At 39.1% G+C, this 72,089-nt stretch overlaps 2 protein-coding genes across 3 annotated transcripts; one reads left to right on the top strand and one right to left on the bottom strand.

The window, feature by feature from the left end:
• Positions 1 to 4,531: 4,531 nt before the first annotated feature.
• Positions 4,532 to 20,804, top strand: ZFAND5 (zinc finger AN1-type containing 5). Its single transcript, XM_050329011.1, has 6 exons — positions 4,532 to 4,706; positions 7,706 to 7,863; positions 8,270 to 8,381; positions 8,809 to 8,906; positions 18,798 to 18,923; positions 19,159 to 20,804. The coding sequence occupies exons 2-6, from the start codon at positions 7,713 to 7,715 to the stop codon at positions 19,305 to 19,307; spliced, it is 636 nt and encodes a 211-aa protein (XP_050184968.1). The 5' UTR covers positions 4,532 to 4,706; positions 7,706 to 7,712; the 3' UTR covers positions 19,308 to 20,804.
• A 13,856-nt stretch (positions 20,805 to 34,660) lies between these two features.
• GDA (guanine deaminase) lies at positions 34,661 to 64,900 on the bottom strand. 2 transcript variants are annotated; one of them, XM_050329001.1, is made up of 14 exons: positions 64,666 to 64,900; positions 59,474 to 59,562; positions 57,673 to 57,844; positions 56,635 to 56,722; positions 55,296 to 55,401; positions 52,410 to 52,437; positions 50,905 to 51,012; positions 49,731 to 49,838; positions 47,546 to 47,643; positions 47,014 to 47,081; positions 46,431 to 46,577; positions 44,111 to 44,229; positions 43,160 to 43,187; positions 34,661 to 35,418 (listed from the first exon to the last, which is right to left on the bottom strand). In XM_050329001.1, exons 1-14 carry the CDS (start codon positions 64,786 to 64,788, stop codon positions 35,390 to 35,392), a joined length of 1,311 nt encoding a protein of 436 aa, XP_050184958.1. In that variant the 5' UTR covers positions 64,789 to 64,900; the 3' UTR covers positions 34,661 to 35,389. The 2 variants fall into 2 exon arrangements, with proteins under 2 accessions (XP_050184958.1, XP_050184957.1); XM_050329000.1 differs by lacking the exon at positions 34,661 to 35,418 and adding an exon at positions 35,450 to 42,092 and having other exon boundaries at positions 64,666 to 64,899.
• Between the last annotated feature and the right edge of the window lie 7,189 nt (positions 64,901 to 72,089).

Here is a 72,089-nt window from a genome sequence, read left to right as displayed (position 1 = left end):
AACTCCGTCTTCCACATGCCACTGAACATTTCAAAAATCCAGAATAATATGCAGGATCTCAGAACCATGTAACATTTTAGTTAAAAGGGGTGCATGGATGCTTTCTGTTTCACCAAGCAACTTGTGCTTTTTGAAGGTGATATGCTTTACATAATATAGACCAAATTTTCAGTTGGCCCTTATTGTCCCAGAAAACATTTTAATAAAAAAGCCCCTATATTTGCAGAAAGAAATTATCTGTCTGCCAATCATCCAGTTTTGCAGGCATGCAGGTATTTGTGGACACCATCTGAGAACTGTGCCAAAGTTCAAACAAGTTGCTTTTAAGTTTCCAGCACTGAAGCAGTCTCTCCTCAGTGCAAAGATGTAAAAAAGAGGAAGTGTGTATCAGAATGAAAAATCTGCCCTCATTATGTTATCCCTCTCAAAACATGTATTGTTTCTATGTATGTCCATCTAAAGCACCTGAAATTTTCCTGTTTATTTATGTAGTTTATTTTGAAAGCACAGAAACATTGCCTGTAAAATATTTATTTTCCTCAGAAGTTAAACTGTATTTAATAGTCTATCTTAAATAATGATTACTATTTTCTTTAATCACAAATTAGGTGGATTGTCATGTACCCATATGCAGCTACGAAATCCAAATAAAACTATGAACAACATAATACACAATTTAAGTAATGTTATAAAATAATTCAATAATGTAAATAACTTTTAGAACCAGGGGGTATCAATTGCTTTTCTCCAAAGAGGCATCTGTCAGTGAAAAGTTAGCAGAATTCCCATCCCTCAGTTATGGTCCGTTGGAAATGTAAACAGGAAACAAATTTTCAAAGACCAATAACTCTGAGTACTGTCTCATATTAGCTCTAGTCTTGTAGCAGTAGCCTGTCTTATTCCTGTTACTGGGGAACATTTTTGTCCTGATAAACAAGTTTCAGTTAAGCCTTTAAAATCACAGACTTTTAAAAACTCCGTATTTGTCATAAAATAATTGTGGCTTTTATATATCCAATGCCCTGGAAACCTGTTCATTGCAATGCTGCTAGTATTCCATGAGTCTCCATATGGCAGCAGATGTAAAGTTTTTTCCTTTCTATGTCATTGATCCAGTCTTAGCTCCAAGGCATAAGAATTCCTGGGGCTCTTCTGTGTGAAGGATACAAGTAGCTTGAAAACATAAGTTTCTTTTATGGTTCCACCAATTCATAACCAGAATTTTCATTCCCTGAGGAAATTTTATAAGTTGGTTTTGACCCTACACTCTGATACTCACAGGCTCTCCACTGAACACCACATGAAAGTGCTGGAGTGCAGGGAAGGGAGATTACACACTGTTTTCTGAAGAAATTGATGAATTATTCCTGAGCTCTTTCCAGCATCAGAGAAAACAAAAATACTATTGTCCTGAAAACTTCTGTGAGGAGAGTTAAGTTGTTTGTGGGATTCTTTTTCTTCCTTAGACTGAATGAGGACATTCATAGACCATTACCAATGTGTCCTGCCAAATATTTACATCTCTGTGGTAAGCAAATGATAAGCCACATATCTAAACTAGCTCAAAAGAATCCCATCTGAAAAGATAGAAAAATGAATGATGCTCCAAATGAATGATGCTCCAAATGAAGCTGTAGGAATCTCTTTATGTCACACAGAAATCCAAGTGATGTGCCCTGACAAATTTATCTTTTGTATCATATTCATCCCAGTATTGGCTAGAAAGGACTAGTTTACATTTACAGTAGCCATAAACAATGGTATTAAGAAAGGCACACTCTGTTCACATGTAGAGCTGGGTAGGGTCTGTACACCTACACAGGAAAAAGAATGTGGCCACCATCAAGGTCATTATGTGAACTGGGACATTACTCATCAATATTAAACAAACAGGTGCTGCAGATTCAGCTGCTTTCATGTTGCAGCTTCTCTGCCTACCTCACCCCTCTGATCTCTTTATCTATCAACACTCCAGCCACAATGTTCACCTGCAAAGACTAGTCTCTTGTGTGAAAAATTAAAACATAATTGATTCTCCAGGACTGAGAACAGGTTTTCTGTATCAGGATGTGTGGTCATACAATACCACAATTACAGCTTGGTCTTCATCTAGGAGATACAAAAAAATACAAAAAAATCCAACAAGGTAAATTAAGGCAATGTTTTGATTGTCAGATGTCATTGTTTGTGAGGACGACCAAGTAAACAAAACTGGGCATTCTATGATGATGGCCTAAATTCAGCTTTATTGCTCTTCGTCTAGTATATTACATCTTGTTCTTCACACAGCTGCACTCACACACCATCTCCTTCTGTAGAATCTTACATACTAACACTATTCTTAGCTCTATTATCTATATTTACCACTAGCCTTCACATATGATTGGATGTTCACCTCTTATTTACATTCTTTTCCATGCTGCTAGGCACTGCGGCCTTGCTGCATCCTCCGACAGTCAGATATATAAAATAAAATAAGAGATTGGGCAGAAACTCCATGCAGTCTGAGTGACTATATCTGACTCCTATTTAACTGTAGGAAAAAAAAGGAAATATAGAAAATTAAGATTATCAAGAGAAGTGGATATATACCACCAATACTGCAATTTTCTCAGGAAAATAATTGAGAGGAAGATACATGGCTGAATAAAGCAAATAATCAATCCTTCTATTGCATAAACACCCCATCACCCCCCCAAAAAACCCAAAACAAAAATACACACACAAAACCAAACCAAAACCAACCAACCAAACAAAAAAACCAATCCCAAACAAACAAAACCCGAACCACAACTGACATAATTTAGATTGGTGGTCTCCAAACTTTTTGGATCATGCATGCCTATTAAAACATTGTTGAGCAAACACATCTAGTATACATAATTTCTTATCAGTTACATACATACACTACTAAAGTTCTAATATTTTCTTCCTGCACCCCATTGGATTATTTCATGCATATTGATTTAGATGATTTGAGTAACTTAAAATAATGCAGTGCTTTGGGTGAAAGAAACACCTGGGCTTCTTCCTTGCAGTGTTGCAGAAAACACCTGGATGTAGAAATATGTAGGTCCTATGGTCAAATATAGTTTGTAGTGATCTAGGGTGAAAGCTTACAATTATGTACCATAAGGCAGTCACATATTTTATAGATGAAGAATCTGTGGGAAAGATGGGCACTTATCCCTCAATTGGACTGCTCACCATCTATGTCTAAAACCAATATATCTTTAGCAAAACATTTCAGGGATGCTACACTTAAAAGTCCCTCAGGAAGACAGATGCCCTTCATTAAGAGGTGAGGTTGCTCTTTTAGAGGAGTGCCCAAAACCCTGCTCCATACCCTGTCACCATCAGATTCCCAAACCAGGTATCGCTTGCTTCCCTCACCTGCCAAGGTCCAGGTGCCCATATTCTTGAACAGTTCACAACATACAACCAGGAACAACCGCTGTAAGACAGTGGCAGTGGTATGTTTCTGCTCTACAACGAGGGTATTCATCTGAGACTTCTTCAAAAGCATCAGTCTCTAACCACTCACCGGCTTCTTCAGAAGCACAACTTGCTTGCGATGCCACTTGGCAAGCAACATGAGGTCCAAAATCTTATGAAGCTGTGGTTTCGAAGATGCAAATACCTTTTGCTCTCTAGGTAAAATACTAAGTTTATCCTGGGAGTGTTCTATCTTTATAGGTCCTTGATATTCCAAACATCCCAAGTTAAAAGAGGTGTCCACGGTAGTTTCTGTGAACTTCACAGTATTTTTGAAAATACTGGCCTCTTAGAAGATAAGATACTCTTCAAGACAGGAGGCATAATTAGCTTTTTAGCATTGGATTAAGTAAAATGTGGGGCTACTTATTCTTTTTTAATATGTGAAGGTCAGAGCAGCGTGATCAGACAGCCGGCCCCTGAAGTTCAAAATCGGGAATTTAAATTAAAAATTCTCTTCTGTTTCGGGGCACTACCTCTGCATTTTTTGCTTTCGATCTCGCAAAACACTTAGATCTTTTAAGGTAAATTTAGGTCAAAAAAAAAAAAAAAAAAAAAAGGAAAGAAATACCCTAGAAAATTCCATTTTAAGGGCCACCCGTGTTCTCTACGATTTTAGGTATCGCAGCGAACCGCCGCCGAGGCCCCACACCCCGGGGATGCCGCGGGGAGCGGGTGCCCCCTCACGGACAGCCCATCCCGGCCCATCCCGGCCGTGCCCGCCCGGGCCGCCCTGCCCCTCCCCGCGCCCTCGCGCTCCCGTGACGCCCGCGGGGCCCGCCGGGCGCGCTGCCAGCGCGGGGCGCGCGGCGCCAGAGCGGCAACGGGCGGAGCGGGCGGGCGGCAGCACCACGCATGTACCGGCGGGCGGGCAGCGGGAGGAGCCGCGGCCGCCGGGCGGGCTGCGCTCCTCCCTCCTCCTCCTCCTCTTTCTCCTCCTCCTCCTCCTCCTCCTCCTCCCCGTCCTCTTCTTCCCCCTCCCCGTCTCCCCGCCTCCAGCCCTTTCCCGCCGCCCGCCCTCAACGCACGGCGGGTCCCGCCTCGCGCCGCTGCCGACACGGCCGCCGCTGCCGCTGCGGGAACAAAGGAGCGACGCGGCGGCGGCGCGGCCGCCAGCTCGGCGCCCCCCGCGCTCCCGACAGCCGCCCGGAGCCGTCCGCGGCGCCTTCTACGGCACCCGCCGCGGGGTTCGTGGCCCCCGCCGGGAACAGGTAGGTGAGGGGCAGTGAGCTGGACTCGGCTCCCTGGGGCCTTCCCGGTAGCGGGGTGTGCCCGGGCCTTCCCGCGGGCGGCCCCTTCGGCCGCCTCGTCCCGCCCGGCCCACGGCGCGGGGCAGCGCAGGCGGGAGAGTCTGCCTGGCGCTGGCTGGGGCCTGGCGGCGGCGGGGCCACCGTGACTCAGGGGTTGCGGGAGCGGCCTGGCTTGGCACCCCCGCCCGGTGCCACCGCTCATGAGCGCGGCACCTCCCCGGTCTTTTGTGTCCCGGTGTCGGGGGAGGCCAGGGGGCTGGGGGAGCGCAGTTAAGGCCTGAGTCGCTAGGAGCTCTTGGCAGGGCCCCCCCTCTTTGTCTGAATCAGCCACCAGACTACACCCGCCCGGGGAGCGCTTGATGCCGGTTCGCTTCTCCCGTACCGATCCTGGGCTCTGCCTCGCCCGAGCGCGGCCCTGACAGGCGAGCTCCTCACGCAATCCCTATGCCACCCTTCTTTTGTTTTGTTTCTGTGTTTCTCGTGTTTCATCGTGGCCCCTCTTCGGGAGAGAGATGCTGAGGCAAATGGATATTTAGGTCGGCGGGCCCATGACTGACGCAGTGCCCGAGTTTTATGGCTGTTTTCAGCGCCCGTTTCTGTCGTTACTCCGCAGTCTGGGGTCGCCCGGTGGGACGAGGCCGGCCCGGTCATGGCCTCGAGGGGCCGCTGAGAAGCCTGCCGGTGTCGGTAACGGGATTTACCCGCCCCCTCCCCGCGTTGAGGCGGTAACGGCGGGGGAGCGCGGCCCGGGCTGCTGGCGGGATGATAGGGTCAGGAGACCGCGGGCCTGAGCTGGAATATCCCTGAGGTGAAGACCTGGTGCTGCGCCGGTGGTGGTGTAATGAGACGTTTCTCAGTGATCTTCTTACTGCCCCTCGAAGAGGAGCGGTTGGGTATAACCACCCCCGCGTTTGTGGAGCGGGGGCTGCTCTGGGCCTCGGTCACGCCCAGCCGCGACCACAACGCCGGCGGCGAGAAGGGCAGCGGGAGTCGGCAGGCTGGTGATGCCGCATTTTCTGGGCTGACTGTAAGCACCCGCTCTCCACTGGAAGGGTAGGGCGGTCGGATTTCGCTGGCGCCTCCTCCCGCCAGATCCGGCGGCCTGCGGGAGCTATAAATAGGGACTGACTTCAGCGGGCGGCGGGGGTGGCCGGGCCCCCCAGGCCCGTGACTTTCCGCCTGACGGGCGGAAGCGCAGTCCCGCTCGCCATGTGATGGAGCGGGCAGTGGGCACTCGTCTGCCTCCCGAGCGCCCGGGACAGAGCCGCGCCGGCGGGGTCGGCCGGGGTGAGTGTGCGGCTGGCGATGGGCGCCTTTGGAGTGAACCCGGGTGACACCCGAAGCGCATCCCGGAACCTTGAAAAATTCGACTTGTTCAGCGTTGGGTAGCAACGACTTGGCCTTTTCATTAGGGGCACGCATTTCAAGTGGTGGAAGAATGTGCAGACAAAAGGACCCTCGGAGTCTCTAGTTTGTAGTGGGATAATAGCAACGTTAGCATCTAAAGCGAGATTTAGTAAGTGGTGAAATCTGTTGTGACACACTGACTTGGAAGTGAAGCACATAGGTTGAGGTCGGTGTTGTCAGTGTTTGGTGGCACTTCGATCTTACCGACTTAGTAATAAAAGGACTGGAATAGTCTTTATTTGTATTATACAGATATAGGTCTTACAATATAGATGTAGATTGGTTTTAGATTTCTCTAGGTAGATCTTATCTTTTTCTGGCTTTTTCTGTGTATGGCTGCAAAACTGTATCAGAGTAAGTGTGAAGTTGTTTTGTAGCCTGAAAAGACACTATTTATACCTGGAAGGTATTATAAAGCCGTAAATAGTACAGCTATTAATACCTGGAATATTGGACCCTGTGACCACCAGCAAGCAAGCAGATGAATTTTGCTTGTTTACTTTTTTCTGGTTTTGGTTTACTTTTATGCCAGGAGTTTAGTTTAGCTAGACAAAGGCAGCTGTCAATTGCAATTTTCATACTATTGGGACATCAGTTTACTGCTTGCAGTATGGGATCTCTTAATTAAAAGAGGGTTTTTTCTGTACGCTGTAACAAATTCATCTTTGGCGTTTTTGACTTCTAGTAAGTGCTCTTGGTCAAATATCTTACTGTGACCAGGAAAGCAGCAATCTAAATTTTACACTAAAAGTCTTCAAATACCATATACACAGCTTCTACAAAATTTATATTTTAGTGCAGTATTCTTACATGTCCTCAAATTGTAGCAGATTGTGTGATTACTGTGTTCCAGTTTTATTGCCCTTGGGAATCAAGGATTTGATTGCTGTGCAGTTTTCTACTAACCTTGCTTTGCAGAGGTTAACAGATGATGGAGGTGAAAATTTTTAGTCATGACAGAGAGTTGGCACTGGCTACCTCTAGTAGGCTCTGAAGTCTTGCTATAACTTTATGAAGACATGGGTATTTTTTTTCTTTTGTAAATGTATAAGCTGTTAAACAGGTTGAAGTTGGTAATTTTATTTCTTTTGGAAGAGTATTGTGAGAGCAAGTACTGCTAATAGTGGAATTAACCTCAAAATGATGTGAGATTGGCACTGAAAAGGTCAGGAGGTAGGAAAAGTAAACTATGTAGTTTACCAGAACTGTTTTGTGGGTATAAGCTTGGTCTTGCTTATTCTCTATTAGTGCTCAGAGGTTAGTAATTAAGGAGGTTTTTTTTGGCTATCAAATTAAATTAACTTGTACATGCAGCTCAGTGCCCAATAGGTATATTATTTCTCAGTACTTTTTCTTCTCTTAACGGTTCATAATGATGTTACTTAGCAATACAATTGTAGTCTTGAATGATATGTTAACATTCATATAACCCTCTTTAAGAGTGCTGATATCACCTGGAGGGCAGGTGAGCAGAAATACTTTTGATTCTGTAACCCTGTAATTGATTTTGGTGATATGCCAGCTCCTAATGCAGTTCTTGATTTTATTTACAGCATCGAGATGACTCAGGAGACAAACCAGACCCCAGGGCCTATGCTGTGTACTACGGGATGTGGATTTTATGGAAATCCTAGGACAAATGGGATGTGTTCTGTTTGCTACAAAGAACATCTTCAGCGACAGCAGAATAGTGGTAGAATCAGCCCAATGGGTAAGGCTGTGTGGTGTTGATTATTTTTTTTTTCTTTCAAAGTGAAATTATAGAGGATTACAAGGAGTCCTATAAATTTTTTAGGAAAACTTTTGAAAGCTATGTACTAAAACAATGAATATCCAAGAGAAAACTAATTTAAATCACAGTAGAGATAGAAATATATTTCTGTGTAATGTATTCGGGTTTGCTTGGCATTCAATCAGAACTTGCTTTCCCAGTTAGCCTCCTCTGTTAGTGTGTTCTTATGCAATATGTATTTTGTTTGTTAACAGTTTACCATGTCTTGAAGTAAAAAGTAATATGCAGTAGCAGTGAAGATTTTATGGAGATAGTTCATAGCTGTACGGTAGACTGACTAATATGTTTGCTACAGTTTGTAACATGTCAAATTCTTGTTATATAGGAACAAGCAGTGGTTCAAACAGTCCTACCTCAGACTCTGCATCTGTCCAGAGATCAGACACTAGCTTAAACAACTGTGAAGGTGCTGCTGGCAGCACATCTGACAAAACAAGGTAAAATTAAGCTATTACTGTGACGTTTGAATGAACTGAGTGTACAGCGAGTTGAAGGCTTGCAGGAGTCCTGCCCTGTCATAGTGTCTCTAGAGGAAAAAGGACCTGTGACCTGACAGGGCTTTAAGATAATCTGTGTAAATGAAAAATTATTCAAATATTTTGTGTTGTACTGCTTCAGTTAAAAGAATGTTTTTGTTTATCTGCTGAAATAATTTGGTGAAATAATAACAGGCTTGCCTGTTTTCTTCTATGGAAAGTAAAACAGAGTAAAAAAATCTGTTTTGAAGATAATAGAAGCATGTGTCAGGAAAATGAATCAGTAGTAATTGAACCAATAGTTTATTAATGTCCAGACTGGACAGTGTAAGCTTTTATTATGAATGTAAAACTAATGTAAATTATGTGTTTCACTGTACTTAAACAGAAACGTGCCTGTTGCCGCTTTGCCTGTAACACAGCAAATGACAGAAATGAGCATTTCAAGAGAGGAAGAATTAACACCCAAAACAGAGACTGAGCCAGGTATGTTCTCAGAATAACCCTAGGTAGAAGCAGTGACTTAACACAAGGTGGAGGGTTTGTTTATTTTCTGAGTAACTGTCTCCTGTTGTGGTGATGGTCTTGAGGAACTGTGTTAAGGGTGCTTTTGAGTACTTTCTCCTCAGAATCAAGAAAGAGGACTAGTTCCAGAACAGACCTATAAGATACATGTTCAATATTAGTAAAGAAAAATTGACACCTCTGAGGGTGGTTTTGGATACCTAACCTTTGTTTTTAAAAGTGAGGCATTCTAAAACTGCATTTGGTCAAGGTGTTCAGTGGTGAGATTCTGTGTATTATCAAGCAGTACTATTCCAGCTGACTCATGGGAGTCAAAATTGCTTTTTGAATTTGGATAACAGTGCTTAATAAATTCCATTCTACAGAGGAGTGAGGCTGTGGGGGAACAGAATATGTGGCTTAAAAACATTAACAAAGCTGCTTAGGGTTCTTGAACTAATTGAGTAATCATTAGATGGAACCAAAGCATTGTTCCAGGAATGTAGGATAGTTGCCACTTCAATTGCTGTGTATTAATTGTCATTTAGCAGTTTTATTCTCACGCTGGATTGTTGTAGTTGTAGTAGTTAAACTTCAAAGTATAAACTGTTCCTTGGAGAGAGGGATAGCTTACTAAGTTACAACTAGTGATTAAATTCATATCAGGACATTCAAGTGGACATCTTACACGCTTGTTTTGTGCTTAAACATATCCACACTTTATTTAATTTAGCAGTTCTGACACAGTCTTAAAGATTAAAAGCTGATGTTTAATAGGAAGTCTGTTGACTCAAGCTGAAGATATCCATTTTTTCAGCTAGGAAGTCAGTAACATGAAAATTGCAGCAGATGTTACTCAGCACTGTATCAAAGTGATTTTTTTGTATTTATATCTTTACCAACAAAGACTGCTCTGACACTTCATATTTAATTGCTCAGTACTTGTACAGAGGATTTTACCATTTGCGTAAGTCATGCTAAGTCAAGGTTCTGTGACATGAACAGTACAGTTATACAATATATTGGGTTTTTCATTTCATTTTCATGTATGGACTGAGGGGGCATTTTTGTAATTACTAAATTCCTGTAAGTTATGCTGCCTGAAGAGGCTTTCATTTTGTAACTGAGAAATAATTATGACTTGTCTACAGTATTCATTAACCCATTGTGCCTTATTATGAAATCCTACCTGAATGTGGTAAGAAGGAAATAGGAATACATAAAGTGGTAGTAGTGATGAAGTCATAGGTGACTTTAAGGCTTAGGACTGCTGTCATTTTGCCAGTTGTAAAGGACATCCTTTGTTATTGTTGATATTTTACCTGTTTTCAGATACTGTGAGTAAGCTGTGAGTAAGCTGTATGACAGATAGTGTCACATAGCACATTATTGATTAAAATGGGGGAGAAACCCAAAGCAGCTCAAGATACTTATGTATTATAATGTGTAATCTCACAGGTTGAAACCAGTAAAAGCTATCACAAGCTTGTGTAGACATCACTGGAAAAAGTACCAAAAAACTTAAATGTCTCTGGAAAAAACATGAAGAACAAAACTACGTTCTTGACAACATCCCTGTAAATTCATGAGGCAGTGTTCTAATGCCCAATTTCCTTTTTAAGTATTATGCTTTGGCACAGATCCTAGATAGCATAAGGCAGTGTCCTTATACTATTCGTAGGGTTTGTTCGACATCTTAAATAAACAGTGTTGGCTGTATTCAGTGGTACATTGACCTGTGTCTTGCAGGCAAGAGAAGCTGGCCTAGACATTTTATACAAAAGTCCTGTTGTGTCTGGACTGGGCAGATTTTTTTATCTTCCTTTCTCCAGTAGCATCTATTATGTGTTGGTGTCTCCTCTCAAGGGCAAACTGAAACAGTGGTAAATAATTCACATCACCTCATAACAACAAAGCTAATACTTCCTATGAGGTGTAATTCTCTGAGATAATGCTGCAGTCATGGAGTAGTTAATGTATCACAGGCTGGCTGTAAGTATAGTCTGACCCTAGCAACAATTTTATTACCAGGTAGTAACAGATCAGTCTTCAACCATGTGAAGTCACATCCTCTTCTGCTAGATTTTCATTAGCAAATGAAATTTGTATGTTTCCCTTACAAGCCAGAAACTTAAAAATAGAGTTACATCTGGTCAACTAATTTTTTTAGCAGTCTGTAGCATAAAATTTTACTTGTTTGCTTTTGGAATTGAAACAACTGAGTATAGAAGGTGGAGAAGTTGAGAAAAAATTAAACAATGAAGCTTAACATTAGTTTGTGGGTTTTTTGGGGGGGTTTAAGTTTTTTTTCTTCCTTGTGCAGGTTGAGGTTACAATCTGCATTCATTGGTAACAAGGTGCTGAGAAAATTAGTTGTACCTTAGCATTTGAAGAAAGGCATGACGGATAGTTGGTTAACTTAGTTGGTCACTTGGTTGTAATTCTCATATCTAAGGTGCTTTGTGTTCATGTAACTAACTTCTTAATTCAACTTACTTTGTTGCAATTTCATAACTTAACAGTGGCATGTGTTCAGTGCAGTTGTGTCTGAATTTCTCATGTCAAAGAAACTTCATGTCCAAACTCAAAGTCATAAATGGATGCTGTTTACAACACAGATTTCACAGGATTTTGATAAACTTTTACACTTTGTAAGGATTGAATTTTAACAACCTTGATCAAAGTCATACTATGCTCAAAGTATTCTAGAAATATGATTCGCAGTTGGCTTTTTTGCCCTGCTGAGTTGTAGCAATTAAATGCAAAACATAGTGAACTCTATTCTATTCCATGGGTTATGCTGTCAGAGCAATATATGTACCAATTTGGTGAGGCATAGTGGAGCCCTTTATCAAGGAACTTGTTTTGCTTGTTTTAGCAGGTATTTAAGTGGAAATAAATGTGTAAAAGAGTTATATTAATAGTAACCACTAAAAATAATGATTTTGAAAACAAGTAGGTTTAAAAAATTGTATTGTTTCAACTCACAGCACATTTTTAGCATCTTCTTGCACTTTTTCTCTCATTATCTTGCTAAATGAACAGCCTCTAGTCAGATCTGTCAGTGTTTCCAGACACAGTGTCAGCATGTGCATCAGAGGTTCAAGGATCTGGTGCTTTCTGTGGTTGTTTTTTGTTGTTATTATTTCAGGAGGTTTTGGCTGGGTTTTTTTTTAAGGCAATAATAGCTCTGTTTTAGGGAGTAGTGTGATTAGCTATTTTTTGTAAACCCACAGCTGCAAAGTAATACTGCTTACAAAAAAAGTAAACCAGAAAACAAACTGATAATGATATTGTGTAAATTACATATTTTAAAAATACACTGTTAACTTCCATCCATGCTGTAATTTGCCCTTCCATTTCCTGAATTCAGCAGTAGCAGTGTTCAAAGGCAGCATGCAGGGGTTGGTTGGCACATATCTTTTGACTTCCTACCAAACCATTATGATTAAGAGCTATTTTAGAGCTGTCCTTCATTCGGGTTGTAGGTAGAACCAGTGTGTTACATCTGTGATCTGTACAGTGTGTTGCAGGTATTACTGTAAGATATGAGTGAGGTAGCTTATGAGATACTCTAGGCTCAAGATGTACATGACATGCCTTAGATCTTGTAATTTTGTTTCATTTTCACACATGGCTGTAGTAGTTGAGCTGTGTTGCTATCTGTAGACAGTTCTGTTGTGACAGTTGGTAGTCTGATATGATAACTCGGTATTGTGTTGAAAATGATTAGCTTTCCTTCATTTCCCATGCCTGCTGTAGCTTTGGTAGATGCCCCGACTGAAAAATTTCTGAAATGGAATCTCTTGTAAGCCCTGAAGCTGTCCACATTGTGAAATGAGGCTGAGGACCCAACTGCTGGTCCTGTGCTTGTTGGTAATAGGATGCTATTATTATTTTAATAATGATATCCCACAGACACCAAGTCTTCATGATGACCATATTAAACCATATGACTGTCTGATACTGAAACTGGGGAATCTTCACATTGTATTAATGTGACAGTAAAGATACTAAATACATGTGTTAGAGTTGATCATGTGGCAAATGACTTTCATGCTGCTGAACATTTCTGTTCCCATTCTTTGGCATGAAAGTGAGCCTGATGGAAGTTTATTCTGCAGCCTTTCATCACAGGACCTGAGTTGGCATAGCAATTGTAGTTCCTGAATATAGAAAAGTATTTACACTCAGAAGCTTGCTAAAGCATAATAAGTACTGTCCATCTTTTAGACTAAAATTTTATGTACAAATACATTGTTGTTGTTTTTGTGGATTAACACCAGCTGGCAGCTAAGTACCACGCAGCCCCTTGCTCAGTCCCCACTACAGAGTGGGGAGGACAGTTGTGGGAAAAAATGAAGCCCTGTGCGTTAAGATAAAACCAGTTTAATAATTAAAACAAAGTAAAATAAGTAATGTCCAATTATAATAACAAAAATAATGATTTTAATGAAATGAGGAGATAGAGGAATAAAACCCAGAAACTCCACAAGTGATGCACACTACAAATGGTCACCACCCGCTGACTGATGCCCAGCCCTTTCCCCAGCAGTGATTGGCAGCTCCCAGCCAACTCCCTCCTGGGAAGGATGTTCTGTGGTGTAGAATATCCCTTTGGCTTGTTCCAGCAACACTGCCTCATGGCTTTTTGTGCACCTGTTTTCTGGTAGAGTATGCAAAACTGAAAAGTTTGTGATTTAAAGTAAGCACTGTTTAACAACAATTTAAACATTGTTATGTTATCAGCATTATTCTCATACTGAATCCAAAGTGCACTGTACCAGCTGCTAAGAAGAAAATTAACTCTATCCCAGCAGAAACCAAGACAATATCTCAAGTTCAGCTTTCAGCTCCAAAACTGCAGAAGTGCATCTAATGTCTTTCGGATGACTTCTCACTTCACCTGTTCTCTTTCTTGTTTTATTTTTCATTTCTTCAACTGTGGAGTTTGTCTTGTCCCCAAGTCATGGTGCTTAAATAATAATAAATGCTCAAATCCATTTTTTTCCTATGCTTTCCGGAGTTTGTGCCCCTGGTATGCTTGCAATTTAAGCTATTGGGATCTTATTTTGGTGAATTTTGTGTGAGAAACTCCTAAAAACGTAGTGCTGCTACTTTGGTGGTAGCTCTTTCTGGTCTATTCTGATATCGGAAGGGTTAGAAAATAATACTGTTTTGTCTTCATCATGTTTTGTTCAGCTGAAACATTGGATTCATTCTTTACAAGTGTGAAATCTCAGTGGGAAAATACCTGTAATTGGCATCCTTTTTTGAGGCAACCGTACTGTTTTATGTAAAGAATACTACTGACAGCTTTGAACATCCTTTTCTTAGAGTGGTTTTTAATTTTAGTGGCATTCCCACAAAATCACTGTAGCTTAATAATTTAGGGTCTGAGAAGAGCTTTGTTCTCCAGTTTGTAGCACCTTTCTGCATGTAGATTGAGTAGCTGTTAGGCTAACTGTGTGGCTAAGTTCTTCCGTCAGTGGCCTTGCTGCTCTTCTTGTAAACATGCACCCTACTTTCAGACTACATGTGAAGGAAAGTTGCCCAAGTTCTTGACCAAGTGGATTTTTATCAGGCACCTCTCCCAATACTAGGATTATGTTAGTCTTTATCATTAATCTGCTAGGATAATAGTCTTCCTTGGGCATGATGGTAATCTGTGTTATAGTGCCTACAGATAATAATTTAAGACCAAAATACTAGTTAATAAAAACCTCCCCAGTCCTGAAAATCTGTTGCTCCCAAGTTTTTTGGCATTGTAATAGGAGAACTGATCTGATAAAATTCAGTTGAAGTAAACCTTATGAGGTCTTGAGCCAGAGCCTGGGAAGGGAAATGACCAAGGTGATGGAGAGGGGTACACAGAACCATGGAATGGGTTGAGTTGAAAGGGGCTGTGTAAAGATCATGTAGTTCCAACCCCCCAGTTCCTGTGCCTCACTACTCGGACTTAAAAATTTCTACCCAACATCTAATCTAATTCTCTCCTCTTGTGTTTGAAAAACATGTCCCCTTGTCCTGTCACTGTCTGCCCATGTATAAAGTATCTATCCCTCTGTTTTATAAGCCCTCTAAGGACTAGAAGGCTTCAATGAGGTCTTCTCAGAGCCTTCTCTTCATGCTGAACAAGCCCAGCTCTCAACCTGTCTTCACTGGAGAGGTGCTTCAGTCCCCTGGTCATTTTTGTGGCCCTCCTCTGAACTTGCTCCAACAGATTCACATCTTTCCTGTGCTGAGGACCACAGAGCTGGATGCGGCACTCCAGGTGGGGTCTGATGAGAGCAGACTACTACATGGACAGAATCCCCTCCCTCGACCTGTTATGATGCAGACCAGGATGCAGTTGACCTTCTGGGCTGCCAGCACATGTCCAGCTTTTCATCCACAAGAACCTGCAAGTCCTTCTCTGCAGGACTACTGTCAGTGAGACACACTGTCTGTGATTGCCACAACCCAGGTGCAGCACCTTGCACTTGGACTTAGTGAACTTCATGAGGTTCTCGTGGGCTCAGTTCTCAAGGTTATCCAGGTCTCCCTGAATGGCATCCTGTCCTTCTGTTGTGTCAGCTGCACTGCTCAGCTCTATGTCATCTTCAGATGTGCCAAGGGAGCACTTGTACCCACTGTCTGTATCATTGGCACTGGTCCCAAGACAGAGCCCTGAGGGACACCCTTCATCACCAGCCTCTGCCTGACACAGAGGCATTGACCACACTGCTTTGGCCTCATCCATTCAGTCAATCCCTTATCCACCACACAGTCTGTCCTTCAAATCCCCGTTTCTCGAGTTTGGAGATAAGGATGAGAAAGAGCATGTGTGCCAGCAGAAGCTCTGGTACAAAGTGAAAGAAACTGTTTTTGCGGTGAGGAGTTTTCTTTATCTGAACAGAGTTTCTGAGGAAGCAGGTCTACAGGTACCAGTAACCACTATTTTCCAGCTTTCAGTATTTTGCAGCTACCCCTTCAGTGGTGATGATACAGAAATCATTTAGAGCAATTTGATTAACACTATGATTTCTGGCATGAAATTAGTTTAATGTATTGAGGACTGGAGTTGTACTTCCCCAGTTGGATTTGGCATCTATGTTAAAGAAGCCTTTTGTGAAAAGCAATTGTAACAGCAGTGGTTTAGTTTAAATGAGCTCCTGATGTCATGGCAAAACAACTACAGTTTTCAGTATTTTTCATCTAAGCACAGGTTGATAAAAAAGGAGTTTCGTTCTGAGCTTCAAGTAAGGGGTAGGGTAGGCAACTTTGCTTCTGTCCTGACTATTACTCGAAAGCACATTTATGAAGATTTTACACTATAATCATCAGAGTTAAATCTGCAGGTGTAAATGAACAGGAGAATCTTATTTATGGAGAGTAATAACTAGAAAGTTTAATTTCGACTTATGGGGCGATGTCCCCTCTTGTCTTGGGACCTTTTAGTGACCATTACTGCATGTTGTATATTGCTTTTCCTTCTTGAAAGATATTTGAGTTCTGGGGGAAGGATTCTGTTCAGCAGCCTGTGCCACTGCAGTTTCTTATAATCGCTCTCGCCGCTTCACAGTTTGTAGTCTACCAGTTATCACAGTTTGCTGATGCAAAGAAGAAAGTATACCTGTAGTAGTTGGTAATGTTTTCCCCTAGATGGATTTGTTCTCAGTGTCTTTGCTTTGTGGTAGAATGAAAAAGCTACTAGTATGTAGCTTTGACTTGGTAATTCCTAGGAAGTTGTTGTTTTCATTTTGCTTGCTTGTTACATGTTAGACAGTGATATAAATTGTTCCTGTTCTCATTTTTATCTTAGCATATGTTGAGTAACCTTGTCACCATTTATTTGACCCTTCTACATTTTCTTTTGCATATGATTGAAATAGCATGCATACTCCCAGGCCTGAAATTTTTAAGTTGATTTGGATGCAAATGAGGCTTCCCCCTAGCTAACTACACACTCAGTTGCAAAGTGTATGAGTGTTTCTGGTTCTTCCTTTTCATCTGTCATGGCTTACAATTAGCATTTCATTTTTAAACAAACTGGCAATAGCAAATCTAAAAGGATTTGACCATGCTTTTTGGAAGGTGTTTAGACTTTTTATCATTAGGCTGATGGCTGTTAGCCAAGGTGCATAGTATCCAACAGGTATACTCTGTGATATTGCTGGTTGTCAACCTGATTTTTGGTCAGAGGCTCTCCAGTAGATAAACTGATGCTGAATGCTGCTTTTCTTGGGATTTAAAGACATGTTCAGGGGATCATATTTGTTCATCTAGAAAATGCTTATCAAGACAAAAAAGTTGTTTTCTCTGGGGGAAAAACTCAGCAGAAGTAACAATAGGAGTAATGATTGTAGTACTAGTACTGTGATGTTTTTTTATTGTTTGTACTTGGCAAAATAGCAGGAACACTGAACTTCCCAAATTCTTTATAAAAAAGATCCATGTGGTGTGACAAAAAATCAAGGCTGGAAATGGACTTGGTTGTTCATCAGGACTGTTGCTATAATGTCCAAGTAAACTATGAGGAAATGTTAGCCACCACTCGTTCTACTGCATGAAATTTTTGGTGATGAGCACTGAAGGTTCCCGTTTACTTCTGAGAGCTTGTCACTTTTAAATCTTGTTCTGATTATGAAGTTGTCTTGTCTGGGACCTTTCTTACTGTAGAGTGAATTGTGAAGCTTTCCTTCTGTTAGCGATGATAGTGAGCTGATTTTCAGAATACCTGTGAATGGTAATGCAAACACGCTTCTGAAAAAAAAGTACAGATCCAAAAGAATCTCAACTAAGAAACCATATTTGTCTGTATAAAGTTAATTACAAATAAGTCCTTAAGGCTTATGTGCTCCATTTATTCTGGAATGCATTTTGTAGTTTATTGTGTTCTAGAACAGTAGATGTTATCAAATAGCTGGGAGTGGTTAGCAAACTTGTACCAGGAGCAAGTATTAAAGCTGTGTACAAATGCACCTTTCTCAGCTTTTCTTGGTTCCAGTTTTGATACAAAGAAGATATCAATAAAAAAAAATTTTGGGAAAAAATTACTTTTTTAAATGAAATGAACAAATTCATAGAAGGACACATTATCATTCTTCAGAGAACTTCAGTAAACTTTGACTCAAGTTTGTTTAAATATGTTCATAAAAGATGAAATGGAGAAATTACTCATTTTGACTATACCTGCTTTAACAATAAACCTTAAAAAAAGAAAAAAAATACAGATATTCAGTCAAATCTGCACTTTGTTATTTAAATGAGGGCTCTTTTGAAGTGTGTGTTTTGTGGCTGTGTTCTGGATCTGTCACAGAATTAGTGGCTTACTAGCTACTGTGTTGATGAACTGTTTTTATATACATGACTTCACAAGAATAGTGGCAGAGTAACACAGTATTGTGGTAGTAACATACTACTGAATTTCATTTGTTTCTAAAATGTGTTTCTATTAGTTATATTTTCTACAATATTTTCTCTATATTTTCTCTGTTCAGCAACTTTAACTGTGACAATATTGTTACTGTTTTATATTAAATGCTACTTGATCAGATGACTTATTTAAATATTAAATGTGTACATGGAATTTCTGGAAGGAATTTTCAAGCCTGTATAGGTGTAATGAGTAAGTGCTATGTATTTTCTAGCTGGCGGAAGTGTTGGGGAAAATCTGATTGTCTTGAGTAGAGCCAGAAGGGGTGAATAAAATACCTAAAAATCCCTGTTTCTGATTCATATTTTTGTAGGCTGCTCTGCGTAAGTACTTTACACAACAAACATAAGGGTCTTGGTGGATGAATTAAATCTTTAATATGTGTATGCTATCAAATGACTAGAGAAGTCAAGAAAAGCAAATTTAATCCTGATTTCCTTTGCTTGCTTTAATAGTTGTTACTCAACCAAGCCCGTCAGTTTCCCAGCCAGGTACTTCAGAGAGTGAAGAGAGAGCTGCTGAATTGCCGAAACCAAAGAAGAACAGATGTTTCATGTGCAGGAAGAAGGTTGGCCTTACAGGTATGAGAACACTTTGTCAATTTTGGACAAATCTGGGTGATTAGTTGCCTCTTCCTAGATTAAACTTGGTAAATTATGTGTTCTGTTAAATTTATTTGCAGCTATTCATTTTTCTTGCTCTGTATGTCAATGTAGATAAACATACCCCCTCTGTGGTAACTATGCCCTCAGTTAACAACTTTAACCTAACTAAAAAGGATCTTCCTAGTGATGTTTCTTCTTTTTCTGTGTACAGGATTTGACTGCCGATGTGGAAACTTATTTTGTGGACTTCACCGTTATTCTGACAAGCATAACTGCCCATATGACTACAAAGCAGAAGCTGCAGCAAAAATCAGAAAAGAAAATCCAGTTGTCGTGGCTGAAAAAATTCAGAGAATATAAATTAACCTGCTTGTGAAAAGACTGACTGACTTTTTGTGGGGCTTTTTTTTTCAATACATCCTAAAAAATACGAAAGAGCAGGTGCATGGCCATTTTCCTTTGTTCTACAAAATTTTACTTCTAGTCCTGTCTGACTAAATGATATTTCGAAATGTTTGGGTGTTTGGTACAGGCAGATTTGGATAGATACAGCCCTTGAAAATATACATGCCCTTCCCAGAATATAGTTGGATCAGAAAGCTGCACAGGAATACATATGCACAGAGGACAGACTCTAGTTCACGTGTGCCAAACAGATGTGTGCTGTCTGCATGTGTGGAGCAGATCTGCCTTTTGAGATGTGCTTGAGGTATTTAATGTTTGGCTAATGTTACTAGCCTGTTTTGGAGAAGGATACATCGAAACGGTGGCAGTCTACTTCTATCATTTAAAAATCTCATTCTACTTTTATTTTCCACACTCCATTTTAGTTTTCCAGCAGAAAGTGAGCTGTATAGAAGGGTCCACCATCCCAGAAAGATGAGCGTTGGTGCCATATGTAAGTCACTTAACAATTGCACTGAGAAAAATGGAAAAAATCAGATACATAGAAGAAGAAAATTGTTTTGGAAAAGATTACATTGACTTTGAAATCTTAAAAAGATGTTCCCAAATGAAATGTCCTGTTAGGAGCTTATGAACTGTCCTGCAACAGAGTTGTCTGCTTTTCCTTGCATAGCTAAAAATGTGTAGCACAGTATTGTAAGATTGGTTTACAAAGTAAGGTTACATATGTTTCTAGACATACCACAGCAGCTCTATCAAACAACACGGGTCTAAATAAGTTGCTGAAGTATTAGAGCAGTTTATTATTCATATACTACTTCTGTTCTGTGTGTTCTGAGTTCAAAAGAATATAAGGAGTTAATTTTTCTAGTTTTAAATGTAACAGTTGCACCATTCTGCATGGAAAACCATACCCCACATGGCTGCTGTAGTGGTAGCTGGAACCACTCTTGGAGGGCTGCTTTATCATTTTTAATTGTATTTGGGTATAGGACTGTAGTGTTCTTGGGTGTATTGCATGGGCTGCATTATCTATGGCATTGTACAATAACAACTCTAGAAAAGGCAGTATTCTTCACTGATGCTTGTCTGGTAATATATATCACTTCTGTGTTATAATGGAAGGGGGTTTTGTGATGTATGAAACTTGTGTTTTTTATATAAACAAATAACAGTTTAGACTAGTGTTGTGGTAATGCCTGTTCCCATCTGTAAATAGTTACGTATGTACACAGAGCGCTACTCCTGACCTTATGATTTTTGTTGCCAGTGTTCAGTCTTAGTTTTTTCTTCACTATTAAGTGTCAGGTTTTTGCTTCTAACTTTGTTCTTCTGAGTTATTAGATATGCAAACATGTACAGATAGTTCTTATTTATGTATTGCACATAAGCTACCCAGCATCTATGCTATATTGTATTATGTAAATAATAAAAATAATGTACAGAAGGAAATACTTCCTTTTGTGATAGTTCGTTGGTCTTAATTATTGCTGTAATGAGGATATGACCTTTTAGAGATTGAGGTGCAAAGTTGATACTAAGTTCATACAGATGCTGTCTTTATTCTTTAGCCTGCCTACGTCTTTATTTCTTGTTCGGATGTACCAACTTCTTTTGAGACAACATCCATGAGCAAGTGGAGTACAGGTAACTACTTGATGGCCTGACAAAAATGCCAGCAAACAACAGTGTGCTTAAAATGAGCAAAGGACTGTATTAGTAATGACCTTCAAACTTACTTCCAGTGGATCTGTTATGATAGAGCCAGTACTGACTACACCATTCTGTCCACATCTCTCCAGCAGACCTGGGCAGAGTTACTGTCAGTGTCAGCAGCCAAATACAAATGGTAAATATGCCCGATTTATCCTTCCCAGTGGGAAGGAAAAGGACACAGTACACACCATGTGTTGCCGTGGAGGAAGACATCTTCACTGCTGGATAATGCACAAAAATTGCTCATATCAGAAATGGATAATGTGTATGCCACCAGTCAGCTGATAGTCAACATGAGTTAATACTCCAACCACTGTGTATGCGTCCAAAAAGGGAACACAGGCATGCTCTGGGACTTCATTTTCCTGGATGAATTTTAGGATTTCATCATGGAACTGCTTTAAAGCACTAAAGTTATTTTTCTACTTTTTGTATTAAAGCAATATCAGCAACTCCACTACAGCATAGAATGTTTTTCTCTTTTTTTGTCCTTTTTTATTCTTCCCTCTGAACCTGAGAATGCCCTGTAACTGGATATTTGAGGAGACCTGTCTGGTTTTGATACTGTCTTGGGAGTGGTTTAGGACAGGTAATAGTACTGATACTATTAGGTAGTGATTATGATGGTCTCAATCTCATGGTCTGCTTTTTTTCTGTACAAATCTGTACTTGTGAAAACTTGTTTAAATATTTTATCTTGGTACATCTGTACAGGAAAGTATGGAATGAAAAATCCCTCTTCTGAAATTGTGAACTGTATCATTTAATTTGCATTTAAGAGGGATATGAGCCTCAAAAACTCAAAACTCCCTGGAGCTTTCTTCTTTTGACAGCCTATACAGAGTGTATAATCACTCAGGAGTTCTAATTCTGTTGATGCTCACAGAACAAAGGAGGGGAAGATTGTTTAAAAAGAGCAGGTATTGGCAAAGTGTGTGGAATGGGGTGGGGGGAATGTTTAAACTGATGTGGTACATCTTCCAAGAAAAACATAATCACATATCATTGATCCTCATTTGACATTTGGCTGTTAGACTGAGATGTTCTTAACTCATACATAAACACACTGTGCTGGGAACAATCTTCCCCTGTTCTAAACAACTTTACCAGATATTCGGGACTTGTTTACATAAAAACAAATGAGTAAGTGAAAACATGGTGAAAAATTTATAATGTTCAACCTGAAATTGTAAATGTTATGGCTGTGCAATACTATGTTCCACAGGATTCTGAACAAGCTTACTGACAGCTGTTACTGTTAACCTGAAATTTGGAATCTAAAGATGACCTTTCTGTGGTGGTTCCAGTCTGTTGGTGGAAAGCTCACGAGCTCCCAGATGACTTGGTTGCTTGTGATACTTGAGGATGCCATGGGGTTGAGAAGCCCTGACTGTTTTGGAAGGTGATTGTTCATGGGTGTAAAGGAGTGTCTTAGGTGCTTGTATGTTGTGTCTCAGTCACTGAAAGGGTTCTTCAAGGATTTGATTCATGTCTGGTGTCTGTAATGAGTCAAAATACAAAATGTATGTCAGTTTCTGGGTGTTCCTAAGCTGCTCTACAATATCATCTGATGTGTGTGCTTGAAGGAGGAAATGTACAGCAGAAAGGAATTGGTTTGTTTCAGGTACCTGGGTGTGTTAAGCAGCTATGATTGAGTCACCAAAAAAAATTTTTTTTAATAGATGTGTGATTTTTATGTTTGTTTCATTAGTTCTTCAGCCAACCACACTGACATTTTCTCACAAATAACCTATTGCTGATTCCCTCGATAATTTTTATGTTATTAAACACCCAGGATATTTGCTGGATTGTGCTCTGATTGGGGAGGCACAAAGAGCTCTGGTGGTACACCTGAAAATACTGGATGACATTGAAATTAATAAATGACAAACCCTTAACAGTTAAAAAACTTGAACTGGAAAAATAATGAGAGTGGCTATATGCGGACATGTTAAAGCATAGTCCAGGAGCAAAATCTGTAGTGAGAGTTAGATTTCACCACAGAGTTTTAAATGCAATTTTACAAACCTGAGTTATCCCTTAATTTACTGTAAACACTTAGCAAAAAGTGCTTCAGCCTTTAAATTGCCTGTTTTAGAAGTAATTTAGTGATGGCCAAAGACAGAGTGTTGGAGTTTGAGGGGTTTTTCCCACTGAAGGAAATTCAGAGACCACTTCTGCTTGAAAGGACTCACCAGCCTAATAACACAGAACCAAGGACCAGGTTTTGTGATGGTATGAAGAACTGGATTCTGTAGGATGCAAATTAGCAGAATATCAGGAGCCCTTGATTTAAATTAAATTAAAATAAAGGTAAAGATGGCAACACTGAAATGCAGGAATCAACACCCAAAACGGTAACCAAAACCACTGGCTTGACTGTTTATTTGCGTAGGTTAAATCTTTTCATTTAAAAAAAACCTGATAATTGAAATTAGTGTCATAGCTTCCTGAAGAATCTGTCCCACCTTTTCTACTAGATGGTAAGATGTCGATGACAAATTTTTTTTCAGTGCCAATTCATTTCAGCGTGTGTTTCTCATGTCAGCTCATTGTAGCAATGTTGGAGGTTGGGTTTCTCAGGTGAGTGTTACTTTGGCTCAAACCTCCTATGTAAGATATCTATATCTTTATTAACCCCCCTTGTAGTACTAGTTCTTTTCTACCTGTATCTACAACCAACTCACAACATTTATTCCCAAGCAGCAATAAGCCTGCTTATCACAATCTGAGGTTTATTCATTATGGAGAGAAAACAAAAAATAAATGGGATAAATCTTGTACCTGAGTACAAGCATGTGGGGTTGGATTTTGATGATCCTTGTGGGTCCCTTCTAACTCAAAATATTCTGTGATTCTCTGATTCTATATTGTATAATGAGTATATTGTATAATATTCTATATTGTATAATGAGGTTCAAGGCAGGTTAAGTCTGACTATAGGCTCTGGAGAGGGTTGTAGAGTGAAGTGCCTCCCTCTCTGTAGGCATTTTACAGGTTACCCATAGCCTGAACCCTCCTTCTCCTTTCAAACTGGGATACCTCTAGTGTTAAATACCATTGCTGTGTGATGCTATTTTTGACCCATACACAAGTGACAACATCTCTCAGTTACATTGCTGTGACTGTAGAGCAAGTTCTTACTTTGTTTTGTTTTGCATAATGGTTATGCTTTTTTTTTTTTTAAATATGTATAGGGGGTTGTATGTATATCAAGGAATTTTAAAGGTAAAATATAAAATGCCTTCATATTTTTCATTTTTTTTTTCCCCAGTTAGCAGTCTATACCGCAGAGGATTCAACTGAACACAAGCCTGATACCTAGTGGTTACAGTGACCTTCTCTGTTTAAGACCAGCCCGAATATCAGTGTAACATTACTTTCTCTGTTGAGACCAGTGCCATGTTTGCTACATGAACCACCAAAGCTGGCATGCCTCATGAAAAGTGTTGAAATCCAAGGAAAGAGTTAAAATTGCAGACTGCGTAATAGCCAATTGTATTTGCCTAATTGAACTCAAGACACCCTAGCTGCCCACTGAATCTTTTGCTAAGCTACTGCAAAATGTGGCTGCATCTGAATTGGTTTTGGTATTCACTATACCCATAGCCAGCCATCCTCACCATGGTTTGAGTAGGGAAAAATCAGCAGTTTTAAACTGCTTTTTTGGGGGGTTTTACCAGCATTTTGGGATCATTTTGATAGGGCTGTGAGCACAGTTGATCGTAAGGTCAATCCTGGTCCATATGTTTTTAGGTTCTTCCTAAAGCATCTTCTGATGGTACACTAATGAAATCAATATAAATGGAGGCAACATGACCTAAAAAGGATAAACTGAAGCCATGACTCAGCTTCATGTTTCCACTGCAATCATATTTCAGAGCATAGTGCTAGTAACACCAAGGTCACAGGTTTGATCCCTGTGTGGGCCATTCTCTTAAGAGTAGAACTTGATGATACTTGTGGGTCTCTTCCAACTCAGAATATGCTGTGATCCTGTAAAATGCCTTATCAGTCCCTTCATCCGGTGTCTGAAAGGTGCCATTAGATGTCAACTGGGCCTATTTAGAGATGTGTATTTGGACTTCCCTTTATTAGTTGGTTTTATTTTCAGAATTCATTGATAGTGGTCTTGACGGGTAGTTAATATATTTTGTTGTCTGACAAGCATTTTGGTGGTGATGGTGCTTCAGCTTGTTGGTGTACTCTTGTGAAAGAGGTGTTAGAAGCACAAGGTGTTTGCCAAGGTACTGGATAGCAAGCATGTCAGTGAAGAAATGCTCCCTATAGTTCAGATCCTTCACCTTTGGAGACCTGCAGTGCTTGCCTGTAGTATTTTTGCCTGAGTAGTGATTTTCCAATATAGGAAGGCAGAATAAAGTCCCACTGTGAATCTTCACTCAGTAGTATCATTGAGATTGTAGCACAGATCTGAGGAATATAAAAGCAATTTAATTCACTGTTCCTTATGCCTGTTTATGTACTCTTTACCATAGTGTACATTTATGTTGTTTGAAACCCACCCAACCTGTGTCATTTCCTGATGAGAATTTTCCTTGAGCAGCCAGCATTTTAAGATTTGACTGAGGCTTCCTTTGGTAGGTGTGTGAGATGTTGGAGACATGGTGACTATAGCTGAGTTCCTATGAAACAGTTAGTACACAGGACTATTTGACTTGGATAATGCTTCTAGGAGACCAGGTCAGACTAGGTTTAAACTGGATTAAGCTAAAGTAGATTTTCCTTAGTTGTATTTTAAGTAGTGTGGGATTTATGAGGGGAAAGTAGATTCATGACCCTGGATAAATCTTGATTCCTTTCAGTCTTGTTTCATCTTCAGAGTGAGACTGAACTAGTTCCTTTGATTGCTATATTGGACTTATCTGTTGGATAATACCTATATGGATTTGTGTATTTCTACTAGAAGCTCAATTTCTGACTGACCTTGTGTGACCAAAGTCTTGGGTGTTTTGTTGCCAGTTCACTCACCACAGCAGCTCATGGAAAGCCACCAGATTTAGTGCAAGGATGATGCACAGACAGGCAGCAGAGGTGAGACCACCACACATGTATTTGTACACACTACTGGGGAACTGCAGTTTCGGTGTCAGTGCTAAAACAATTTGGCTGCTAGCTTCAAGCATATAGCAGTGATGAAAAGGTTAGAGTTTGCCATTGTGGCTTCAGGGTTTGCTGGCTGAATCTGAGCCAGTCACCTGCAGGTTGCAGAAATAGGTTTACATGTGATATAATGTGATGGCACTAGTAATTACACATCAGTAAATGAAGGATCAACAGTGGTAATAGTTCACTGGCTCCTCAGCAAGATTTTCTAAGCTATAGAGTTTGGAAAACATATTATGTTAGGAAATGGCCTTGAGGTTCAAGTTTATTTACTCATCATTTCACGTAAGCAGAGGTGGTTGTGTTTGTCATCTGCTGAGGCTGAATCACAGTTCAGCACGGAGTCATTTCTCAGTGTTGACCAGCCTTCAGTAAATAGAGACATTTAACACTCAGTCTGCAAACAGCTTCTGGAGACCAAAGGTTGTATAAATGAATAATGGCATTAGGACTTTTTCAGCCTCTTCCTCTTTGTTTCCCAGAGCCCTTCATGGTGGTAGGTAAGAGTTGCTGTCCCAATTCACAGAGGTGAGGATGAAGCGCAGAAGGGGTCAGTAAGGACACACATGGTCCTGCAGTTCTGGCTCTAGCTGTTTCCTATTAGCAGACTACTGCTACTAGCTGCTCGACTGTCCTGGAGCCCTAGTTTTGGCCCTCTGCTCCACGCTAACATGGAATTTCTTCCTGGTTTGTTTTTGGTCCAGTGATCTGAGTCAAAAAGACACATTTTAGAGAGCAATGCCACAGTTCTCAAAGAGGGTGTATGAGTTATATTACCAGAAGCAGAGGTACAGCATCTGGGAATGCTTCAAGTGCAGACATCTTTCAGCAAGAGGAGCACAACATCTGAGTTCTAAACTGTCTTCTGACTCTGTAAAGCAGTGCCGGGTCCTGGACCCAGCTCTCCCTGCTTCTATAAGAGTGTCTCTGCTTCCCCCAGGCTCTGGAGTGGCAGCAGTTTCTCCCTTTCATAAAGGAGGGCCCGGGGAGGGTCAGCAGCCACTTGGCTGGGGGCCTGAACAGGCACTACCCAAGATACAGCTCCACCATATCACGCTGGTGGACAAAACCCAATAAAGCCTAGAGTAACCATTTCAATTTCTACCTTACACCAAACACTGCCCAAAACTATCTGTGAACTCTGGTATGCTTCTCTGTAGGCTAAAATCCACCCACCAGCACACTTGGTCCTCATCAGGCTATTAAAATTCTTTGATTGCTGACACTTCAGCACAGGAAACAACTGTGTCACACCCATGCCAAACAAGAACAGCAGCAGCAGGGAACAATACCTTTAGACTACTGCTGCCAGACCTCAGGAACACCCTGTGTAACTTAACTCCTGCAGATTTGGTTGGCCTTTGATTTTCATTTCATCCCCCTCTCGTGGTAGCATTTTAACAGTCTAAAGCAAACTGATTTTGTTAAAGCAGTTCAAAGAGTTAGAAAAGCTGCTCTCTGTGTGTGTGTGTGTGTGGGGGGGTGTTTCAACTAACTGTGGTAAAAGGTTATGCCAAGAGCATATCTTTGCAGACCTTATTAGTACTAAAGAAAGTAAGTTAATATATGCACAGCCTGCGGTGTAAGTAGTGTGCTATTTTGGGCTACAGATCAAGAGCTAGTTTTAAAAGAGCTGGCACAAGAATCCAACTATGGACTGCAAGTCCTGAGCAAGTCCACTTTTCTTTCAGCTAAATATGCCTTCTTATACCTTCTTTAGGGAATGTTTTACTAGCATCAATTAAGTTGCTGAGTTGTGTTTATTTTTTTAACTAAGCACAATTTAGTTAGATTGAGTAAAGACACAGAGATCTTATGAAATCTCTGTTTTTCCCCAAGCCTGATCACTGTGTTTTTAAAAAAGTCTGTAGTTCAAACATGCCTGTTTGCTGTTCTAGATGAGAGCTGGATCTGAAAATCCCTGCTCCTCATTCTCCCACCTCAGTTGTCTGTATGCTGCTTGTAGAGAAGCAAAGCCTTGTGTTCAGATATCAGATACATGCTTTTGCATTTCAAAACCTCTTGTGTGTGCAGGGTTACGGTCATGGGAACACTTTACAGCTTTTTCTCTTTCTGCATCAAGGAAAGAGCCATTCTCAGCCCACAAAGGTAGTAACAACCAGTTTAAGAGACTGATTCAGCTTATATAACCTGTGGTTAACCCCAGTCTTCTCTGTGCCTCAGCTGCCTGCTGACACATCTGAAAGGGATTCACAAAAAGCTGTAGAGGAAAAATGGCCCCAACAGCCCAAGAGGGTGTCCTCCGGCGAGTTGAGCCCTGACACTGCCATGCCATGCAAGCCGGAGTTCCATCTTCCATCCCTCTCAACAGTCCAGTTTGGGCCACCTGTGCCCCTGCAGCAACCTGGGCTGGCTGGCAAGGCTGTGGGGGTTGTAGCCATTACCTGCTGCGATGCCAACCCCAGCCCATGCTGGCCCGGCAACACATCCTGTAGCCACAGCAAACCTCTGCCTTCAGTGACTCAGCATCTAAATAACAGCCCTTTTTCCCCCTCCTTCCCGGGTATTTACAAGGAATTTCAATATAAACAAACTACATTTAGAAGAATATTACAATAAAATAAGCTAACTGGTGTTATAGGGCTCCCCTTTCCCAAGGCTAGAAATTAAAGAGAAAACTACCCCATTTGTTCAGTTAAAGAAATTGTCAGAACACTGGCTAGTCCCAGAACAAGGCTTCAGGAACAAGTAAATATTTTGGGCAGGTGTGTTTATTTTATTTGTGCTGATAGTGCCAAGCTCCAGCACCACAAAATCGGATCACTTTGGCCATATCCTGCTAAACACCAGAGCTCAGAGGGACTTCCAGTAGTCCAAAAGGCTGTCTGAAGGGCAAGGCATGGTGCCCCAGTGGCTGCCTATGCCATACCACCACTGTGATGCTTAATGTGGAGCTTCAGCAGTGTGTGGATGTGGTCAGCTACCATGCCCTGCCAAGTGTACCCTGAAGTGTGTGAGTATTTATGCCATATCACCTGTGCTGGTCCTCAGGATGCTGGGATAAGTGACTATCAGATGGAGAAAATGTTTGAAGTCACCAGGCAGAGCTGAGCCTGCAAGAAGACAGGACAACATCCTCTCCACCAGCACTGCTTCAGCATGAGCAGCCTCATACCCCCACACTTTCTGCCAGTGCCAGGAAAATTGAACGTCACCAAGAGATGCTGACATCACTTTTACTTGTGCTCAAAGGCAAGGCAAAAATGTGCCCTCAAAGCTTGCACAAAGCCTTGCAAGCTGCCATGAAGATAGAATGTGTGCAGTATGTGATCATTCTTTATAGGGCCTCCATGCAAATTTTTTCCATATCTGATCTGACCTGGGAGATTTTTACAGCAAAGGTTTTCCTGGCTGCCCACTGAAACTGAAAGGAAAACACCACCAAAAAAAGGTACACCATAATTGTACAGAAAGGAAGAAAAGGTGGACACCTGATGAGATAAATCAGTCTTGGATCAAGGGAAGGATGTTAGCTGTACAGTATGGCTTCTAAAGTCTGGAAAACCCTGAATCTGACACCATCCTTCAGCAATGCCCAGCTCAGCATGTCTATCAGCCTTGGTATGGAGAGACAGGATATATTCATGGCTGCAGGTAAGCGCCAAGCTGTTTGGCCCTTGAAAAATTTTCTGCTGCTTCAAGTCTTTGAAGCGATGTGTTTAGTTTGAGGGATAGGCAGGAGTGTCTGTTCTTCCTGTGAAACCAGCCCAGTCTACTTCACATGTAATTTGCTGTCCAACCCTGATCTTTCTCTGTTGAACCAAATTACAAAATAAGTACATGAAAACATCCTTTTGATAAGTCTAAACCAAAAATATAAGAAGCACAAAACATCCTTACTCTTCGTTGCAACCAATTTTTAAGGACAGTGATGCTAATGGAAAAGGTGGCACTACAGCTTGCCATCTGGGAAGCAGGAATGCATTTAGGCAGCCAGTAAAATAACCAGAAGAAATTACTGTGCCAACCAATACAAAATTAACAGGTAGGACTCACTCACTGGATGTTACAGAGAGAAAAAATATTAATGTAGCAGAAAGGAATTGGACAAACTAAGGAGCTAAACCAAACTTCTCTGCTGCAGTGTTGCCCTTAAACTTATTTGACTTGTTGGCTGATAGCAGGAGAGTCTACAAGGGAAGGTTTGTGCTGTGTCCTGCTGTCTTTCTGCACATCCTTATTGATCAGCCTTACTAGAAACAGGACAGTTTTGTTCCATAGACCTTTGGTCTGACCCAGGTCTGACCCTTTCACACCCTTGCATAATGAAGACTGCAGTTAATCCTTGCAGGAGAACACAGAGTAAGCAGTGGGTGGTGCACCATGGAGGACATATATGCTTCAAGCAGGGCAATGGTTTGGCTCTTCTTGCAGGGAAAAGCTGAGCTGAAGTTGCTGAGGAAGAATGATTTTGCATATTTGCTGTTTGTTTTTAGGGAAACAAGGGTAGGGGGACACATATTTGGTGGGAGATGGATCAATTTTTGCAGTGCCCTTTCCTCAGAGGGCTCCCCCTCTGCAAATCCCCACCATCGTTTCAAGTGACCCCAAGCCCAACCAGTGTCCAGGCAAGGAACAGGAAGGTTAGCTTGGACCCCAGTGTCCCAGTGGTTTACAGGCTACTTCCATGGCCTCCATACCTATCATTTTAATGAGGTGATGTGATAATGAGGTAGCGTCATTCATTCTTCTGTTTTTCACAAAGTTTTGATTTTAACTGTACCAATAGTGTGTCTCTCTCTTTCTGCACAGTCAGTGGTGCCTGAGTACTTGTATCTCCTTTTACAGTTTAACATCTGGATAGAAACAAAAGCCATCCCTGACAGCATTAACAATAGATGCTCTTTACTTAAGCAGGGATTAAAAATGCTCGTAAAAGAAAATATAAAATAAATTCTGTGGTGATCCATTCTTCTGGTTGGGGTTAAAACAGAGCAAAAATGCAGAAACATTAATATAAAAGTAGACTGTCTTGGAAATCACAGTTGTACTGAATAAAAGGACTAAAAGAACTGGCTGACCTTTCCTCCCCCAAGGAAAACTGGCATTTTTCTTGGTTTTCTTCTCCTCCCTTTTCCGAGGCGGAAGGCCTCCTATTCCTCAAAGTGGGCACGCTATGGTTACCAGGACAAGGACAGCCCTGTCATGCCCTCCTGAGAGCACTTAAGGCACAAAGGCCTAATTCTTACTCAGAATTATAATTGACTCCTATGCTTATAGTGAATTCTATTGAATCACTTTGTTAGTGGTAAATTAATCAGTGATTAAGGGCTGTTAAACCTTTAGATATAAACCATAAACCAAGTCTGAGGCTGAGTCTGGATTCAGCTGCACTCAGGAGTTTAGAAAGGGAAGGGGTCCATCCTGAAACTTGTTACTTAGCAGGAGGGTCTCCTTTTGCATCCTTACCTTTTTTATGCCTCCAATCTCCTTGTAAATCATTCTACATCAATTCTAATGTAATTTGCTTTCATATGCTTCATCCATGTAGTAAGTAATAAATTGAGTCTTGTCACTGAACTTAAGTTGTGCTTTTGAAAATCTAAATTAAGCCTGGTTTAATATTTTTGACAGTAATTTTTTAAGTGACCTAAACAACTCATTTGTGACAACTGCATACATCTTTTATCATCTCCTTAAAAGTCCATCTACTTTCTTCTCATCCAACAGCAAACCTCCTTGTGGAAAAATGTTATCAAGCCAGTTCCAGGCACTTTTAATTAAATCAGGTTTTGCAAGAAAGACCTAAAAAATAATGAAGAGGATTATCTCCAAGCACAAGCACACAGCTTCACTCATCCTTCTACAGCTTCACTCATCCTTCACCCATCCATTCACTCATTCATCCTGTATGGGGTCTACCACGAGGTTTGGTACAGATCCTACAGCCACACACATATGATGGTGCTGTTGACTCACACACTGAGAGGCGAGGCAATGTGAATTGGGACATGCCATGATCAACCTTTGTTTCATGCTTTCACAGGCTGTAGCCCTCAGGATTGCAGCTTGTGCAGCATCTGCTCTTCAAACAATAACCCGCTGGCAACTCCACAGATCCTGTACGGTTTACGTTGTTGGGGGCTTTTTGTTATTGTTGTTGTGGGTTTATAAATGCAATTTTCATGACCTAAACACCAAGGAACCAAGTGTTTCTTTGGGCAGGTTGTGCTTTCTTCTCTAGTGCTGATTTCAAGATTGCAACAAGGCTGGAGGACTGTTCAAAGAAGTACCACAACTGTCAGACAGTGCAGCACCCAAGACTCTAATCCCTTTGGCTACCCTGGATTTTAGCTATTACTAAACTATCTGTATGGGTCAGACCTTTTTAACAGAAGATTTATACATCATTGGAGGTAAAAGTATGAAATGGCAGTAGGCAAGTAGGGCAATGACTGCATATTGCATGCAAGCAGTTGCTTCCCTAGGTGATGCACTGTACATTGAAGGTGTGAGAGGCTCACACAACGTGATGCAACATGATACTGTGACAGTATCAGAAGGGCTGTGGTCTACCAAGGGTTTAAGATGACTGTAGATGTCCTGCCAGCTAGCCTTGAGGAGACATGCTCCAGGAGAGCAGCAGAAGGCCTCTGCAGAGATCGGAGAGAACAGCATAGGCATATACCACCCTCCACTCACGGTCTGTCCCTCTCCACCCAGGTCCCTGGACTGCTCTCACTGATATGAAATACCTCTGTAAGATATAGCCTTGGAAATACAGTAGGAAAAAGCAAGAGGCCTTTTCCCCCCCATTTTTTCCCATCCTTCTTTTCATTATTTCTTTCATTCTTCCTTTCCTTTTTCACTCTTATTTTCATTATTTTTCTTTACCCGTTAACTCCTCAAAGGATTTTAGAAAGGAGGGGTAATACTGGCAACCACTGCTCATTTTAAAGAGTTAAAACTTCAGTGCAAGAATTTGTGAAGTTTGCTCATGGCACATGCCCCTTCATGCTGCCTCACCTTGTCTCAGTTCCATATCAGCACCTACAGCCAAAAGTGGCAGCAGCAGCTCCCAAACCAGGCAGAGGTGCAGCTGAGAGCTGTTAGTGAACACGAACTGCTTTGAGATGGCTTTTGTATCAGAAGTGCAAGTGCAGCAATTTGAACTTAATTTTATTCTTGACAGTTTGAGATGTCATTGAAGTGAAGATGCTCTAGTGATGGGAGTTCCCTGCTCTCCAACAGGCCTCCAGTGAGAGTTTGGGCTGCTTGTGTAGGCTGGCTGAGCAACAGGGTGTCCAAGCAACCTCTCAAATTGTTAGCACAGAGTTCTTCACTTAAGGGAACAAGATCCATAATAAGTTAAGGCACTGAGTGTTTAGCATGTGCTTGCTACTCTTTACTTTCAGTACCTGAAACAATTCTAGTCCTGGTCACTCAAACTCCCACTGTATATGTTTCACTGAGACATTCAGGCCCAAAGGTGAGGCTGAGGACATGAGACATGGCTTCATAGGATGCCTCAGCCCCCCCCTTTCTGACTTGGAAAAGTAAGAGCAGAGGATTGCAGCTGTTCACTTCTTTATAGGTTTAGGCTTAAAAATCTGTGAATCCCTCTTTCTGTAACAGCATCTTCTGTACACAGTTCACGCTCTTCTCTTTTCTCTCAGTTATCCCTTGGAGAATATGATTTTTTTATAACAATGGTGGAAATGCCCCCAACAGATACAGCCCCTCATCTGGGTAGGGAGGATTACTGAGCACTGGCTGCTGTGTGGTGCAAGACAGCGCACTGATCTCGTTTAGCACATCTGTTTGCTATTTTCACAAGCCATAAAAATACAACAATTGGGATTCCTCCTAAAAAATAAAAGCCCAGGAAATAATTTTTAGAGCTCTGAGAGAATACAATGAGCATTAGTGCAGTACACAGCTAGCTGGAATTGATTTTGTGGCATTTATGGCTATACATTTAGAAGTAATTCCTAAAGGACATATTTAATCAGAATGAATGCAAGAATGCAGTCACAAACTTGTTGCTTTGAAAGGAAGACATCTAATTACAGAATACAAGCATAGGGCAAGCAACCTTCCTTTTGCATTTTAACTATGCTCTCAAGTCATGAACTATAAACGCAATTCAGGTCAGTTGTAAGTGATCCACTATCTGATTTCAAACCAGGAAGAGTCTTTGTATTCTTGTTAATACCTATGGGAGAAGACTGATGATAATTACACTGGTAAAGTGTACAGAATTATCCAATGGCTTTTTTTTTTTTTTTTTTTTTTTTAAGATTGCAAACCAAACTCTGTGTTCACTTATGCAAACTGTGTCTCCATCAACTCATTGTAGTGAAACAGGCAAGTGTAGTCTGAGATTTACTGAGCATATACCGAAAGGCTCTCAGATTTTCAAACTGATTCACAAACCATCTACACTGTAAGAACTGTGCTCTCATCTGGGTTTTATACTGCTTTAAATAGGTAGTGTAGCACTCCAGTGAAATATTGCAAAAGCATTTATTACTACTATTTTTCAAAATAAAGTGTTAAGTGACACAATTCCTATGCTGAAAGCCTAAATGGGCACTCCTATTAAAAACATTCATATATAAAGAAGTGTTCTTTCACTTGCCTTTCTCTGTAGTTTGCATGACTTGTGTTGATAAGCTGATCGATGAAAATACAGACCAGCTTTATTTCTTGTGTACACAATTTTGAGTAAGTTGGTAACAGCTTGCACATAATTCTCAAAATTTCAGTATACAATTCCTCAGTGTGTAATTAGGGATCCTCCACTATAGCTTTTAAGAAAATCCACTTCTGGAGAGTTTCAGAGCTGCTCAAACTGGAGACATTTTTATGCTTAAGCTTTGAAAAGTAAGACAGTGAAGAAACATACATCAAAGGAGATGTGACTCTTGTGTATGCTTGCTGCCAAGCACAAGAAGCAAGCATTTCAGGACAGCACTTCAACATACACACACACACAAAAAAAAGATTAAAAAAAAAAATTAAAAGGTTACTGAAGCACTGGCTTTGACTCATGAAGCCAACGAATCTGGTAATAAAGATACATCAAAAGCTGTAAGATTTCTGAATCTGGAAAAGGAACCCCTAAAATAATGCTCTACATACCATGCAGAGTTTGCAAACTCCTGTGATAGGGGGTTGCCCAAGTTACCCAGACAAGAGTGTACTTTGCTGAGTATTTTGGTCTTCGTTCTTCATTAGTCAGCTTGCCAGCTTTCTCTCTCTCCTCAAAAGTGAAACACAGAAAGAGATCAGAGTTGGTGTAAACACAAGGCCTCTTTATTTTGCTGAAACAGTAAATGACTTTCCATTTAGCATGACCAAAACCAAGCAGAACAGTGGAAATCACATATACCATTTTTCTTAATACACTGCTCTTCCTTGAAACTGCATGAGTACAACAGGAAGGATAAATTCAACAATATTAACTCCAGTTAGGCATTTGCACATGTGAAAGTACCAGAGCTTATGCACGACAGGTCACAAGCAGACAAATCAAAGACCAGTACCAGGAAAACCTACTCCACTGAGATGTGAACTCTCCTTTGGGGAAAGGGTTTGTCTTGAAGCAAGGGATGCAAACCTCCTTAGCTAAGGAGTATGAGCAAATGCTTTTTAAAAGCTTTATCAGTAAAAGTTGTTAAGGGAGTACACAACCCAGCTTCAAAGCTACAAGCCCTGACAGGATGTCGTTCAAAGCCTTCATTGTCACTAATACTAGCCCTGTCTCCTAAAGACTTATCTACAGGGAATTTTTTTTCCTAACTGTGCCTAGGAGCCCTTGGCTAAGGAAAGCCACTGGTGATTCAAGTGCAAATCATGGTGAAACATTTTTATGTTTTTGTCAGCCGCTCACAGTTTATGTCTTGGTCTTGGCTGAGTTTAATTGTTACCAGTTACTCAAGTCATTAAGCCAAATTACTGAGTCTAAGAACTGTGCAAACATAATAACACCTACCTGGAGGGACAAATATTTTGACTGAAGCATTAGGCAGTCAGTATAAGACTGCTTTTCAACCTTATCCTTCTTCCAGCTTCACTTCTTCAGCGTAATTATTTCCAAACCAAAACCAAGTGTACGAGAAACCACAAACCAAAGCCAGAATTAAAGCTAATACATACTTCTGAGTCATGACAGGGTAAAGAAGTGTGAATCTAGGCATGACCATTGTATTGACTTCTATAGAAGTGACTGCCTCTGCAAAAGCCACAGGGAACCTCCTTGGTTGGAGCACAACTCTGATTCTGGGCATTTTCTAAGAAAGAATAATTTCCACTTAAGTTTCCAGGAGACTGTCCTCCAAAAATATTTCTCAGCCTTTCAACAAAAGCTAGTAGTTCTATTAACTTTAAACAACAGATTTTAATCAACAGTTTTTAATGTCGCTAATGTCCTTTTGGCTGCCCACAAATTGTTTTTGTTGATGTTGTTACTCTTTTTTGTACAGAAAGCCTTGCAAATGTAATTTGCTGGTTTTTGTTGAGAGAAGCACAAGTTCTTGCACATATAGTGCAAAGGCTTAAAAACCCCACAGCTTTAAGCCAAAGCTCCTAGTACCTAAGAGTTCAGTAATAGATACATGATTGTGCAACTTAAAATGTCCTGTGGTCTCTTCAATATACTTAAATTCAAAACAATCTGATTTTTAAAACAGCTTGTACTCAGTCATTTCAGTCACACCAGAAGTTTAGCCTGTGTTGGACTCAGTCGCAGGTACATGACAGGGGATGGTGTCTGGGGCATGCAGGAACAGAAATTCTTCCCTGAGACCAGACTAATTCTGCCTCTGTCCTGGCCAGTGCCAAATGTTTCTTTGGACAATTATCGGCAAAACAAAATGTGCCCTTGCATTACGTTTCTTCTGGAGCTCTTACAGGTAATTCTGATTTAAATCTTAAAGATTTAAAGAAGTCGAGAGGTTTTAAAGTGTTATATAATTACACTATGAGCAGGTACAACTATTTGGGCTTGTAATATTAAGCATGTAAGTAACTCCTTTGGAAATCTGCCCAGGTTTTGGACCTCAATGACTTTCTGAAGGAATGAGGTCTATGAGTTAACAAAACATTGCCTGAGAAGGTGTCTTCTTTAATGAGTGTTTCCCACCTAAAACTTCACTGATATCATCTTCTTTTTATGAGTTCCTCTAATCTATCTCATTTCTGCTTTGCCATATTTTGTATTCTGCTACCACTCTTTTCGAATCTCTTCTGCAACTAATTTTACCCCCGTCCTTTCTCCAATTTTCAAAATCCATTGGCTTTTTTTTTTTTTAATACTTTCTACACTATAATTTTCCACATGAATTAACCCCTTCTACACACAGGGCTTTAGATAAGCCAACACCGTTTATTCATACAAATCCAGAATTTTAAAAGCCACCCACCTTATTATCTGTTATGGATTGTTCCTGGAAATGCTTACAATAATATTTTTAAACAGCTTGTCTGAACTTCTTTCTTTTAAAACTGGAATATTCTTTGAAAGAATTTGGGGTTTTGTTTTTCAAGACTTATGTTTTCTTTTTAAATTAATAATCCAGAATAGTTATGTTCACTTTTGCTCAGTAAAGCCATAGATATTTAACAAAAATTTTTATTACCTTTTGCTAATTTGCATTGCATGATCACAATTAAAATATAAAAAATTATATTTATCTGTAAATATTTTTTAATTAAAAAGTCTCTGTTCAAGTTCATAAAATCATTATAATTTTTCCATTCATGAGTGAATAATCAGGCACAGGCTTTTAACAGGGTCATTTTAAAGTTCCTTTTTCCAACAGTAAGTCCACTTACTAAAACTTTCAGTACAGTGAACAAATACACATTTTTTCCCCTACAAAGGATTGCACAAAAAAATACAGAATAAATATAAACATTAGGCCAAGGCAACATTTTAAAGTGCAGAACTCCACTTGCCACACATGAATAATTCAAATAATGCTGCATAATGCATAGGCAATTCTTACTAGTATTTTAAAACCTGAAGTGACACAATGAGATCAACATAAAACAGTAATTCAAATACATTCTATTTATAATAAATAAGAGTTTATCTGGTCATAGAACAGAATAAGTATATTGTCCCAACAAGCAAGCTCTTCACAAATACCCTTTTTTCCCTTGTCTGAATGGTGTGTTACCACTGAACATAAAGACAAATTAAGAAACAAAGAGAACTCATGGGGAGAGACATCTGGAATCTGTTGCTGGTATATTTTTCCAGAGGTTTTATCTTAAATCAGTCAGTTTATACTGTCATATATCTGTCAATTTATACAGATTGAAAATTCTCCCTTTATTTTCTTCCACATATTCATATCCCCTTAATGTTCAGTTGTCTTGGTTTAGTTTTTTTTTGCCTTTTTTTTTGCTTTTTTTCTTCCCTTTTTTTTTTTTTTTTTTTTTTTTTGGGTGTGAGGAAAAGGGAGGAAAGGGGAAGAGAGTTGCTTCACTTTGTATTCAGCTACTAAGTTCTGTGACAGTAAGGATGGAGGGAGAACAGTCCAAGTCCTAGCCTCCATTAGCATTTTGCTTTGAGACAATAGTGCTGTTCTGAAGTGAATTCCCAATCATCCTCCCTTACTGAACCTTGGTTCAGTTTGCAGGGTGGTTTTGGTACACAAGAATTAAGATTATTTTGTATGAAACTACAGTGGAGGCTCAGCTACCTTTCAAATACACTCCAGTCTCTAAAAGAGAGACTAAGAATCTGAATCCATTATTTGGCCTGCTTCAAACTGCATATGCAGTTGGGGCATTTATCCAAGGAAACATAATATATGTAGTCTTGAGCTGCATATAGTGTAGATGTACAAGTCTCAGGAGTAACTGCTTTCATCTACTGATCCTCCCCCACTGTAACAAGTATTTTGGCAATGTACACACAGGTAGAGAGTCCCAAGGACCAAAACTTCACAGTGGGATGCTCAGTGATTTTCCCAAAATTACTTCAGAGAAGTTTGACTACTACATACTTCTCTGTAGGCTCTAAAACCTAAAAATTTCTGTGCATAAGCCATTTTCCACTGAACAAGCTTTTGGGACCACCTCAGATGACTCCACTTAACTTGGGTTTTTTTTGGCATACATTATTTCTCCACTCAATTCTAATTAAGATGTTGCTGTCGAAAGACCCTTACAATTTATTTGTTATTTGAAGTCACCAATGGCTTTCTCAAACAACAAATTCAGACTTCTTTCCTTTACCCCTAAGCATCTCAGCATAATCTTGGTCCTTGCTCCTCCTTGTCTTGGGCATTGCAGAGTGCTGCAGGCAGCCCATGGCACTCCTTGCAGGCAGAGCTCCTCCTCCAGCTGACATTCTTAGAAAGTAATTTTCCACTTCTAAGTCTGAGTAGTGTCTGGATACTAGACACTAGTAGAGCTATAATCAAAAGGCTGAATTTCTACCTTGTCCCTGAATTTAACAAGTATCAAACTGCTCATGACACAGCGAAGAATCAGATACAAAGCTCATTGGAGCAGTTATCCTAGGGAGTCCCTTTGTAACTGGGCCAGCAGTGTAGTCTTCAACTTATTAAAGTTCTGTATTCCCAGTTTGCAAACAAGCAACCTCTCCATACCCAAGTATTTTAAGAAGAAATCCTGAATCTCTTTCTTAACACCACCACAAAATAATGGGAAAACAATTAAGTCAGAGACAGTTAAGACTACCACTAAAATAAAAGCACTGATTTAATTCATAGCTCTGGAGGCATAGTAGTAGAGCACTAACATACGTTGTATACAAGGCTATGTGATCTTTCTTCACCAAAGAAAATATTCTTGAAGGAAAGCCAAAGCTGAAAACCATGTAACTACCTAAAAATAGTTTCAAACAGTAACTGGGAAGATTAAAACGTGTCTCACAGATCTTTGGTTTTGGAAAGTGAAATCTGGTCAATTAAATTCATGTCAAAATTCATGAGAAAAAATGCTTCCTGAATCAGGAAACCAAGTTAAAAAGCTGAAGATTGTATTTGCCAAACAACTGTGCTACTGTGTAGGTGATTGGGACACATGAAAAACAAAACGGTTGAGAAAACACCGTGATGGAATGTGGAAATCTGAATACTTAGATCTTGACTCCTAAAACCTCAGGAATGATTGAACTCTATGGGTAGGAAGGCTGTACCTCAGCCAAGCAGCAGCTCAATGCAGCGCCCTGGGAAGACACCTGAGTGAACTCTCAGTGAGCCACATGGCTGCACCCAGGTGATGTCTGCAAGACACTGTTCCCTGCTGTTCAGTAGGGCCCCTCAGCTTCAGTAAAAAAACTACACTGGACAGACTGTACTGCTTTAAGTGCCCAAATTAGCTGTTACACTTCCCCTTGATGCTATGCTGTCTCATGTAGATATAATTATAATGATACATAAGCTCTGAAAATACTTTTAAAATCAGAACTCTCTCTGAAGTAGACATGAAGTGAAACTTTGGTGCAGTGACCTCCCTTGCTTTGTGAACAGAGGGAGGTCATATATCCCCAGGCAGTGAGATAAAAGTGCAAAACAAACTTTAGTGAAATCAAAGAAGTTTGAAGCAGGCCTTAAAACCATATCAACCCATATTTATAGTATCTAGATACAATATTGTCTCTAATGACACTGACATTAAAGCTTACATCCTTTGTGTTGCAAAAAAACATAACAGAGAAACAAGAAGCAATTCCCTCCTCAAACAAATCTCATTTAAAAAAAAAATAAAAAAAGGCTCTGAAAAAAAGTAGGGGAATATGCTTTTTCAGGAAAGTCACACAGATTTCTAAAATCAGACGGGCATATTTTTTACCCAGATTTGTACAGAGCTGGAATTATGGCTGCCATGTTGAAAGACACAACGAGCACAATAGAGCTGAGCTGCTTTTTCCAGTGACAATTTTCACCTCAAGTCAAAGGTGGTAATGGCCAAATAGAGCCCATTTCTCTTGGATATTTTTTAAATGCACTCACTTCCCTTACAGAAAGGAGAAGGGGCATCTTATCATCCTGTCTGAATAGTCAGGAGGAAATGAGCTTGGGATGATCTTGCAGGAGGTTGAACTAGATGGAGCTCTCCCTCTAGTCCAGAACACTCTCTTAATTTGTTGACCATTGTGTAGCCTGCAGAGATATCTTAGTCGCTGCTTCTGATTTAACAGAAGTTTCATTCAGCTGTCTCTCAGATGAAGGTAATTCAATGGAGTGTCTGACTTCAAATGGCAATTCTAAATTCTATGATAAGGACCTTGATTTATTTATAAACAAACACTTCTTACTTAATTACTCTTAAAAAATAATGTTTTAAATTAAATAATTACTTTTTTCTCTTTTATTTCAAAAAAAAAAGTTCCTAAGAAAAACTGGAAACTGTTCTAAATTCCCCAACTTTTTTCCATATTTGATGATAATACTATGGAAATTGCATTCTTTCATGACATTCATTAGCTGCAAAATCTATTCAATAGAATTGTTTTTATTTTAATTTTTATGCATTATAGTCAATGAGTGTCTCATTGTTCCACATAAAGCTTCCTGTACTATTATTAAACAGAACAGGTGTCCTCTTTAATTAAGGTATTTATCAAATTTTATCAATATTTATCAATGCAAAAATGCTATTTTTGCAGTGAAATTTAAATAGCTGTTTTCTCTAGAACTATGACAATTTTGGTAAAGTATTTCTTGAAAGGTCTAACAAAATCTCTAATGTTTGCAAATTTTATAACATAACATTAAACAAAAATGAGGTGTCATTCCTGATGATCAGGCACTGTGTTTAATTCAATCTTTTCCAAATCAGATGGAGAATGATCAGCAGAGTATTTTGCAAATGGGAAATGGATTTATACGGAGCTTGAGAAAGGAACCACTTGCTTTCCAGCCACATATACTTCAGAAATATTCCGATCATCACCTGAAATAACATGGTCAAAATAGAGATTTGTACATAAACATATGCACTGATTTAATTAGTGAGAATTACTCAGTCTGCTAAATCAGTTTTGGAATACATAATTTGCAATGACCTTCTCCTAGGACTAAGAAAGTTCATTTGGAGAGAGACAGTCAGAGCCACCACAAAGACCAATAAATGTTTAAACTACCCATGCTTTTCTTAAGAAATAAATATAGCATTCAGCTGCTGAAATGGTGTAATGGACTTTATGTATTTTGAGTAGATTCAAACCGTGAAAATATTAAATATTTGTACAGAAAATGCATTGTTGCATAGTATCGGAACCGGTCCAGGTACCTACCAGCAACAAAGATGATGTGCCCCAGCCAGTTTCTCAAAAAGGCAAAAATCTAGTTAGAGGATGACACAGCTGTGGCCAGAGCTAACACCAGTTACCTCAACACAGCAACACACTGGGCAATGCAGCTCTGGTCCAGACAGTGCCCTGTGAAGAGTACCTTAGGGTACCCTTAGGGGAGGGATTGTTTGGATTGGGTTTTGTTTTAAAGGCCATAATTTCTGTTTGAAAGTAAAAAAAGCACAGTGATAACTGGCCTACAGAAGTCCTTGTGAACTGAACTAGTTCTGAACTACTGATTAGCGTGTCAGTGTTACTTTATTAAGAAATACAATTTTGCTAGTACTGTACATAAAGATAAATGTGGTGAAAATGATCATGTGAAACTATTTAACTGTCTCAAAGATCAAAAGTTAAACTACTTAATTCTTACGCAGTATTTTGAAAGAAATATTAATAAATACAAGACAATTCATTAATTAATTCATTATTTAATATGATCATTAATATAAATAAATTAATTTAGAATTAATTTATAATTAAAACATTAACATTAATTGTCAAGGACATGTTAATGTTTATGTAACAGTTGAATAAATATACTTGGTTACTGTAAACAATTGTATATTTAATGTAAAAATAAATTTATTATTAATCTCTACATTAATTTAGACAATGTTTGATGTAGGAAATGAGAATTTTATGTGGGTTGAAAATCAGATCATACCTAGATACAGGAACTTCTGGAGAGTGTCCTACAAAAAAACAGGAGAAATCAAATTCAAAAAGCAGTATCTACTGATCCAGATCATAATTATTCAAAGCATGAAAGAATAAAAATTGTTTTCCCAAATATTCCTAGAAATAGTGAAATCAAAACTTAACGAGCATGTTTTCTCATAATTAACTTTCACAGGAAGAAAACACTGCACAAGTTTGATGGCATAAACAAGTATGTGCCCTTTCCCTTATTCAGAGTTCTCAAATTCACTTACTCATTGAAAAATAAGACAAAATGTAAACATCTTTAGAGTCCTAAGAACTGCCACCTTAGCTAAAAAGCTTGAGACTTACACAGAAAAATATTTCCTTTACAGAACTGGAATTGTTTCCAGACAGTCTGGCCACATCAACAAATTCAAGTAACTGCTGTTAACTGTCTTTCTTAGAGAAGGTTTTTTTGTATGAGGTGTGCCCATTGCATGAGGCAAACACTGCTTTAACATTAACATAAAAACTGTGCTTTTAACTCAAAGTAGCTGTCTTGAGTTCTTGCTTAGTTTTATAACAGCAGTGTAGTAAAGGCAAACTAAGCCTTTTCTGGGAACAGGTTGCCATTTTTCAGTTTGAACTCAAAGTGTTGACTAAAACTCAGTTGCTTTTCCTTGGCTGTCATTACTCAGTGCAAATAGCTAACTCTGTCATCTTGGGCTAATAAAACATGCATTAAAGATATTACATGCATTTTTGCTCATGGGGTTATGGGACTGTCACTGAGGACAGCAAGGTTCTGAAGAAAAGGTTCTGAACCTCTAAGGCTGAAGCACAGACAGCAGTGGTACAGTACATCTGATTCCTGTTACCACAATAACTCTCAAAGACTTGTTCAGTCTGTATCAGGGACCTTCCCCACAACATTTCCATTTATTTTTTTGATCATTAATCCTGTTCTGATTACCTCAAAATCATCAGCAGAGAACAAGTCAAAAGGGCTATCTGAAGCCTTTGTGTTGATTAGCAGAGCATCAAATTCTTTGCCCACCTCGAAGTTTCCAATCACGTCATCTAGTCCTAGAGCTGAGGAAGAAAATAAGCTCACAAGCATGTCTTCAGCATCAGCCTCTTTCCACCATGTAGAAGCATCTGGCAACTTACTTCAGATATTCATAAGAAAAACCATAATTGAGATGATTATGAGGAAAAACACAAAAGCAAATTCAACAGTGAGTATGCCAGCATCTGAATTCTTCAGAAACCTAAGAACTTAAGAAACAATTTGTTACTTTGCAAAAACATTAAAACTCCAAAAGAGGCAATGAAATTAAGTCAGAGAAACAGTATATAACACTCACCTTGGTAAGGCAGCATTAGATTTAATTTTTTACCAAGTTTAAGAAACTTTGACAGGTTGTACAGACCTATTAGAGTAGTAACAAAAGAGGTGTACAGTGAGGATAACTAATTGTAATTAGAAGGAACAAAGAACAATATGGTGTGGGAAAAAATCATAGCCAGATCTGAAGTTCTCATATCCACCTGTAAGGCTTGTCTTATAGTCTAATATTCAACTTTGTTTTTTCAAAGCTTCCTTACATCCTCTGGTTCTCAAGTCCTCATGCACTGAAAACCTACATATTCATTTTCAGTGACTCGATGCTTGAAAGTGCTTAGAATATCTAGACAGAGGCCTTTATGTCTTTTTGAAATCAACTAGGATAGTTTTAAGTTGTAGAAAGTACCAGTGAATTAAATCAGCTTTTCCAATACTGTGAAACTAAGTTATCAAAGAGGATAATATTAGCAAATAACTTTGTTCACTTGTTCTCAGATTGCTGTGACACAGGAACTTCAGCCTTCAGTGAAGTTTGAGTGTGGCAGGAATATCACAATACCTTAAAGATGTTTAAACTTCTAAAAATGGTGAAATATTTTGACTACCTAATAGTTTCAACTAAAATGATCTCACATTTCTTCAGGTTTTTGAGCAAAATGCAATTTTTAGATTAAACACAAGAGGGTGACAAGTGTTCAGGACTCTTAACAAAGCAAATTATTCCAACGAAGAATCAGTCATTTAAATTTGTGCTACTGGAATTTCTACTTCCAGTGTCCAGGCTAGTGGACGGTCATACGAGTAATTTATATTCTACCCTTAAATATGATTCAATAAGGATAAAACAGCTTAAAATTGATATGTAAAATCAGCACTTTTCTAAGTAAACCTAAGAGAGAAAAAACACAGGAGTGGCTGGGAAGGGAAATCATGGATGAGTTTGCGATTTTTGTAAGTTTTCCTTTCAGTGTCTCAGCTGATTTATTCTCATGCTTTATGGGACAGTATAAATTGTGGGGAAAAAGATCCCTTTTTTTTCCCCAGCCCATCTTCCATTTTCTCTATTTCCATTACACCCTCCAGGAATTCAAATATAGTCCTTAGAAGACGTGTTTGATGACATTTTCGCTACATGTTTCAAACTGCCAATAATAGTTCCCAGTCGCGCTTTCTGACATCTACAAAAAGGTTACACTGAAAAGACTTGGGACTGGTTCTTTAGCAGGTAGTGACGTCATTTCTGCTAACTGAAATAGTAATTAGTTTTTACTTACATGTGGATTTGGTCTTTGCTAAATCATACCGGTTCCACTAACCTTTTAAAATTGTATATATTAAAAGGTGTACATTGATCATGACAAAACTTGCCAGTGAACCAGGGTAACCCACAAACTATATGACTATTCTGCAGATACAGCTGTGTCGTAAACAACCATGGTGGGTATCTTGTTTAAATTTTGTGCTTTTCTCTGAAGGAGGAGTGTCACATGATGTTTTGATTTGTGACAAACTGCCTCACTGACAGCTCAAAAAGCAGAAACAAAATTAGAAACTGATGACAAACAGGATGCATGATCTTACAGTAATTGCACAGTTTTTCCTCTATGTGATGGTTGCTGAGAAAAAAAATTTCCATTTGGTGTGATAAACATACAAGCACTTACAACCTTATGACTAAGAAGTCTGAGGATCTTCACAAAGCAAATGTATAACCCTGAAAAGCCATTAAGATTGCATTATTAAACTCTCCACATCAATGTGAGTACTCTTCTGTAATAAGCCTAGTACGAGTATGAGAGACTGAAGGGTATCTCTGCCCACGAGATACCATTTCAGACTTCACTCCAGCACCAGAAAATCTGTGAATCTCCCATGAAGACAGGGAGACACAGCATGAAAAGGAGCTGTAGCTCTCTGTGTACCCATTAAAGAATTTTCTTCTTACCTTGGCTTCCTCCCAGAGTGGCAAGTTGAAAAGCTTCTTCAAGAGTTAGTCCTGTTTCACTGACTTTATTGATCTGAAGGCTATTAGATGCCATCATTGCTTTCCTGATAGCATCAAGCATAGAAGCTGAATATCCACCAGCAACATCTAGAAGGGATCAGACTCTTAGAAACAAGCTTTGGGCATAATTCTCTATGTTAAATTTCTTTTGAAAGTTACAAAGAGACAGATTGTGGTAAACACAGCAAGTTTTACCATTAAGCACTGCCTCTGAATGCATAATTCCCAATAAAGGTGTTCTCGCACACAGTGAGGTGAACACAACACAAAATCAGAAACCTGAGCTCTATTTACTCTCAAAACAGGAACAAAACTCTTTGTTAATTTTTTTTTTCTTTTGAAACACTTTTGGACTAGCCCTAGATTTCAGTACTCTACACTTCCTTACTCTAGAATTAGTGGGGGGAAATAAAGCAGGACCACAAGTTGGAAACATGCTGACTTATAAATATGAATGGGTGGGCATGTTTTTGTATCTCCCAATGGTTTCCAAAAGAAACCATTTTCATAGCAAACTACTAACCTGTGCCAAGACCAAGCTTCACATTGTGTTCCAGGACCTTTCGCACATTTAAGACACCGCTGCGCAACCTGGATTTTAAGAACAAATATGTTCAAGAAAAGCAGGGCCACAGAGCCATTTTGTGACAAAGGCTCTCAGAACATGTGCAATAGAATTGGTTTATTATTTATTCTGGCTGGATACCGTTATTTCTGCTTAATATAAAGAAGACTATATAGTCCAGTTCCCAAAACATAAGCACAGTTTGGGGGGAAGGGAGATGGCCTGAATCTGCCATTGGTAGAACAATCAAAAAAACTGGGTTTTTTCTAAATAAATATTTGTACAGATATAAATATAAATATAGTGAGTAGACCGAAAAATCACAAGTCAGACCAGAGCACACTACACAGAAGTGGATCATAATGGTCATGTTTAGTCATTTATAGTGGAGTGGGATATCTCATTAATAGTCTTTCAGTGGTAGTGTGGACTCAAGGTACTACACGAACAACAGTTTTCCTAATTATACACTTTTTTTTTTTTTACTTACGAAAAGTTAGAATTGGGGCAATGTGAAATTGCAGCTCCACGAAGACTAAAAAGTTTCAGCTCTTCTTCAGAAAGATAACAGGCATGAGCCATCACTGTCTAAAGAAAAAGAAAATCACCAATTTACTCAATATTGCATTTACTTCAGTGGCTGTGCTTTTTGCTGCACTGCTTTCAATAGCCAAAAGGACACGTTACCATCAAGTAAAATTAATGTACTTCTTGAATGAAACTCTTAAAATTCACAAGTGAAAATTGGTGTTTATCTTCAATACACCTGAGATATTCCCTCAGCTTTTTTGTAAGAAGATAGGGTGCTGACTGTTGCAGTGGCTGCTGTGAGCTAAGAGCTTCAAGAAGCAAAAGCAAGAATTCCCCAGTTGTCCTGGCACTGTAGTAACCTTATGATTTATATTTTGTGTCTAACACAGAGATTAAGTAGGGGTTATCAGATACAATGGAAGAGGTATGTACTCTTAGCACGTTTCTCATTGGCTCTCTAAAGGTTTGCACTGGCTGGATATATATATATATGCACACATATATGAAATATTCTTTAAGTAAAATAATGTAATTTTTTATGCAGCTTTTAATTCTTAGCCTACATAGCTGACTTTAAAAATAAGTTCACTAGCAGTGTATACAAAACAGGGTAAAGGATATTTTAATTTAATAGTACATAAACCAATTATTCCCAGACAAATCTAATTGGCATTACCTCATATACCAAATGCCTACTGAAAGAGAAGAACAAGAGCTCTGTCATATATTGCAATCTGCTGATAAAAATGAGAATGGCACAGAGACTGTTTCCACTCAGCATCTCCTAATAGCACTGTACCCTTGCTATCTCTGCTCATCAAGCTCAATGCAGCTGAAAACACAAGGACAGCCATGTCTTCAGTTAAGGACACACATATGGTAGTTGCTGAAGCATCTCTGCTGATCTGTACTGTTCTTTGAAAAGAAGGAAATATTTTGGCAACAGCTCCAAAAAAACCCATGTTTTTTAAAACTTTAAAAATTCATTTGATGTCTTAGTTTTGGTGGCTGGACAGCGGAGAATGTCTGAGGTTCTGTTACGCTTGTGTTGAATAGAAAGCTTTCCCAAACAACCAGAAGCCTGGCTCCAGAAAGCACCAGAAACCATGATTTTTAGTTATCATTTTCACTTCTGTGAATATAAAAGTCTGACAGAATTAACAACTATGTTTTTGCAGCACTAGTACTCTCTTTAGGACACTCACTGACACATCAAATCCGCATGCACAGGACTGTGCTAGAAAGCAAAGGTTAGTACTGTGTACATACTTCAGTAGTCCATATTGATTTCTCAAGTAAAAAGGACAGTAAACAAGTAATTTATTGGGGTACAATTTCAAACACAGAAATGGCAGTTCAATACCTAATTCCCAGGGACTTTCCAGATGTCCTTTGTGCCTTTGAAAATTCTCCCCTAAATTTTTAAATCAACTGATATTTATGCGTTCTGACTGTAGTTGAGCTGTTCATATTCACTTCTGCATGGGCTTTCCACTATCTAATAAGGTGTGCCCTGGCACTCCAACCTGTAATTACTGTGGGTTGGTATCAGATCTGCTTACATTTATCTTAGTAGCATAAAGCATTAATGAATTTCAACTCTTCAGGCCACAGTGCCTCCCAGTGCTGGGCAAAGTCAGCTACTGAAATGACAGTGCTTCTGGATAATTAGAGCGGTAATGTGTACTTGTCTGCATGTGAGACTCAGAACACAACAGGGCAGGATGCTTTCCCTTAGGAAATTGACAAAAAAGGAAGTTGGTCCTACCAAAACACCACAGAAGAAATCTTCAGGCAAACCAGTGTGCAAGGATGTTATAATATAAGTGGGTACTGTCCAAGAATTACCAGCTCCTACAATACCAGCTCCTTCTAATCTCACTGCCCTAATTCTCATTAGAGCCCTTGGAAAATGGACCAGGGACCATAAAATATGTTTACTGTTCATTTCCCCTAAAATGTTTACGAAAACTGTGGGTTTGTCTAAAGTTCTAATACCTCAACAGAGAACATAAAACGAATCCATACTTTCCCCCGAATGTCTCTGACCTTGACAAAACAACTTTTCAGGTAAATGCAGTAAACTGTAATTTTCTCTATGTGGATTAATCTAAGCTGTGTTGTGGAAGTTTTTATGCAGCTACCTTGCTGGTTAGCAGCTTGTTTTTATCATACAAATCAGTGTAATTCTTGTAGGCAGGAAACATGTTCTCCACAAGTTTGACTTCTTCTTCATTCTCACTTATGTGACTCTGCAATAAGAAAATACAATAAGAAATATTTAATACAATGAGAAATATTTAAAGCAGTGAAAGCTTTAAATAGCATTGAACTTCACACTACAACCTTCTGAGCAATCTACTGGTGCTAATTCCACACTGATAAAAATTATTATCTGTAAAGCTACAGTTAGATCTAATCCTTAGGTTTCTCTTTTAATCAGAGAGATCCCTGGGACCCAGAGAAGCAGCTCCATTTGTTCCTCTAAAAGTGATATGAGATGGTATGCATGTCCATCACAGTAGTGTGGTGACATAATGGCCAATTTAGGGTTTGAAAAATGTCAAAACAGTAGATAAAATAAAATATGATATAATTGTGAGGTAAAAAAGAGAACCAGTCTACAACAGAATGGGTCCTGGGATCAGGGCAGCTGATAGCTCCATGTATCTTCAGATGAGCTGATTAATTACAGCCCTCAAATAAAAAACTGACCTTTCTGTACTTCCATTGGGGCATATATTTTCAAAATGTCCACTTTGAAATGAAAAAAAATCTACATGCAGCATAGCTTTAAAACAGTATATGCTTAGAACTGCGTAACTTTTGTAAAACAAACCCAAAAAATTTCAATGCCCCTGCAAGCTTTAAAATATGGCTTTTTTAAACACAGAAACTTTATCACACTAGAAATCCTACACCTGTATTAAAAATGTTATGTAAAATACAAAGATGAGTAATACTTTTACCTACTGAAATCTGCTCTGTAGAGAAACAATGGAAGGCAGGGGGACAGACTCGACTAGAGAGAGCAACTTTCAGCAATCCAAGGGTTGCTCTACCCTTTGGTACAGGGTGCCAGTCACCCTGTGTGACCGTGCAGGACTTGCTGAATTGTGCATCCTCCTAGCTCTGAGCCTTCTCAATTCCTGTACAAGTTACAGCATTCTTACAGAGTACTATTTGTAATTTCAGAGGAATTAAAAAGAAACTCCAAGGTGTAGAGGCTTAAGTGTTTTCTGAAATCATGAAAACTTCTTGATCAGTGTGCTGTCTGTCCAAACTATTGAAATTGTATACAGAGCTCTCAGAGCTTACCTGCACATGGAGATCACGAGCCTGTGCTAAATCTCCAAGTGCACACAGCAAGTCCTCTGTGCAGGAAGGGCCAAAGCGGGGGGTTATTACAGGTTGTACTCTTGGATACTGAAAATATTAAAAAGACAGGCTTTGTATTCTACACACATACAAACACACACACACACATATGTGTATATATGTATGTCAGCAACCGCAGTCAAGACTAGCTTTATATGGCAATTACATTTTGTCTTCATTGCTTATTGCATTCTACATCCTTGCCAGCTCAATTTAAGCTGTGTAGTTATTTCCTTACTTTTATTAGACATTTCATCACAGAAATAGAGAATCAAAGTGTGTATATGTGTGTGTGTGTGGGTCTAAAGCAATTTAAATGAACTTTATTAAAGAATTTATTTTAATTAGAACTCTGTCACTGAGTCATTGAGATTTTACCAGTCTTCAGGAGCACTAGATATATATATATATATATTCATATTTGCTGACAGTCCTATATGCACTACCAGAAATAAGTCAGATGGATGACCAGACATTTTTCTGAGTTCTTTTCCTGTGACTGTCAAAGATGTAATGGTGCAAAACTGTAGCCTTCTGTAAAATCAACCATTTTCTTGCTTAATCATTTCTACTCATAATAGCAACAAACTATCCCTATACTACCTAGATAGGAAGAACAGTGGTAGAATCAGATACACTACACAGTAGGAAACAGTGGAGAAAACACTAAGAGTAGAGATACAGAGGTTTACACCGTGCATGTTTAGATCACAATTTTCATAAAAAATAGACAACAGCATTACAATTCTGCCTTCAGTCACAGGAGAGACCTGTGCAGAAGTCAGCATATGATATTTAGGATTGAAGTTTCCTATATATCTCCCAGATACAAGACACTCAGGATCTTGCAGATTAACCAATTTATTCTGCTAATACATATGATTTAGGCATCAAACTCAAGGCATCTGCTCTTGAATATTTTAAAATACAACGTCAAAAAAGCCACTGAAAACTAAAGGCTGACAGGAAAATACCGCGGCTTGTAATATTAGACTGTAAACTTCTATGTTTACCTCAGGAGTGTAAACATGAATTTCTTTAGAAACACAGTATAAGATATGTGCTGACCAAAAATACTAATTTTATAATGGATTACTAACCATACTGAAAAAAACACTGATTTCTGCTGGTGAGAATTTCTTTTATTTGTCTACTTATACACCAGAGAGGGTCAACTGAATTCCCTCAATAGAGAAACACACAGAGCATTACTCTGCTTTGCTCTGACCACAGAAAACTGATTTTACACTGTTACAAGTCCATTTTTTAACAGTGTGTCTAGCAGAACATTTTTCAGACTGATGGTATCTCTCTTACAAAGAAAGATGTATATTTTATTGATTTTTCACTAACACAGTAACTTTGGACAGCATGATTAATGATTTCATATATTCACAAAGTATCTTCTGAATATAGAAGTGGATGCAAAGGAGAACTCTACTTACTTTCCTTTCCAGGAGCTCTGTAACAAATCTGAAAAAGGGTAGAAATAAAATTGCTATAAATCTGTGATCTATGTTATAAATTATGAAAAATATAGAAAATACATACTTGGATACCCTGTTAAACACTTCTTGCATAGATCAATTTTTCACAAAAAGTTGAACCAGATTTTCAGATGAAATAAAAACAGGCAACACAATACAGTCAGAATAGTTACACCAAATTATTCTAGTTTTGAATTTGACCCTAAATATGCAGATTATTTTTTTTCATTTGCAATAATTACCATTAGACAAGTGGTAATTATTGTGAGTTCTCCCTGAAAACCAAACACATGCTACATTAAATGAGTTGAAAACATAATTATAAGGTACAGATGCAACATTAGAGAAAGAAAAAACAAACCATCTTAAATTTGTCTGTCCATGAATTTTAACTGCAGTGTTAAATAAGTTCTTTTAAAATCAAATTTTTAAAAGACACAGCAATATTTTATACCTCACTTACAGTAGTTGCAAATGTCCTTGTTCACTTAAAGAACCTTGATATTCTGGAAATTACTATATTAATGTTAGTGTACAGATTATCTACCTTATGGAAAATAAAGATTTACTTACTCTGTCAAATAAAAGAAGCTACCTCAGACCTCTACAAGAAACTGAAGCAGTCAATATGGATAATGCAGATGAGCAAATAAAATTTTCTCTGATTTTGGAGAGAGGATGTTCTTTGAAAGCTCATTATGTTTAGTGTATGTAATTTCCAAAAGCCAGATTGAGATGTTTTCTGGACAGGATCTCTATGAATTTGTATGTCATGGTTTATATTCAGAAAACTGTACAATTTTGATTATAATAAGCATTGAATCAAATTTATCAAATATCTTCAGATGGAAAAGAAAATAATGCTGGAGGATAGATTCACAGCACTGGAGCTGGTGCTAGATCACCAGTTGGAGGTAAAATATACCCTAGTTCAACTTCTACAATGACCAAAGGAGTTTGAGCCCACCATTGCCTACCTTGGAGAACCAAAATGCAATACTAATTCAGTATCATCTGCCTGCCTCTCCCGATACTGATTAACCTGATACAATAAAACATTCACTTGAGCTGAAACTCTAACAGAAGTATAATGCTCAGATGATAAGCCAAAACTTCAGTATGGTAGTTTTCATTCTTCTTCACATTCTTTGAACAGTGTGAGCACTGTTTCAAAATTGAAATACCTTTACCAAATATACCCTATACTTTGTTGGCTTATGTACTTCTCTATGAGGAAGGAAGCTCATCTTCAAATCATGGTCTTCTGTAGCAGAAGAACAGACTTGAACATAGATACTCCTCTTTCCAAGTGATTATAACCTAATATTAGTAGCATATAGACTTGAACATAGATACTCCTCTTTCCAAGTGATTATAACCTAATATTAGTAGCATATACTGTATTCTGGATTTCAATTCGCTACCTTTTCTTTAAATCCCCTTTGACAGAAAATGATACATTCAAATTTTTACTAAAATTTAGATTTAATATATGAAGCATTTGGAATTGTATCTAATTCCATGTATATGTTTAGTTCTGGGGTTATCTGTAAAGAACTAAAATCAGTGTAGTCCATTTTCTGACAGTGTGACAGATCACATTTCCTAGGTTCTTGAAAAAAAACCAAACAGAAAAACCCGCTAAAACATTGCCCCCTTAAAGACAGAGCTTTTTCATCTTTCTGCAGTTGTATTATTGTGATTTGGTAAGTACTCCAGATCCAAGCCAAGAAGCACACTCTTCTCTAATCAGTTCTGGAGTACTTGTGGCACACTCTCACCCAAAGCTGTGAAACATTTGTTACTAACACAATCAAAAGGGAATGAGTTGAAGGCACAAGACAGGTATTTAAAAGAAAGAGGTTTTGACCATTCTGAAGCTTTTAAAAATACCAGAACTAGGAGTTCTGCTGCTTTCAGGCCCATTTGGCAGGATTTGTGCTGTATTATGAAAACTGGGGATTTGTATGAAGGAAAACAAATGTTAGTAGAGTGAAAATTATTAATACTGCACATTTTAAAAGTGTCTTTAAATATAAACACTGTTAGAAACTCATGACTACTTTTGACTTTTCTGTCATGCTTCTAGCATGATTTGCAAAAATAGGATAGCAAGTTCACACAAGTGTCATGAAATGTTTATATTCCTCTTAGGTATTTTCTCTTCAGCATGATATTTGAAACCTTTATATAAGTAAACAAACAGTCCCATGAGAATAGCTTAACCATTTTCTGAGTAGGGGTGCAAAAGACACAAGAAACATAAGACAGCAGGATGTTATACTCCAGTCTTGGGTCTCCTCCACTATGGATACTGACTTAATTCAATTCTCCTTCATTCACTCAGCTGCATATTAGAGTAGTTTGACTGGTGCTGTGATGGAGAAGACGAGAACCACAGCATGTTTTAAAAGGGGTATATGGAAGCTAACTTCCACAACTTGAAAAAAGCCTTATCCTAAGGCTTTGGTAGAAGGAAATAGCTCAGAAGATAATGGTGGCAAAGGAAGTGGCTGCCACCCTACCATCCCACATCAGGCCACATCACTCCACACACTCACAGCTGTGAAGAGAAAAGAGGAGGCAGAAACCACACATATTCTTTCAAACTCTAGATCTGTGCTTCTCCCTTTCTTTGGAAAAGCCAGAGAGATGCTACTTGGGCTGTGTAGCAACTGAGTATGCAGGAATTGCCAGAACTGTAGAGGACAATGCTGTTGGAAGAAAAAAAAACTGTTCCTAATAAATTCACACCTGTAAGTTCTTAGTCAGATTCACATTCACTTTTCTAATGTATGATACATTTTATTTCAAAAGGTTAGGCCATCAATTTAATCATTTTACCTTTCTGTCTCTTGGACAGAGTCAGCAGTAATCTCTTTGTATTGTGGCACACTGTCATTCATATCCATGCAGACTTTTCCAACAAATGCTCGTTGACCAAATTTATCTGTTGAGATGCATTAGAATATAAATCTCAGAATTACTGGTTCATGAAAAACACTATCAAAGCTTATACTGAAATATAAAAGCGAAGTCCACCCCACCCAGCATAATTTAAGATGAACAAAATTCATGCTCTTGTCTTATCTCTAAGTTGGGACAATTCATGTGACTTTTAAGGATAAAAAGGAAAAGCAAAAAAGCAAACAAATAATATTTAAATAGGACTTCTCTTGCACATTAGTACCCAACTTTATAATTGTTATTACTAAGGACTAGATTACTGTAGTTTAACTACAACCAGAATTCATAATGATACTATATGAAGACGGCTGTGAAATAGAGAATGAGAAACATAAGCACCAAAGCACAGTACCTGTAGTACATGATTACCCTGAGATGAGAAAAAACACAAAGATCTCAGCAAACCATGTCTCCTTAAAAGAAAGGAATGAGATTGCTAACGTGCCTCCCACACACAGTTAGAGGGAGAAAATTTTCAGAGCTCTAGCTCTTCTAGCCTCTTTCTTGAGATTAAATCAGAATTCATATATGCAAGACATGCATATAATATTCAATTCTAAGCTGTCAAATGTGTTTCTAAATTAGATTTCTTTGTCCACTTTTACAGTTTGAGTTGTTGAAAGCAATGGCTTCAAAATTTTCCTACAAAATGAGAAAGACTAGGTAATTTTTGAATAAAACTGAGATTCTTATTACATTTTTCTGCTTTGGGAGCTGTCTGAGCCTTGAAAAATCCTGCAAGAACCACAACATTTTCAAACAGCAGACATTTGCAACTGTGAACAGAAGGGAAAGATCCTGATGCAGCTTTCACTTTTCTGATTTCAGAGGCTATGTGGAGATTTTTGACATTGATTATCAGCTGCAACTTGGAAGTATCAGGAAATGAATGCGCTGACACTCAGCCTTTCAAACCTCAAATAGAAGAAGGTTAGAAAGAGTAGAGAGCTGCAGCTGGAGGGGCAGCTCCAGCAGACCTAACTCAAGCTCAGCCAGCAGCTGATTTAGGAGTGAAGAGAAAAGCAGAAACAACAGCAGGACAGAGGCAGTGAAGTGAATACATGACACCAAGGTGGGTTTTGGGGACACAGGTACAATGAATTAAAAACAAATTAGTAGACAGCCAGACCCCTAGCTAGTCTGAAACTCCTAAACTCTGTTTCCTTCAACTAATATGATATACGCAGCATCCTTCAAAACTCACTGTTAGTCTTACCTATGATTTCAGCAAGAAGAAGAGAAGTATCTGTGTGAATTGTTGCAAAGTAGCAAGCTGTAGTCGTGCCATTCTTTAGAGTTCGTCTCTATAAAAAGAAATCAGTTTGAACTGTCTGAAAAAAGAAAACAGTAAAGCTGCCAAAAAGCAGAACAGGCAGTCTCATTTCAAACTGTGAGAACATTTAGTTATTGTGAAATTGTGCAGTGAAATGGGAAGGTAAAATATAGATTTTTAATTTCATAATAGCTCTTTTAAGTCTGAGTGTTAATAAATAAAAAAATTCCTCACAGAATTTTTGCAATGACTAAGCCCATAGAAGCCACTCTATATTTCTTCCCTCAAACAGGAAATACTCCAGCTTATATTTAGAAATACAAACAACTAGTCATTTTTGTTATTTCCTAGTTTTGAAAAGCTCTCCAATTTTCACAGTGAAGCACCGTTTATCTACTGTTAACAAAGCAAGGCTTTTGGGAAAAGCAGTGGTTTTCTTTTGGCCATCTGATGTGGCTGGAAAAAATAGTTAGGTTATTGTGTATCAAAACCATTCATTATTGCCAAATAAAAAGCAACAAACTTAAAGGTAAAAGTAAACTAAGCACAACTGCTCAGACTGTAATCTAATTATTTATTTAATTATACCATTTGAAAGGAGATGGTGATTGACACCTGTTCATATTACTTTTGAAGAACGTAACAGTAAATGAAGTGCACTTTTAGTTACATTAATTCATGATGAAATTTGTAGTTTCCACTGATTTTGGGACTGATGACTATATTGACTACTCATCCAACATACGTGTTTAAATTATATATTTGAATTCTTGCTACCAAGTAATTTGAGAATTTTCTTCTATTTTTTTTAATGAGATAGAAGGTAGGACATTCAATACAATATTGAGAATGGTTAGACCTAATTATTTGACAAACATGAAGCCAAGCTGCTCTACTCTTTCTGCTGACCTTCTGAAAACATACTTATATTTCACAAATATGAATGTCGTCAAGTAGGTAAATGTTGTTTGCAGGACTTACAACAACTCTGGTGTACACTTCTTCTGCAAAACCACTGTCTTGGTATTTGGCTTCTGTTGGGAATGTGTAGGTAGTCAACCACTGCATAAGAGGCAGGTCTACTCTTGTACCAGTAAATGAATACTGAGGGGCATGAATGTGTGTATCAACCAATCCTGGCATGAAGAATTCACTAGGAAAGAAAATAAAGTTATAATAGTCCAAAATGTCTCAAAATTTTCCATGGCAAATAGCTTTGTTTTAAACAGTATGTTTGACAAAATCCACCAGAGTAAATGGCAAGTACAGATTACCCTGCCTCTTTTAGCATCAGCCTATCAACTCCTACTGTACCTCTACCCATACCCCTTTTTCAGTACAAAGTAGTTGAATAGCAACATTTACACAGACACGCATATATAAACAGCTAATTGTGACAAAACCAATATAAGAGCATGATGAATCCAATTATCTCTAATATTAATCCAGCTTAAATACCAACAAATGCAAACTGACTTCACAATATCTAAAATTACTCCACTATAGAATCCACATGAAAAGGAGAAGATTTGGTCACAGTCCTGCTTTCTAGTATGGATATATTTAGAACGCCTCAGGCTTCCTGACTATTATATTTACAAAAATATCCCAGTTTTACACTCTCTCTCTCTCTCTCTCTCTCTAATGAATTTTCAGGTTTAATGGAAGAACAGCCACTGTGTCTATAAATGCAGACACAGACATTAGTTAAAAAATCTCTCCTCAACATCTTGACAGGAAAGGCCTATTTAAAATGGAACTGCAAAACTATTTGTTGTCATGTAATGTTCATGCAATAACAGGGTTGAATATATCAACATTACTAGGAAGTTGCTATAATTGTTTTGGTTTGGGCTGAAACTCCATACTGTAAATTTCTCTCACTTCTCTCTCCTTCTCCCTGACTACTGAATGAACAGTGATTTCATCTTCGTAGTTCCCTTTCTTTCCGTTTTTCCTGCATGCTATAAATACTGAAAGATCTTCCTCAATCTGATCCATATTCTCAGCACCTTCCACTTTCCTCAGGCTATTTCAAGTGAAGAAAACATCTGATGACTCATATATACTATATGATTAGCCTTTCAACAAAACATACAGATTTTTTAACAACTGACTACTAAAAGGATGCTGCAGCTAAGCCACAAGACATTTACATTGGTACTACATACAAAGCATAGTGCACTCCAAAACAATTTCACTTCACCAGAAAGCTAGGGAACTTCATTGGCTGAAGTGCTCTAGCTGCAATATAGAAAAAAATCCAAGGCTCTGTGTTTAGAAGGTTTAAATCTTCTAATTGTATTAACTTTTATTACGGAGTGTGTCAAAGTCCAAGGTAATGTGTTTTATATCTGCAACGTCAGTGTTACCTACATTTACTAAGTCTAGAGTTTCACTTTAGTTAGGCACAGCTCATTGCTAACCAAATGAATGTAATCGCAAGAAAGAACAGCATTTACTTCTGTGAGTACAGAATTGGCTATGTGTGAAAATTAAATATGGCATTTGGTTCTGTGCAGTGTACATCAGCCAGCAAAATTCAGCCATGTCTGCAGTCCCAAACCAAGGAATGCAAAGAGCACACAGACTGACCACCCTCTGAGTCCCATCCAGGACACAGGCAGCTTTGGGTAAAGAGGTCTCACGGAGCTGAAATGGAGTTTTGCCCATTGAATTGGATTTTATGTGTTCCCTGTGAAAATGTATTCACAGAGACTCACTCTACTTCATTCAAAGAAAAAACTGCATTTGCTGAAATTAATCTAAACAAAACACATACTGTTTACTCAGTTGTCTTATGTCAGATGTTTTGAAACCCCACTTCTCAGCCAGTTGCTCCTGCTGATCACTTTGTTCCAAAAACACAATCTGAAAGAAAGAAAACACAAAGTTAGGTACTTTGAGCCTGTATCCCACATCAGCTTTATGTGAAGGTAAAACAAGTTTTATCACAAAGCAGATTTTACGCACTTATTACAAAGGTGAGAGGTTTGCATTGAAATACTTGTTATTCCTGACTATCAAGCATGATTTTGAAACACCTTTTCATAATCCAGCGAATAACCGCACCCACCTTGTAACTTGGAATAAAACAATTAATTCACTTTCAGGTAATACCCAGGCAGACCTGCAGAGACTTTAATGTCCACCGACATTTCTGCAATGTAACATCATGCTAGCAGTAGTCACTTGCTGTGGAGGTGTGCAACAGCCTTATGGGAATGCAATTACAGTATTCACAACCAAAGGGGCAAATTAATTGCTTTGCCTAGGAGTAACTGACTAAGTATTTCCTAATTTTCTGTTTGTGTCATTAATGTTGGAGTTCTTTTTATTTTTTCAGTTCCTAGGATGACAAAAGAAATTGAGGGGAAAAATGCAGATAACATTTTCATTTTACAGAACAGGCTAAAAGGAGGCGAAGATCTTTATTTATTTCAAAGCAAAACCCAACAATCTGGAGCCAAACTCAACCCCATTTGACTCCTGGAGAACACTGACTGTACTGATGATGAGTTGCGGTTGCCAAATCATAATTTTAGAACATTTTCTATTTATTTTTAAATTCCATGGTATTTTAACATGAGTCTACAGCATGACTCTTGGCAACTGAATTCTCAACTCTTTAATTTCCTAGTCTAACAATAATAGACATGACAACTCTTCAAGAAACAAAGGTTGTGGAGCCTAGGAACTGCAATGCCAGCTACAGGCTTCAGGCAGGATCCAGGTTTCCTCTACACTCAATAGAGTAGAGGACCCTGATGCCTCCCTTGGAAAAAGACTGCCTAACCTGGGCTTTTAAGAATTCTTGACTAACCACAGCTTCTGCCAGAAACCAATTAATGGTCTTTTAACACCCTCGGTATAAGAGGTCATTTCTCTAAATTCAAGGGAATAATCTTACTGCTACCAGAATCCTTCTGCTCCTGGGAAGATGTCCATGCTGAGGGCCTGTATCACCCTTATAACAGGAGTTTCTAAGGCAGCAGTTAAACAAAACAAAACAAACAAAAAACCCAACAACATTAAAAAGGCAAGACCAAGTAGTCATAAAAAGACAATAGGAAGGAACTTAGGAGGAAGGGCAAGAGGAGCAAAAAAGCATTGTTTAGCAGTTATTTGCATGACATTTTTTTGTACGTGTGACTTCTTGCATAGAAATTTACCATTTTCTAATTTTTCCATAGATGCAAATAAGCAAAGGCTGCTAAACAAGAAGTTTTTAGCTGCCTAGTCTTTTAAATGAACATATGGCTTATATGATTTACATTGTCTGAAGAACAGATGCTTTACATTTTTGGTCAGAAAAAAAATATTAAAATCACACCATATAAATAAATACCACACTAGCAAAAATTGCAAGATTACAGTACTCCATTAATAGTTCACTTGAAGCAGTATCTCTCTCCTTCCAAAGAGGAATACAGCCAACTTAATGAATTGTATAGCTGCAGAATGCTTGGAATAAAGATACTGAAATTCCTGATGGGCAAACAAGAAAATGTAATCCAGATACTGAAATCAAAATGGATGCAGAATGAGTAATGTTAGATCTGCTGGGGGAAGAGGGGGAAAGAAGGAGGAAAAAAAAGAGAGAGAGAAACATGAAACACCAGATGACAAATTCTGGAAACAGGCGTTGCCATGGAAAAGCAGTGGCTGTTATGTACTCTTAGGGTGCAGATAAATAAAATACATCACCAAAAAAAAAGAAGAAAATATGGTCACATGAAATCAATTCTAAACCTGACAACTGGTCCATTATGGTCAAATGAGTCTATGGGTAAATCAGCAAGACATCTATACTGTCTTCAAACAAACTTGTCATTGGAACTCCTTACTCAAGATGTTCCCCATTGCTTTAGGATGCATTTGCTCTGGACACCTTTCTAACACCAAATGCTTTAAGGTCTTTGAGGTCCTACACTTGGACATCTGCTCCAGTATTTGCTTGTGCATTCAAAGTAACCAACCTGGTGGACAGTTCTTTAAATTAGTTTTGGACCTTAACACTGTAGAAGCAAGAAAAAATTCTACAGCAGTGTCACTACAGAGTCAAGAAGTGCATGCACAGGTACTTCAGCTTGTCAAGAAGGAAGTCAAGGAGAATAACTGGTACTTTGGGAAAGGTATATTCACAAAAAGCAGGATCAATGGCTGCAAACACTATTGCTCAAACACTTCTGTAAGTTCTCATGTGTCACCCATGTGATGTGGCTAAAGGATCCAAAGTTGAGAAGCTGAGACCTCTCTAACTCAGGCCTTTTTTATTCCAAGTGATGCCCAAAGCTCCTCCATCAAAGCATAGGTGGTCAACTAAACTATGCATCAACTCTGATTGAGTGCCTCCAAACACCACAGTGAAAATAACTTTGCTAACAAGAAAATAGAAAGTGAATGATACTGGCTAAAGGAAAACAGGTTTTTTGGATCCAGTAGTGCCTGTGTTTCTTAGTTTCTGGCCATGACGTTCATAGATGAACATGAGAAGAGGTCCATCCCTTTTTTCCCCACCCACATGCTCTCTTCCCTCCCTACTTCCACAGTCATTAAATGACTTTTGCATTAGAGGCATGCTTGCCTCATTCCCAAAACTGGAATTGGAGGTTTAACGAGAGACAAGAACACTTATTAGACTCAGTTGCTAAGGGAACCACGCAATCTGCTGAGAAACGTTAAGCAATGAACTCCATATGGATGTTGGTACCTTGGAACCTTCCTCCTTGTACAGCTAACACACGTCCTCTTGCTGTCCCAGTTGCTTAAATCAAACACTTAAAAATATTAACTCTTATTCCACAACTAGCAAGATTTTTCATGACTTCAACAGGAACTTTTAGCTTAATACTTTTGCTGTTTACTTAATATTCTACTTAGCTAAGTTAATTACACCAACATTTCAGTGATAACTCATATTTTGCACCTGTGTCTGTTTTCTTTATCCCAAGGAAGGCTGCTCTTTCTGCTTGATGTTCCTCAAGAATGACACTACACTGCTCTGCAAATCACTCAGTTAAACATGGTCCCTACTTTTCCAACTTGATGATAGTTTGGGTTTTCATATCTGACAGCAGTGTTTTCCTTGCTAAACCTTCCTTTTCACCTAGAGGCAAAGCAGAGAGAGCTGACATTTTACATCCTTGAAGGACAGACAGCGTCTCATACTGCAGAACAGGACCCAGCTGATTACAAAAGCTGATGTGTTCACAGTGTCAGAGACTGTGCAAGATTTTTCTATGATGGACTTAGCAACATGAGGCAAAAGAACAATACCTGTTCAGTCAAATTTACTTCTTTTGGAGTAATACTGAAGCAGGTTTGGTAAATTTGAGTAATAAAAATAAGTAATTTTCTAACCACTGTCCTTCTTAAAAGCCAACTGTTCTGTGATTCCAGTGGTTATCCTGAGGGAAATTACATTACATGTAATAGGGAGGGAAGAGAGTATATAGGAGGGATGCCAAAACTTACTGAAATAGTAAAACGCCAAGAACTTGTAATAAAAAGAGAATAAAATAAAAGTGATTGTTACCATACTCTGGTGGGTATTTCATTTTTGGGTAACACTGTTTTAATGAAAAATATTTGAAAGAAAAAAAAAAACACCTTCTGCCAGTTTATGCAAGAAAGACAGTATACTGTGAATCCTTGTTCCCTAGGAGAAGAGAGTGAGAGCACAGATCCTTGGGTATAGCTTACTAAGGTACCTGTTTACCAAGAAAATCTTGGAGATTTTCTTAATTAAGACTTAAAAGTCTTGATTTCCTATGGATGCTGTGTAGAGACACTTTACTGGAAATTGCCATTAGAGAGAGTGGGATGGGGTATGAGTTTCTGTCTTCTGCTCCTGAGTTACACCAACCAAACCCTTTTTTCATTCAACTATATTGTTTTTAGTGGACATCAGCCAATATTTAATTACATAAGTTTTTATTCTCCTCCTGTACATCAAAATACAGCTTCTCATAGACTTTGATACACCTTGCATCAGACATCTATAAAACATGATCTTCAATGCCTTTAAAAGATGCCTGGAAACAGGCCCTCACAGACGTGTGAATAGAGAAAATAAATACTGTTAGGTCTCAAAATGTGCTTTGCACAGATTTCAAATGTTACTGAAGCCTGACACACTGAAGCCTGTTATTTAGCCATAAGAAAGAAAATCACTTTTTAAAATTTTACAGAGGGTGCCGATACACGTTATGGAGTCTGTGAGAAATCTATGTAGTCTACCTACACAAACTGCAGTGTGAAACTGAGTTTCAAGTGCGATACTGTTAAGGGAATTACACAGCTTCCCTGCCAGACTCGATCCTGCATTATCAGTAAGTGCAATGCTTATTTAAAGCTTGGCTTGTACCACTAACATACCTAACATCCCTAACTCCCTATGGATATATGCCATGGGATTTTTTGCCAAGAAAACAAAAAAGCTCCACTCAGAAAGCTGTGCAGGGAGCACATTGCAATTACTCATAATCACTGTTTAGATACTCGGAGAATGAAAAAACCTGCTTGTGAAACTCAAAGAGAATCTGAAAAAATGCCCAGTCGAGGCGCACTGCTTTTCTTGAAACACTCAGCACACCTCAAAAACTGATTTCGGCTAACTGCAGACTCGTGCTGAGGGGACGCTCCATCCCGGTTACCTTCGGCTCCCTCCCGCAAGTGCGAAATCCCTTCTCCAGGGCACTTTCTCCGACGGACGCGAGAGCGAAAATTTTCCGCTTTCTCCCCCTAGATCGGAGGAGGCGGCCGTGCTCCTCGCTACCCCCAGACGTGGACTCGGGGCTGAAAAGGGTAATTTCCACCGCCCCTCGCGGACCCTGGGGGAGCGCAGGACTCCCGAGGACCAGCGCACCGATGGAGCGAAGCGGGGCGGCCCCGAGGGGCTCACCGGGCATCTCCCCGCGCCCCCCGCCGCCCGCACCGGACCGGCGGCACCCGTCCGAGCCCCTCACTCACTGTCCCGTTATCGTCCACCCCCAGAAGGTGTCCGTGGAGGATCTCCAAGGGTGCGGAGGCGCTGGAGTGCACGAAGGTCCCTCTGAAGACGTGTGCGAGCGGCGGGCGCTGCGGGGAGCCCATGGCGGCGGGCTGGGCGGGCGGCGCTGGGAGCTGCCACCAGCGGACTGCCACCCCTCAGTGTCTCCCGGTGCCGCCGGCGGCTTCCTGGAGCTGTCACCATTTCCCCACCCCCTGGTGACTTTCTCTTCGGGGAGTGGTTTCGACGAAGGGAGGGCGGGAGGCCGGGCCACCCCCTTCCCCGACTACGCTGGACGGGAGGTGCCCGCGGGCGGTCCGGGGGGTGCCCCTTATCCCAAACCCTCGGCCTCCCCGCCGCTGATCCACCCTCCGACGGACGGGTGCAAGGGGCGCGCAAGCCCGGAGCAATGCCCGGCGGGTTTTGGGGTCCCAGTTACTCGCTGGGAAGCGGTGGGTGAGCCGACAAGGTATCTGTTAATGCTATACTAGTGTCTGGCAACTCACTTTTGCAAACAACATGAAGGCTGTAACCACTTGCAAAAGTTTCATTTACAATAGGTGTGGTTTGTAGGTTGGAAAAGACCTTTAAGATCTTCAAGTCTCAGGCCTTTGTACTGCACGTTTGTAGGATATAGGCAACAGATGCCAGCTGAGGTACAAGAAGTAGGCAGCCTCATTCAGTGAAGATGACCTACAGAAAAAGAGAGAGCAGCTTCAGGAAAATGAAAGGCAGAGAAGAACTAATTTTGTTAACTCAGAGAACTGTGTTCCCAGAACCGTATTCCCTCCAGCAACCTAAGTCAAAGTATATCATGAACACATGCTAAGAGGATCATTATTGAAAACACTGGGATAAAACTTTGGAGACACAGTGATGTACACCAAGGATAACACCATGAATATCCTCTGAATTCCTGTTTGAAGACAGTATTATTCATCAACTTATCAGGTTATGAATGAACTTGGCACCAAGGGCACTGACACTATTGCTCTCAAGGCTGCATTGCAAAGTTTGTCATTACATGGTTTATCATTAAAAGACCTTTGCACTTCCCAGTGTGCTGACACTATACAAGAGCATAGCAGATTATCTTTCCTACAAGCTCTCCAGATTAATGGTGGTAGGAGAGAGAAACACAGTGGAAAATCACAGAAGAAATTTAATTTTGGTCTCCTATGGACAAGTCACCAGCCTTTATCTTTCCTCCCTTCTACAAGAATATGTTAAGTTGCTGAGAATGAAGTTTAAAAAGTATTGTATTTACTGATATCAGTGGAATGTTCTTACCTGGATTTTGCTATCAGCTTAATCAGGCAATAAAGAAAGTCCAAAATAAAACAGACATGTGAAAGTGACTTTTACATACTTATATTGGCAATTCTTGTCATAGGTCTTGAAGTTTAAAAATACTTCAAAAATAATACCCCAAGATAAAACTGAGGAGTTTTTAAGACATACAGCAGTTTTTTGTTGTATTTCTGTCTTCTTTGGCATGAGAATCTAGCATACAAAACAAATCACAAATTGGTCTTGCAGGTTAATCTGCTTCAGAGAAGAAACTGGCATGAGAATCTTTCATGCAGTTCAGTTTGCTTACAGTAATCCAGCTTCCTTGAATAACAGAATAATAAGCTTTGTAAAATAGAACCAAAATCTTCTGAATTAGCACTTGCAAAATCACTCTTCCAAAGTTTTTTCTCAGGGTGATGCTACTATGTTTCTTAAGGCTGCAGCTGAAATGAGCTGTGTTCCAAGCTGTTTCTCCAGGTGAGGAAAATTGCTTCTTGCTGTAGGAAGGATAAAGACTGAGAGAGAGGCTGATTTTGTTATTGAATAATAAAGGTGGAGGGGGTGGAGATGAGAAATAGGGTGAAGGGACCAAGCCCTGCAGCGGTAAATTCACTTGCTCCTCCTGTGAAGAGAGAGATGAAAACAACTTTCCCCAGAAATAGCTGTAGCTCCACACAGCTTGCCCTTGCCCTGTTGGCAGCAACTAACTTGATTTTCCTCTCCAGTGTACTGCCCTAGGACAGCTGTGTGCTACAGGCTACACACAGCTTTTGGTTCAGAATCCCAAGCTCTTGTGCTGGCTGCTACCCAGACTCACGTACACTGCTGTCCAAAATAATATTCAGCAGAGCTCACTGTTCCCAAGAAACCTTTCGGTTGTGTTCAGTAGGGAAGTGGGCTGCTCCCGAGAATCTCACGCTGCTTCAACCCTCGTTTTCCATTGAAAGCCTCAGAGATTTCCTCCAGGTTCCTTACAAAAAGAATGATAGTCCAGTAATTTCAGTGAGATATAATCCAGAGAGTACTTATTCAAGAGAAGAAACAAAAAAAAAAAACATTTACAGTTTCTTCCTTCAGCACTTTAAGGGGAGAAATGTCAATAACAAACACTGTTAATGATAACTTGTTTCTGTTAGTGGGTTCCAAACACTCTGAAGTTTTATAATTTCACTGTCAAAAGAACTAGAGGTCTCTCCTGCTTTTACCAGCTGTCACATGGGAGAACACGGGAGCCCTGGAAGAGTGGTAACACCCTTCTCTCCTCCCAGAATTTTTTTGGTTTTTTAGGTTGCAACAGTTACACATGCATGCCCTAGATACTTGCATGACTCAAGGTGAGACCTTGGCCAAGTAGGAAAAACTGACTCATTCTTCCAAAATATTGTAAGAGTCTTACACTAATGTATGTTTAGTTTTACTGGGATATGCTGGGCCAGGCACTTTACCATCTGGGATAGAAATGTAATGCTCAGTTGTGCTGTTACATAGTAATTACTTAATGAGTGAATGAAATACTTCACTTTTTCTTTTTTTGTTTTTTTTTTCTTCTTTTTCTTTTTAATGGTTGAGGGGTTGAGATTTACCTTTTTTAAAATTATGCTCTTTTAATAGTATTAAAAATAAATCAATTTTAGCAACTCATTGAAATTATCATGTATGTGTTAAGACATTTAATAATTAATAATGTGTACTTTGTTCAATGCTGTTTTAAAAAGAAACCTGTCTCACTATTCACTAGCTTATCAGACTCTGTGTCTTATAAATTATTGACGTCTGAGCAATTATAGAAATTACTCTTTAGTTGAGTCCTGAAGCCAAACATATTCCAGATCAGAATAATAATCAGTCAGTGTACTTCCAGGAGCACAGGGAAGATTTTAACAGGAGTAGAGTGCCTTCATTCCCCTCAACACTTTCAGTTTCTGGTCTTTTTTCATTTGTCACACTATACAAATTAATAATTCAATTACTTGTTTCAAAGTTTCACGGCACCTAAGCTGATCCTCCAACATCTGAGAAATATAAGACAAAGAAATCTGCTTCTCTCCAGTGCTTTTAAAAAGTAGTTGATGGGGTACTTGTCACCAACCAAAATATCTGTTGTCAAGAGTCTGTTGAGATCAGTGCCTGTGGAGCCTGAGCACCAGATCTCAAATATTATTATTCTGATCTAGCAATGAATGTTATTAGAGTATTTATTATCAAAATGTACCTTGACTATAATTTGTAACATAGCAACTAGGTAAATGGAGAGAAAAAATACAGTTGATTTATCTGCTATTAAATGATTTTTTTTTTTCTGCATAAGAAAGAGCTGATTGTGCGGCTAATTCTTGGGATTACTCAAAAAAAAAAAAAAAGCATGATTTAAATATCTCTTTTCAAGTCTGAAATTAAGTTGAGAGCTAGGTGTTAATCCAGAACAAGCTACTTCAGACAGCTAATTTTCCCACAAACATTTATATAATCAGAATCTGTTTATATTACTTAATTTTTCCAACTCCATCTAAAACTGAAAATTACCCCACCCAAAAAGAATAAGAAGCAATAACCATACACACAACTCCATGTCATTTACCACCATGGGTGTTCACTCTGTAGGTCCCAGATAGAGCTTTCAGCCTTTGATATCCAAGCCTACAAAGGCTTGGGAAGGCAAGCCTCAGACACTGCAAGGGGAAGCTGGAGTTACCTACTCATGCTTCCATCTCCAAAAGGGGCCACAGTACTGTCATAAAATACCCCATGATTAGAATTTAGAGATGGTGTGTCCTACTTATTCACTGATACATAATTAACTGAAACACAGATTGAATGATGTTAGTTCTAATACTTATGAAGTTTTTCTCTTTTACCGCCTTGCTCATAACAGGAATCGTAGCAACTAATCCAGTAAAGTTCTTTAGAAGAGCCAGGAAATACACAAATATCAGTAAAAGTCATCTCTCACTAGAAGCACGAGTATGAATGGGTGAAATATGTCAAAATATTTTGATGGTAAACTTGTTTCTGTTTTCGACAAGACACACAGGATCAATCAACACATTTGCTAGACTTAACCTCTGATCAGGTTAAAAGAGACCAGAGAGGAATTTGGGTGTCTGCTGTTGTTAACAGGGGTTTACAGAAAACAAATTGGTTGGACATGGTTTTCTTTTGCCTGAGACCCTTCACTGATAAAACTTTATCTGTGGAATTCCATTGCATAGTAAATGCCACACATGTAACACAGTGGGATCAGCCGATCCCTGGTCATGGCAACATCATAAACCACTCTTATGTAACTGTTCAGAAGACGCTCTCTTGCTAGTCTCATTTTCATGCTTAAAAACCCATAAAAAATAATATTCTTCACATACTCTTAAGTGACTAGAGATTTATCTAACTTTGCATTGCTAACAGAACATAAAACACTTCAGATATGTAAGCATAAATAAATTGTCATAAGGAATTCAAGTGAGCAGTTACTATTGATTTCCCATTTATTGCTGTCCACACATGAACACTTTTCTTGCTTTACTAAGGAGCAAATTCCACTAATGCTGGAATTATTATCTTCTTAAGTAATTTGTGAACTCTGAACCATGATGAATATTCTAATTTAAAAATGTAATTAATTACACAGAGATCCAAACATACTCCTGTAAAATCACTTAATAATTGCAATGTATTGACCAGCAGTTGCTGGTCAAAGGATCTCTTCATATGTACCAGTGTTCAGTAAAGTAGTAAAATTGTGATGAAAAGTTTCATGATGATCATGTTGAAGGCAGTATAATTTAAATATAAAACCAATAACACAGTATTGGTATTAAAGAAGGTATTAAAGCATAAATGTAGAAACTGTGAGAATTAAAAAAAAAAAAATCACTTATTGAATTCCAATGGTAATAGCGATGTGTTTAAATTGAATTAACTAACTTACTTATTCACAGGTACATAGTTTCGCGGAATCTCCAGCAGAGTAAAGTCAAGGACCTGTTGATGTGAGTCCAAATGAGGACCACAAGGAGGAGGAGGGGGCTGAAGCACCTCTCCTATGAAGACAGGATTAGAGACTTGAAACTGTTTAGCCTAGAGAAGAGAAGACTGCAACTGAGATTTTATTGTGTCCTTTCAATATATATTTTTATTATATATATCTTATATAATTATTTCTTAAAGAAAGATTTTTACCAGGGCTTTTAGTGATAGCACAAAGGGTCACAATTTTAAACTGAAAGAGAGTGGATTGAGGTTGTACATAAGAAAGAAAGAAGTTCTGTACTATAATGGTGGTGAGATACTGGAGCATATTCCCAGAGAAGCTGTGGATACCACATCCCTGGAAGTTCAATGCCTGGTTGAATGGGAATTCAAATAACTTATTTGAATTGAAAGTTGTCCCTCCTCATGGCTGGGGGGTTGGTCTAGATGAGCTTTAAAGGTCCAAAAAACTCAAACCATTCTGTGATTCTAAGTATCTGCCTGCTTCGGAAGATACCAGAGATATCAGTCATTTTTTTTTTCCCCTAAAAGTAAAAGCAGTGTTCACAATTTTACAGTGTGCTTTTCCTCTTGAATCTCAAGTTGACATCAGGGAAACACAGCCACACACCCCATGCTGTTTTTGATGACTCCAGAAGAAAACTGTGACAGAATTTACAAAAAATTCAAAATGCTTCTGCCAAAAACAATGCCAAAGCAAATTTTTTCTGCTGGAAATGCATCTTCAAAAGTTGTTGGGAAGCTTTACTGCCTGGAGCATTATAATCACATACACAGACAGCATACTGGCACAAAGCAGAACACAAAGACATAGAGAAGTCTTACAGAGGCTATAGGGGAGTGTTAAGAAGCATTGAATCACTTGTCTTTTCCAGCCAAGTGTTGTCCAAGAACATTGTTTCATCCTGCTTGTCATCCTTTACTTCTCTCAAGCTATTGACTAGATGGTAACTAACAGCACTTTTTCAGTTTTGTTTTTATGTGACTCCTGTTTATGCTGTATTCTTTCTGCTGTTTATCACACACACGGAATCATTTAGGTTGGAAAAGACCTGTAAGATCATTGAGTTCAACCTTTGACCTATCACCACCTTGTCAACTGGATCATGGCACTAAGTGCCACATCCAGGCATTTCACACACACAGAGTCACACACAGAATAGTCTGAGTTGGAAGGGACCCACAAGGATCAAGTTCAGCTCCTAAGTGAATGACCCCTTTTTTCCAGGCTGAACACCCCCAGCTCTCTCAGCCACCCCTGATCAGACTTCTGCTCCAGAGCCTTCACCAGCTTCATTGCCCTTCTCTGGACATGCTCCAGCACCTCAATATTTATTCTTATAGTGAGTGGCCCAAAATTAAACACATGACTCAAGATGTATTCCATGGATGTTGGCTTTGACCATAGATGCAACGAAATTTTATATAAAAAAGAAAGGACAATTGTGATTCTATAGTGTGATCACCTCTGTAATATGCACTGTTGGCAGCACCTGAGGTTATGTGTGTTTACTCAAACATCTCTAGGAAGATCTTGATAAATAATTTGCCAGTAACAGAGATTCATTAGGGCCTTCAATAAGATATGTCAAACTATTTTCATTGATAATTACCTTTCCTGGAAAACCAGTCAACCAACCAAACAAAAACAAACCAGGAAAAAAGCCACCTTCTTTATAATTCAAATTTGTTCACCTTGGATTTCTGGACAAACAATATGTGTCTTCTGAGTAGAAAAACTATGAAAGCTGTGATTTTGCTGAGATCAAGCAGATCCCTTCACCCTGACAAACTAAATAGATCATGGTTTTTGTCTTTCAAGATACAGCCTATTTTCCCAGCTTAAAGGTTCCTTATGTCACTTTTCTGATTCTGTCTGATTTCAATTTCTGTTGTGGACATTAAGAACTGAATGCCATATGCCAGACACAATCAAGCTAAAGCCAAATGCAGAGGTTATATAATGTCCCTATTTATACATCTGAAACCAGCATATTTGCCATTTTGCTTGTGCTACTGTACTGACAAGTCATTTTGACTCACTTATCAATCACAAGCAATCCTTTGTAACAGCTGGCTGCAGAATAAATGCAACCTACATTCTTCCCTCCTAAGGATATACCTT

Source organism: Myiozetetes cayanensis, unplaced genomic scaffold, assembly GCF_022539395.1.
Source record: "Myiozetetes cayanensis isolate MyiCay16 unplaced genomic scaffold, myiCay2020 scf4, whole genome shotgun sequence".
Taxonomy (NCBI): domain Eukaryota; kingdom Metazoa; phylum Chordata; class Aves; order Passeriformes; family Tyrannidae; genus Myiozetetes; species Myiozetetes cayanensis.
Note: the sequence above shows the minus strand (reverse complement) of the source record. Positions and strands in the feature narration are given on the sequence as shown.

Bases quoted from the DNA above. Each gene is read 5' to 3' on its own strand.
- ZFAND5 (XM_050329011.1), top strand. From the start codon at position 7,713: ATGACTCAGGAGACAAACCAGACCCCAGGGCCTATGCTGTGTACTACG. The intron at 8,907-18,797 runs GTATGTTCTCAG...TTGCTTTAATAG, and splicing joins CAAAACAGAGACTGAGCCAG to TTGTTACTCAACCAAGCCCG. The intron at 18,924-19,158 runs GTATGAGAACAC...TTCTGTGTACAG, and splicing joins GAAGAAGGTTGGCCTTACAG to GATTTGACTGCCGATGTGGA.
- GDA (XM_050329000.1), bottom strand. From the start codon at position 64,788: ATGGGCTCCCCGCAGCGCCCGCCGCTCGCACACGTCTTCAGAGGGACC. The intron at 56,723-57,672 runs GTAAGTCCTGCA...TTCTTTTTATAG, and splicing joins AAGTGTACACCAGAGTTGTT to AGACGAACTCTAAAGAATGG. The intron at 52,438-55,295 runs GTAAAATGATTA...ACCCTTTTTCAG, and splicing joins TCTGTCCAAGAGACAGAAAG to ATTTGTTACAGAGCTCCTGG.